Raw genomic sequence first — 52,872 nt, forward strand, 5'->3', positions numbered from 1 at the left:
CTCGCTGCTCTAGTTTACAACGAACAAAACACTCAATACAGTGTCTTCTAAGAGTCCACGTTCCCAGAGCGTGGCAGTGGCATGCAGATGCGGACAGGGGGTAATTCCCCGATAGCCATTTCTAGTGCCCATTACAAAGACTGATACACGTAGCCATTTCCTTGATCACGTGGTGAATTTACATATCTCACTGTGCCTCCGTTCAGGTGAATGATAGCACTCATCTGTATTTCCTGGGATCCCAAAGACCGAAAGCAGGGAAGTTGGAGATACTGGGCTGGTGGAAGGAGCCGACCTGGGAGTGAGTGTTGTGAGGCTGGTGCAAGGGGAGGGTGTTTGAGACTGGGCAGAGGAGAGCGTGTGGCCTCAGAGAGCAAAGGAGAAACGCCAAAGCCCAAACTGACTGACTTTTTTTGGAAAGGACTATAATCCATACTTCCATCTTCCTTTGGAGACTCTTGTATTTGGGGGGGGGGGGCATTGACTATTTGAATAAGAGTAGAATACAAACAGAAGATCTGATTTTGGAGTTTCGAGGGGAAAGGAGCCCAGGAAAGAACTCTGGAATCACCTACATGGGCCAACTTTATTGTTTGGGCCACTCCCTCTGGAATTTACCTGATCTCTTGATTTCAGACCACTTGACTTCGCCTTAAAAAATTTTTTTTGGGGGGTGCCTGGGTAGCTCAGTCAGTTAAGCATCTGTCTTTGGCTCAGGTCATGATCTCAGGGTTCATGGGTTCGAGTCCCGCATCGGGCTCCTCACGGACAGCGCGGAGCCTGCTTCTGATCCTGTCTCCTTCTCTCTCTGCCCCTCCCACCTTCCCTCTCTCTCTCTCTCTCTCTCTCTCAAAAATAAAATAAACATTTAAAAGAGTTTCTTAACTTTTTTTCTAATAAAACTTTAATCCTTTGATTATATCCTTTGCTTTGTTCTTTTATCAGGATAGGGCTATGGGAGCCACAGAATCCTTTGAACTAGAGGAGTTTGCTCGGCATTTTTGCTGCTGGCTGCAAGGGAAGGCTGGGGTGGGGAGGGGAGGTTTCATTCTTATAAGCACCGGCAGCTCTGGCTGGCTGAGTCAGTTGACTGGTCTTTGCACACAACGCACAGAAACTTATTAAAAAGCTTGTTAATATCTCCTAGTTTGTGGCTGTTTGACTTTTTCAGTGCATAATGTCCCATTCTGGGGCTAATCAGATTTGGCACCTTGGTTATGCTTGGCCCAGACCTATGGTAACATCAAGGTGTTTTCCCCAAGCACAGACTCACTCGGGTAACCCAGAACCACAGGAGCTAACAGGATCAGAGAGGGCTCATCGCACAGACCCCCGGGGCTGATGCAAAAAGCATGGGGGCCACTTCCTGCCCGATGTCTCACTGAGACACGGCGGAGTTCACACTCAGGTTTTGATTTTCGGCCCCTGAGTTTTAACCTTTCCTGTGGATGAATGATGTGCCCTACATTGAACGTTGCCCTGTTGTGGTTATGAGCATGCCCATGAAGCCCAGGGAGGTGAGTGCAAGGAGGGAGGCCAGTGGGAAACTTGGAGGAGGCCTGCCCAGTGTCAGCGGGCAAACTTCAGACGGCAGCAGCCTGAGTACTCAGAAGGGGCCGGCCGCCTGCTCAGTGGATCTGCAACCCTTTGGGTCTGAAGTGAGCATTCGTCAGAGCACACAGAGCCTCAACTTCTCCTCCCAGGGAAAGACTGGGGGGTGGAGGAGCAGAGGGACTGGCAGGTGAGTATGGTGATAGCCAATCTGTTTTCCTAATGGCGACATGGAAGTGAGTCCACATGGCTTCTGTTCTACCAGCTGCCTGAGTTCATCCAACCATCCCTGGCCTGACATATCCTGGAGCCCCATCCTGGGACTTAGTTGGGGGTCAGAGCTAGGAGGAGATCCTTCCTGCCCTCAAGGAACTTTTGATCCAGTCTCCAGATACACGCAGTGACCTCCCTGGCCCTGAGCCACAAAGTCAGAACCAGACATCCTCGGAGTGGGAGACGGTGTGGGGCAGGGGTAGGAGGGTGGTGTGGGGGGGATGGAGGGTAGAAAGGGCGAGAGCAGAGAGCACCGGGCAAAGGGAGGAGAGGTGCGGGATGGCCTCTGTGTCCAGGTAGGATGGTCAGGGGTGGCTTAGAGGGTGGGCTTGTCTCTGTGGGATGGAGCTGGCATCTGGGAAGATTAGCACTGGGAAGGGCCAGGTTGCCCAGGGCTGAGGAGCAGGTGTGGAAAGAGGAGAAAGAGGGAGCCTGCGCTTAGCATAAGGATCACAAATGCATGCTGGGAAGTGGTCTGAACCAGGTGGCGGGAGGTGAGAACAATGAATTTGGGGTGGGATTCTCGCTGCTGGGGGCCTGGTGGGTGGGGGCAGAGAGCAAAAGGCCAAGGGGGGGGGAGCCGGAGCTGTGGTCCAGGCCTGACTGGACTGAGGAGGAATGAGCTGGGATCAGGCTGTGGAAGCGGAGGAGAAGAGGCAAAATCACTGGAGGGCTAGGGAAACGTTGCTCTGGGGCTGGAAAGGATTGGCCCCCTGGAGACCGGGCTGTCTCCCGGGTGGGGGTGGGGCGGAGTCACTGTCATTCGCAAGACTACATATCCTTGCATGGAAGCAGCATTTATTGAAACACAGGCTGAGACAACCCAGAAGGCAAGGCACCCACAGACAGTCGTAACAAGAGGGAGACTCAGGAAGTGGCCTCACCTTCTCCATCCCACCGGCTCTGCATTGTACAGACCCCCTCCTGCACCGGCAGGGGGAGATCTGGAACAACCCTGGAGTTTTCTTTGAAATGTATACAGGTGCAATGAATAGCAAGACCTGTCCCAAGTCAAAAAGATTTCCCCTCTGTAATGGGCCCCTCAACCGGGAGGTCCCCTGAGGAGTTTGGCCGGGACAGGTTAACCCGAAGAAGGCAGTCAGTTAGAGAGACAAGCAAGACTCAAAGGGAAATAACCCTTGGGGCAAGTGCTTCCCGCAGACCTCCCTGCCAGGAGGGGGTAGCTGCTGGGAGGGAGAACTTGGTCTCAGATTCTCAGGTTGTGGGACACTTGGCTGGATGTTAGGCTCACTCCTTGTCTCAGGGGAAGGTCAAGCTCCCATGAAGTCCAGCCACCCTGGGTGATTGGTAGTGTCCCATAGAGGTCGGAGAATAATACGGGTGGTTTGGCCCCGGGGTATTTTGGAATCAGATTGGAGGTATGGGAAGGGCTGGGAATGACTCTCTAACTGAAGGCCGGAGGAGAACCAGGAAACAACTCCCTAAAACGAGCAGGTGGCAGAGCGCGGCCGAGGGTCTTTCCCTCTGTAGGAACATGTGGAAGATTCCGGAAGCAAGCACACGATTTCCATTCACACACCATCCCGCGCTCCGGGGAAGAGAACGCAGGCGGCCGGGGACTCTACGCAAAGCGGACAGACCGGCTGCTCCCGCAGCTGAAGCTGGCGGAGCGGGGCTGGCAGGGGGCACAGGAGTCGGGCGCCATCACCGTGATGCTGCCTCCGGTGGCCACGGGGCCAGAGGCAATATGGCGCCCCGGGGTGGTGCTGCATGTGAGGCCCCCGCAGGAGACTCCGCCACGGGAGCTGCTGACGCCTGTGGGGACAGAGGGGACACAGAGAGTGAGTGGCCTGCCCTGACCTCACCAACGAAGGGACTTCCGCATAGCAGGAGCTTCCTCCTCCAGAAAGAAGTTTACTGGTTAATGACTGAGGTCCGGCTCCTCTCAGCATCTCAGTCCTTCTAGGGGGCTGGGACAGGGAGGAAGCAAGGACCCCCACCCAGAGGGGCAAAGCTGCCTGGCCCTATTTCCATGGCCTGCAGTTCACATCGCCACCAGTTGAGGGCGCTCAATGCGTCCATCCTTAACTCCGGAGGAGCTCCCTAGTGAGGAGCCCGAGGAAGAGACAACCCCCTCCCTGTCGGGAAAGCATTCCAGGTTCAGCTTTGCCCGTTCACAAAGCCATTTTTTTGGAGGATGTTCAAGCAGATACTTACAGACATTCACGGAGCCCACACCTTCACACAGCCTGTGGGGAAAGAAAACTCGGTGAGTTCTGGACACGGAGCTGGAGTCCTTGAGGCAGGGACAGAGAAGGCCCTCCTGTGTCCGGATCCTGCCCCCCCGAGAGGCAGGGAGGGCTCCCCACAGTCTGCGTTTCGCAATCACCTTCTCTCTCTAACCGTTCTCTGAGCACAGAGACAAGGCCTTCTGATTTCCAGCAGAGGTGGGCGCCATGATGAACTCTGCCGGCTGCCGCCAGTCTGAGCGACCCCGCACCCTTAGTGCTGGTCAGGCTCACAGGAAGGAGAGTCCAATCAGATGCAGCAGTGTGTGTGGAAGGGCTTTGTGCCAGTGAAGAGCTAGTACATACGGAGTGCATTGTCCTTATGGTGCCCGAGCCCCGTGTAGGAAGCTTCTGGAAAAATTGGGTTTGAGAGGCACGTGACTTGGCCACACGTCCTGCCTCTTGCACTTATTACCTGTGGCCACGAGGAAGTCACTGCACGCTGAGCCTTATTTCCTCGTCTTTGGATGTGAAAAGTGACACCTACCTCATTGGATTGTGAAGATTACAAGGGGCACTTAGCACAGGCCGACGCATAGTAAGTGTCTGATAAATTATGACTATTCTCAAAGCTTGAGCTGTCCTAGCAGTGGGTAGAGATGTAGCTCACACTTGGGCTGAGGGAAGCCCCCTCCCAGGGGACCAGGGCCTCCTATGGGCCAGATCCTCCTTAGCCCTACCTGTGTTCCTCGCCCTCCAGCAGCCGCCTGTAGGTGGCGATCTCGATGTCCAGGCCCAGCTTGGAGTTCATCACCTCCTGGTACTCCTTGAGCAGGCAGGCCATGTCCTGCTTGGCCTTCTGCAGGGCGGCCTCCAGCTCGGCCAGCTTGCAGCGGGCGTCGCTCAGGGCCGCCTCGCCCTGCTGCTCTGCCTCGGCCACGGCGGCCTCCAGCTTGGCCCGCTATGAGGAAGGAGATGTGAGGGCAAGGATGAGACAGAGAAGGCGCAGCTCGGCTCACCTGGACTGAGGGAGCGGGGGCAAGGAGAGCAGGGTCCAGAGAGAAGTTAGGCTAACTACGTACGACCAGGTATTTAATGAGACCTTGGACATGAGGAAGGAGATGGGAGCTTTCACCTTCTCTCCCTGGTGGTGGTTGCTGAGTGGCCAAGGGGAGGGGGGGTGACATCAGTGATATGGCTTCTCCCGCTTCAAGTGCCGTGTGATTTGGTTGGGTCCCTGCTTCCTCACAGGCACGCTGTGAGGCCTCATTTGTGCCAGGCTTTTGCCCTCCTGGGGGCAAGGTGCCTGGTGCTGCAGTCTGCCTGTGCAGACTGTGATCTACACCCCCTCACCCCACCCCCCCAACCCTCTCGTACCATACCTGACACTTGGCATTCTCGATCTCAGCGGTCAGCCTCTGGATCATGCGGTTCAGCTCGTTCATCTCCTCCTTGGTGCGGCGCAGGGTCTCCCCGTGCCGGATCACCGTGGCCTTCATCTCCTCGCACTGGGGGGAAGCAGAGGTGCTCCTGAGGCTCAGGATGGAGGTTCCCACCCATTCAGACACCACAGATGGTTGGTAGGTTGTACAGTGCTCAGCCTGTGCAACTATACATGGCAGCCCTGCTCTGCCATCCAAACTGAGAGATGTCTGTCCTCTTACCATCCCTACAAATCAAAATCCCCAGACAACAGAGGCCTTCTTTAATATATATCTGGCAACCTGCCCACTGTCACGTCCAGAAGGCAGGTGTCCTCTGCCCCTCACCTTGCTGCGGTACCAGGACTCGGCCTCAGCCCGGCTGCGGCTGGCGATGTCGTCGTACTGAGCCTTGATCTCGGCCACAACGCAGTCCATGTTCAGGTCCCGGCTGTTGTCCATCTTGACGATGACCGAGGTGTCTGAGATGTGGGCATGGAGAACCTGGAGCTCCTGGGGGCCAACAGTCAATGCGTTTGGGTCTGGTGCTTGGTCTGGGCCATGGGCTCCACCCCTAGGGGCAGTGTCCACTCTCTGGAGGGGGCACTGGTCATGCATGTTGCATGACTCCTGCTCCACGTGCTTCCCTTTCCCCCCTTCATTCACACACAGGTACGTCATAAAACAAGAAAGCTGGGAGGGGCCCCAAAGAGGAGCTGGGGACAGCCCCTGACTTAACAAATGGGAAAACTGAAGCCCAGCATGTGGAAAAGACCTGACTCAAAGTCACCCAGCTGGGTAGCTGGGGTTTGAATGCCGAGACCAGTGATCTGTCCATTCATTAAGACCCTCTCTCTAACCGGAGACCCACCCTGACCGCCACCCTCACATATGTACTTTCATATCCACGTACAGACTGACACACCCCCAGACCAGCACGCGGGCACACAACAACTCCACAGATGTGGAGAAGCCCAAGCACGCACACACTCTCCTCGGCCCTGAAACACGCGTGCCAGGCTCTCCCTGGGTACATACATACCCGTGTCTGTCACAGCCGTGCAACGTGGCTCTCTCGGATGTGTGTGCATGTTTTCTCGGGCTTACATCACCCACATCGGGAAAACACGTGCACACGGTGCACTGTCTCCCCTCTTTCTCAGGTCCCCCACCTCCCCTCTACCTGCCCTGGCTGGTCGGTAGGGGCCCCCTTACCTCATCGTAGAGGCGCTTCAGGAAGCTAGACTCCTCCACCAACGCCTCCACATTGGCCTCCAGGTCTGATTTCCGCAGGTAGGCGCAGTCCACGTCCTGGTGGTGGAGGGAAAGGGAGGGCGTGTGTGTGGGGGAGGCCTCTGCGGTCAGTGTGGTGACCGTGCCCCGACGGAGGCTGGCCAGATGGGTCCCCCTCCCTCCCTGCCCCATGATCAGCCCCCTCACCTTCTTCAGAACCACGAACTCGTTCTCTGCCGTGGCTCTCAGAGCCACCTCCTCTTCATACCTGGGTTTGGGAGGGTAGAGAGGGGTCACAGCTGAGGGGTTGGGGCTTGGATACTATCCCAGCTTCCAGGCAGGCTCTTCCAGGGCCCAAAAGGGATTGTCCCTGTGAATGTTATCTTTTCCTTTCCATGGTCTAGTTTGTGCATTATTTCACTTGGGCTAACCCTTGTCCCAGCCTGGCTCAATCCATCCCAGTCCTGCTGTGTCTGGGATGAGATCAGGGAATGCGTACTCTGTTCCCTCTGTGAATCCAAGAGCCAAAGAGAGCCAGTGCCCTGGGCAGTGAGAACACAGAGCGAACATCATAATGCCAGCTGGGCCGGGTAGGAGCACAGAAAACTGTAGAACTCCATTGGGTTTCCTCTCCTCACTCCCCGTGAAAGCAGCTCTAAGCTCCACAGGGCCTCCAAGGTGTAGAGTGGGGCCGAAGAATCGGAAGAAACCCAGGCCCCGCCCCAGACAGTCCCTTCCTCGGGTTCCAGGCAGCCCCTGCTGCTAGACAGGCAGGATTCTTAAGCTGCTTCAAGAAGGTTGAGGATGGAGCCTTCCTACTCTCCCTGTGTTCCCCCAGCCCGGCCGCACTCACTTCTTCTTGTAGCCCTCCAGCACCTCCTGCACGTGGTTGAGCTCCGAGGCCAGCCTCCCGCTGTCGGCCTCCACGCACTCGGCCTCCCGCCTCAGCGTCTCGATGTAGCCATTGAACAGGGGCTCCATGTTGCTCTCACAGCAGCGCTGGTTCTGGTAGAACTGCCACTTGGTCTCCAGAAGCTTGTTCTGCTGCTCCAGGAAGCGCACCTGCCGCCCAGGGTGTGAGGATGGGACTCGGGGAACCCAGGAGGTGCCTGGTGCCCTGGCGATCTTTCTGCCCTTGGTCCTCACTGAATAGCCAGGGCCAGCCAAGGGCCAAGCATGGGATTGAGTCTCTGTGACTCAAGGGGACCTGCTCCCGGCCTCCAGGAGGCACTGTGGGTGTGGGCGAAAGCGCCCTGGGGCTTGAGGCCAGAGGTCTGGTTCAAGTCCAGGTCTGCCACTTTAAGTGGGCAGGTCGTCTAACCTTTTGGGGCTTTGTTTTCTCATTTCTAAACCAGAGATGATAATAGTGCCTCCCTTAGAGTTGTAAAGACTGAACAAGTTAATACATGCAAAGTGCTTAGAACATTTTTGACACATGGTAAATGCTCAACTAATTTAACCATGACTATAATTAGCAGTTCCTCATTTATTAATTTATGCAACACTTATTGAAAGTTTAGTGTGTGGTGCTAGGGCCCATGCTAAGATACACACACACACACACACACACACACACACACACGCACATACCTGTCTATATCTACAGTCGACCTGGAACAACGCAGGGGTTAGGGGCACTGACACCTCCCCTCCCCGCCCCCACACAGTTGAAAATTTGCATATAACTTTTGACTCCCCTAAAACTTAACTACTATTAGCCTCCTGTTTGACGGGAAGCCTTACTGCTAACGGAAATAGTCGAGTAACCTGTATTTTGTTTCTGTATTAAATATTGTATTCATCCGACAAAGTAAGCTAGAGAAAACACGTTACTAAGAAAATCACAAGGAAGAGAAAATACATTTACAGCACTGCACTGTATTTACCAGAAAAAATCCTCTTATAAGTGGATCTATTCAGTTGCGACCCGTGCTGTTCAAGAGTCAACTGTGTATGTATCTCTATCGGTCTCTACCTACCCATCTATCAATTACATTCCATTCTCACAACCCTTCGGGGGGGGGGCAGATATTATAACCCTTCTAGTACAGATGGGGGACACTGGGATGCCTAGCTCATTGCCCCACAAAGGTAAGTGAGAGTCGGGGTCTGCTGTCTCTGGAGTCTCCTTTGCCTGCCCCACCATAGTATGCCTAAGCAGCTCCTCTAAACTGTCTCAGCTTCAATTTGATATTTAAAAAAAAAAATGAAGGGGCGTCTGCGTGGCTCAGTTGCTTAAGCGTCCGACTCTTGGTTTCAACTCAGGTCATGATCTCATGGTTTGTGGGCTCGAGCCCCACGTTGGGCTGTGTGCTGACACTGCGGAGCCTGCTTGGGATTCTCTCTCTTTCCCTCCCTCTATGTCCCTCCCCTGCCTGAGCATGCTCTCTCTCTCAAAATAAACAAACATTAAGCAAAATGGAGATAATAATACCTACCCCACTGGGTCATTCTGAGGATGAACTAAACTCACTAAGATCCCCTGACTCCAACCCCAGAGCTGGGTCCCATCTATTCTGCCAGAGTGAGTCCGCATGGACAGAGGGGCCAGCACAAAGGGAGGCGCATGGGTGGCTTTCTTGGGAGGCAGCCTCATGGCATCTGTGGGGTTCCTCCCACCAGCCTTGGTGCCCCTCTTCCACATTCCCAGCCCTCCATCCATGAAGGCGGCTGTGCCAACCTTGGCTGGTTAAGTGTCACACCCCCTCGTCCACTATCGTCCTGGGAGAATAATGCTAACAGCGAATGTTAATTGAGCACCTACTACGTGCCAGCGTTTTCCAAGCACGAACCCATCAATGCTCACAACAAGCACGTGAGGCTGGTTCTGTTATCCAGACAAGTCACTAGCCCGAGGTCTCACGCTGCCGAGGGGCAGAGCAAAGATAGGGAGGTGGCGTGGCTGCGAGCCGTGCCCCCGCCCCCACTTCCCCTGAGCTGCCTGGCGGGGAGCCATATGCCTTTTACTCTTTAACTCTCCCCCTTTTCTCCCACTCTTGCAGCAGCCAGTGCCCAATCCAGTTTTGAAGGGGCACCTCTGATATTCCTGTGTTGTCTTGTCTCCAGAAGCACACACACACTTTAGACCACAGACTCCATTTCTGGACCACACCGGGCCCTCGGTTGCACTTTGTTGGAATTAAGAGACAGAAACCGATCCTTTGCCTATGTTGGCCTGCAATTCTCTCCCTCTGTCTCAAACCTGGCTCCATGCTGTCTCCCCAACACACGGGGACCTTCCCGAGGGGAGGGCAGGCCAGGGCCTTCTCTGGATCATCATCCCAGGCCTCACTGACCTTGTCGATGAAGGCAGCGAACCGGTTGTTGAGACACTTGATCTGCTCCTTCTCCTCATGCTTCACGCACTGAGCATTGGGGTCGATCTCCAGGTTGAGGGGCGTGAGGAGGCTCTCGTTGACCGACACGGTGGTGATGCAGGGCGGGCTGGGCCCGCACACGCCGCCGGAGCGGTAGCCGAAGCTGCGGCCGCAGGAGCCGGCGCGGAAGCCGCCCACGGCCATGCGGGGCCCGCAGGAGCCCAGGTTGGAGAGGCTGCGGCTGCCGAAGCCCGTCAGCCCCCGGTAGCAGGACACCCCTCGGTAGGGTGCCGCGCTGATGCAGCAGCGGTTGCCAGTTTTGGGGGCCACAGCCGAGCAGGAGCTGAAGGTCCTGGTGACCCCACATCCTGGGCTGATCCGGTAGGAGCGGCAGGACATCGTGCGGGTCTGAGCAGAGGCTGAGTGCCGCGGGAATGAGCGAAGTCTTCGGTGCGCTGCTTAGGATCCTCTGGCCTCTCTGATCCTCCCTGGTCCTTTTATTGGTGGGGAGAGCTGGGGTTGGCTGCATAAAAGGAGTGAAAAGCCATTTTATGTTGTTTATTGGCTTGGGGAGTTTGCCAGCAACTCCCCAAAGACTCATCTTAAAGGTGAGCTCAGCGGCGACTCGGGGCCTCCGTAAAAGTATTGAAGATGTTATTAGGGACACTGTGTTTGCACTTTTCATCTTCAAAGCTCGTTTACGTACATTAAGTAATTAATTTTCTCTCAGTCTCAGATGGCCCCAACCCACACTTGGAGACGGATTTGAACTCCATAACTGTCTGAGGTGACTGGCGTTGGGGTCGAGGCCGTGGCCACTGTCTCAAGTGGGGGAGGTCTAGGGCCCCAGTTGGGGCGAGATCCCGCGAACGCATTACCTCTGTCCTTCCGGGCTCCACGGAGGACACGTTCTCAAGTAAATCACTGTGATGGATCGGGCAAGTCGAACCCACCCAGGCGTGATTGCCTGGAAGGTGGTTCAGATCCGTGGGACCGTTTTGACCATGCTCCCTGCAGGACAGAGTGCTAGAGCACATGGTCTCTTAGAACCTTCTGGATTCCAGCCCAGAGGCTCTGTTTCAGAGCCTTCGCTTCTCACCCAGCAATTTGCAAACCACTCAACTCTCAGTGGCCACAATAATGGCCACTTGCGGATAATGGGGAACGTTTCCTCTTAGCCACTTTCTCCCAAGGGACGGCAAGGAGGGAAGAAGCCAGTCCTGGGATAACCTGGCTTCTGCGAACTTGCTTTGGGCACCTCCTCTTGGCTCTTTAAGAAGAAACGGGTTCTCTGAGTCTCTCTTCCTGCCAAGACTACCAGCCAGAGGAGGGGCGCATCTTGTCACTGTCATCCCTAGAGAAACCTTTAGAGATGGGGGCAGGAAAGAGGCTTTTTTCTGTTCAGAGGACATCGTGATTTCTGGCTCCCGGGGCTGTGGAGCCTAGCTCCTCCTAATGTCCCTGTTTCCTGTTTATCCTGGAGCCACTTATTAGGATAATGATTGCTATTCTTTTAAGGTTCATTGAGCACAAAGCTGGGGGATGTGGTCTTTGCCCCCAGGGAGGTCAGCTAGGCACCCGAGGTGTTAGGAGCTTCTAGAAGAAGGGCAGAGGAATTTCCTCGGTGGGGGGGCAACCCCTCCAGGGAGCCTCCCAGAGCCAATCATTGCCACTGCCTGCATCCTCCCTCAGGTGCCTGAAGGTCTGTCCTGGGCCTGGTCTCATCTCCACAGATGCCCGCCCCCCCCCAGCCGCAAGTCTTTACCCAGGACCAGGCTGATTGCCCTTTATCTCCACACCCCCCATGTGTTCTTTCAGGAGGGCAGAGAGACTTTGGGCAGCTGGTGGGGAGGAGCAGGCAGCCTTACCGGCTGGCCCCAAAGGATCTTCAGATTTGCTTCCCATCGGGAATGCCCCTACCACACCCCTGCACCCAGCAGAGAGTGGGTGTACTTCCTGCCCCACCCATGGTCTGCACCTCCTCTGCACATTTATGACTTCTTTACCCTTTCAAGGCTGCTTTTAATGTTTCCTTTAACCTGATTTCACTAGTATAAAAATTGGAGGTGGAGTCTGGGGGCGGAGAGAGGAGTTCAGGGGCTGATTCCCACCCCTTAGTGGGGGTGCTGCTGTCCTGGGTCCAGGGATGTATTCTGGCACCTTGGACAGTAAGCTCCTGACTGCCTGCTGTGTAGACCTGGATCTGGTGTGTAGGCCAAAAAGGGTTTGGGCCCTTTGAACATGGTGGGGGGCCAGGGGGAGGGAGGATGGGCAGGTGTGGGAGGTGGAAGGTGGGTAGACTTTCTGCTCAGCCAGCTTGGAAAGCCCACAAAACTCTTCTCAACTCTAGTAAGCCTCTACTCTCCTTCAGCTTGTTGAAAAGGATGGACCTAGATCCATTTCTGCCTCTCCATGGGGGCAGGGGGGCAGGAGGGAGTGGAGGCTTTGTCCCAGAGGGAGGCTCCTGAGTCAGCTGCTCCCCATGCCTCCAACACACACACACACACACACACACGCACACACACACACACACCCCTCCCAAACCTCCACCTCAAATTGGGCCTGGGCACTGAGGATGGGGAAGGGGATGCTGGGGGACTCAGGAGACGTGGGGAACAAGGGCTTGAGTGTTTCGGGAGTGAGGCCAGGCTCCAGCCTGGCATAGGGATGTGTGCATGGGAACTGGGCGAAGTTTGCATTGCTGTAGCTGGCAGCCGAGCCCAGGGCTGGTCGGGGCTGCTGGAGAAGTCTGTCTGCATGGTGATTTGGACTGGAGCCACCAGGCCAGTCTGACACAGCTGCCCTGATTGGAGGGGGGTTACGTAGACCCATGGGACCTGGGTCTTTGCTGTCTGGTTCTACCAAGAAAGGGACAGAGAAGCCATAGACCCATGCCTGGTTCTACTCATTACCCATGACCACCTCTGCTTATGGGACCAACTCTGGGGTGAGGGTCGACCTCCCTTCACTGGCCTCCTTCTCTTTTACTGCCACTGAGCCCTATAGGTTCCCAAGCCTCCTCTCTGGTCACACCTTTCCCTGGAATGTTCCTAAATGGCTGGCCACCTCTTCCAGGAAGCCTTTGTGAACTAGTCAGAGGGAGGCTGTGATTTCTCCTCCTGTCTCAGCAGACAGCTTGTAAAATGCCGTTTCCAGGGCTTCCCAGGTAACTCCAATTATCTCCTTCCACACCCATTTGTCTTGGGTGCTGTCATTCATCCCCCTCTTTGGTCCTGTCCCCGCCTGCTCCCATATCTTTTGAAGGCCACACCCAGTGTCGGGAATGTGCACTTAATAACCCACATCTCTCTTGCAACGTGAAATGCTCCTAAGAGGTCACTTCTTCCAGGAAGTCTTCGAGACCTAATTGAGTGAGAGAGATGCTTTACCCCACCCTGGAGACCCAGGCAACTTGCTCACTGCCCGCACAGCCCATTCAAGTTGGGCATCGCCCATCATCTCTGCTGGTCTCCACACTTTTGAATCGACACCATGTCCTGGTGCTGGGACACCGATCTTTAAGGGTTTTCTAGCCCCGTGACACTTTCTTTGGCTTTTATAAAACTTGGGCATGACTCAGTACCCTAGGTGAGAGGAGTGAGGTCTGAGCAGCCGGGAGGAACTGGATGACCCACTGTGCTGTCCCCAGTGCATCCAGGACAGGGCCCTGCAGGGCCCATGCAGTCAGTACAGCTGTTCCCAGGCCTGCCCACCTTCCCTCTCACAGGCTTCCCTACAGGAACTTCAAGAATCCCTGTAGTTTCTTCCTAAACCCTATCCACGTACCTTCCTGCAGGTGGCTTTCCCTGGTGGCTTTGCTGTTGCCTGTGGCCACTCTGGGTCAGCTCATCAATTAATATAGGGCCTCTAATTTCAGAATCGGACCTTAGTAATGGTTTGGAAAATTTTTCTCTTACTCATTTTTTTTAAGTTTATTTATTTATTTGGAGAGAGACAGAGACAGTGCAAGTGGGGGAAGAGCAGAGAGAGAGAGGGAGAGAGAGAGAATCCTAAGCAGATTCCGAGCTGCCAGCGCAGGGCCTGACACGGGGCTGGAATTCACGAACCATGAGATCGTGACCTGAGACGAAACCAAGAGGCAGATGCTTAAACCGACTGAGCCACCCAGGTGCCCCCTTCTTGACTTTTTTTTTTTTTAGCACTAGAACCATTTCCCTAAATCACAACAGGAAAACAGCTATCTAAAGCTATAAGTATGTAACTCTGTAACTGTATACACATATATATTTATTTATCAAACAGGTAAGGTTGGCATGTGGTTTCTCTGCTTGCCCTGCTCCCCTCCACTCCATTTTCAACACCTAGAGTGATCCCCTTAAAATAGGAAGTTGGAGCCTGTCACTCCTCTGTTCAAATGCTTTGGTGATTCCCCATTTTGCTCAGAGTAAGACATAGTCCTCAGGATGCCCAACAGGGTCCTGTACCGCCTGACCCTGTTGTCCCCCTTTTCACGTCATCTCGCTCTTGGCCACCACATTGGCCTTCCACTGCTCCCCGGACACGCCTGCAACACTATTAACTCAGGGCCTTTGCACTGGCTGTTCCTTCTGCCCAGAATGTTCTTCCCTCAGTCTCAGGCTTGCTCCATTGTTACCTGTGGGTCTTTTCTTGCCTTCAAAGAGGCTCCCCGATGGTTCTTTATAAAATGGCAACTGTGGCCTCCCATCCCCAGGACGTTCTTTGTCAGGCCTATCTTGTTCTGATCTTTTTCTTCTGCATGGCACTTAACACCTTCTAACACTCAGTAATTGACTTATTTATTCTGTTTGATTATTGTCAGTCTTTCTTCTTACTCCCCCAAACAAGAAAACAAAAGCGCACAGGAGCAAAGACTTTGTCTGTTTTGTTCATTGGTGGTCCCCAAGCACTTAGAACAGCACTGGGAATATAGCAAGTGCTTAGTAAATATTTGTTGACTGACTGTGTAAGCGAATAGATACCTTGTATATGTTAGATATTTAATGTTGGCAGAAAATGAAGCCTTGTGGGAAGAACTGGCCTTTCAGCCCCAAGGAGCACACCCAGTTTGAAGCCCTCAGGGTTCAGAGCCCACCGAGGCTTTTTCCTGTGTGAGGTGGTGGTTTCTTGAACGCCTGTAGGGAACAAAGACTTACAGAGACACAGAATGGTGTAAACAGGGCTATGCTGGGCTGGTGAGAGAGAGGGTGGGTTTCTTTGTTAAAAATGCTATGCGTTGTTGTAATATTTGTGTCGCAAGCACGATTTTGGAGGATAAAATTGTTTTAAAAGATTCTAAACTGCCCACAAGAGCATTCGGCCAATGTAGTTGGAAAATCCCGTGCAGCGCCTCCTGGAAGGTTGGTGGCCAGCAGAGGGCAGCAAACCCCCACCACTGGCCCCGTGAGTCTGAGCCCAAGATGCAGAATGGGAGAGGCTGGCCAGAAGATGCTGAAAAGAGTCTGCTGACACTTCAGCATCCGCCCATGTTTGGTACCGGATTGGCAGAATTGCTGAACACAGCTACTCTCCATTAGTCATAAAACCAGAACCACCGCCACCGCCATCATGAAAACAGTAGCCATTTGCTGTGCACCCACTGTGCGCCAGGCTGGGTGCTGAGCCCCTCAGTTTTGTCACTGTGTGTCACCTCTGCAACGACTCTTTGAAGGAAGGAATGTTTTCCCACTTTACAGACGAGGCAAGAGGCTTATTGAGATTGACACAACAACTATGTGGTGACCGGCATGGGCTCTGGAGTCAGAGTGCCTTTGTGTCCACCACTTACTCAGCCTCTCTGGGACTTGCTTCTGTCATCTGTCAAATAATCATGAAGAATCTTAAGAGAGAATAATACAAATACTTACCACATAATGTTATTGAGAGAATGAAGTGAGTTAAAGCATGAAAAATTCCTGCCTATTATTTAGGACCACTGGCCACACAGCTGGTACCTGGAGCACCTGATAGTGGGTCTGCCCACACCAGAGTCCACGGGTTTGACCCCTATGTGATCCTTGGGGGAGACTTTTGGGGGACAATTGACCTCTTAACAATATTGAGTCTTCCAGTTCATGAAGAACGTCTCTGTCCATTTACTTGTCATGTTTGATTTCTTTCATTGTTGTTTTGTGATTTTCAGCACACAGATGGATCCTTCCCATACTTCGTAAAGGCTTATGTATACCGAAACATTTCACTTTGGGGGTGCTATTGCAAACGATACGTAAAGAATGTTTAATTTCCAACTGCTCTTTGCCTGGACATAGAAAGGCAGTTGGTTTTTGTATCTGGACCTTGCATTCTGCAACCTTGCTAAACTATAGATTCAAGCTTCCACAACCCCCTCTTTGGATCCCTTCTATTTGCGAGAGCAGCTCACAGAAGTCAGAGAAGCATTTTCCTTACTAGATTATTGTTTTATTATAAAAGGATGCAACCCAGGAACAGCCAGATGGAAGAGATGCTAGGGCACAGGGCTTCGCCACTCTCCCCACATCTCCATGCGTTCACCAACCCGGAAGCTCTCTGAACCCAGTCCTTTTGGGTTTTTATGGAGGCTTCAGTACCTCGTCCTGATTGATCCATTAAACCTCCAGCCCCTATTGATCCATTAAACCTCCAGCCCCTATCCTGACTCTGGGAAGTTTCAACCCTGTAATCACTGGTTTGGTCTCCTGGCAACTAACCTCTCTCCTTAGGTACAGCCTAAAAGTCACCTTACTAACATAACAAAAGACAACTTTATCACTCTCCTCGCTTGGGAAATTCCAAGGGTTTTAGGATCCCCATGCCAGGAAGGGGTAAATCCAAATATCTATTTTTTATTATAAATCACAATACCACACGTGCCCATAAAGCCAGCCCTGTATTTGGGTTATTGATTTCATCTTGAATGAGATTTGGGAACTTGTGTTTTTCAAGAAATTAATCCATTTCCTCCAAGTTCCCAGATTTATGGGCATAGAGCTGTTTGTAATACTCCTTTATTATCCTTTTAATATCTGCAGTGTCTGTAAAGATGTCCCTCTTTTCACTCCCGATATTGCTAATTTTTGTCTGCTTTCTCCTGCCCCTTGCTCAGTTTGGCTGGGGGTTTCCCCATCTTACCAGTCTTCAGAAAGAACCAGCTTTTCAGTTGCATGACGTTGTCTTTCTGCTTTTCAATGTCTGTTTTCTGCTTTTATCTTTCTTATCTCCTTTCTTCTGCTTTCTCTATGTTTATGTTGCTATTCTTTTCCTACTTTCTTAAGACAGAAGCTTAAATAATTGATTTGAGACCCTACTTCTATTCTAACTTAAGTATCCAATGTGGTAAATTTCCCTCAAAGCACTGGGTTAGCCGGATCTTAAAATTTTGATATGCCGTGTCCATTGTCATTCAATGGATATATTTTCTCATTGTCCTTGTGACTTCCTTTTTGGTCTCTGTGTTATTTAGAAGTGTGCTGCTTGATTTTCAACTATTTGGAGGTATACTCCAGATGTTTCTGATACTGATTTATAATTTAATAGCATATGGTTAGAGAACATGCTTTGTATGGTTTGGCTTTTTAAAATTTGTTAAGATTTGTTTTGTGGCCCAGAAATGGGCTATTTTGGTAGATGTTCCCTGTTGTCACTTGAGAGGAATGTGTATTTTTTTTAAGTTTTGGGGTGGAATGTTCTATAAATGTCAATTAAGTCAGGTTCGTTGATAGTGTGGCTCAAGTCTTCTGTATTCCCCTTGACTTTCTGTCTACTTGTTCTGTTGATTACTGAGAAAAAAGTGTTTAAATCAAGTATGATTGTGGATTTGCCCATGTTGATTTTCAGTTCTATCAGTTTGTGGTTTATGTGTTTTGAAGCTCTGTTATTAGGTGCATCTGCATTTAGAATTGTTATGTCTTCTTGCTGAATAGCCCCTTTTCATTTTTCTCTAACTTAAAAATATTTTTTTCAATATTTGTTTCTCTTTATTTTTCATATTGGATAATTTCTATTGATCTGTCTTCAAGTTATTGACTTTCTTTTGTCCTCTCCTTTTTGTTGTAGAGCCCATTAATAGTTTTTAAATTTTATATGTAGTGTTTTTTTTTGTTCTAACATTTCCATTTTGTTCTGTTTTTATAGTTTCTATTTTGTGCTGAGATTTCCTACCTTTTAATTCACTTCAAATGTGTTTAGTTTTATCTAATGAAACACCATTATAATAGCAATTTAAAATCTTTGTGTGATCATGCCAACATCTGTATCACCTTGGGATTGGCATCTGTTGATTTTCTTTACCCCTTAAAACTTGGTCACATTTTCCTGCTTCCTTGATATCAAAAAAATTTTAGATTGTATCTGGGACATTTTAAATATTATGATGTATAGACTCTTGGTCCTGCTAAAATCCTCTGAACAAGTTTATGTTTTGTTTTGTTTGTTTTAGTAGGGCATCTGCCTACTTAGCAGACTGAAGGTTCTCCATCTGCGGGAAGCAGTTCCAAACTTAGTCCAATTTTCCAAGCCTTTCTTTGCTTGCTGACTTGTGTCTGTCCTGTGTTCCACTTAGGGGTGTGTCTGAAACATGTGCAATGATTTCAATCTTACTTCAGTTCTCAAGGCTTTGGCTTGGTATTTGGGTCTCTTCATGCATGTGTTGCTCAAGGGAGAGCCCAAGACTTATACGAGTTGTGGATTTACACACAGAGGAATCCCCTTCTCCAGCTTTCCTCTCTCAATCCTTCCTCTGTGAGGTCTGTTTTCCCGGCTCCTCCTTCCAGAAATATCAGGTTTCTCTTGGAGTCTCTGCTGCCATATCATGGCTGCTGCATGGCTTCATGACTGGAATCTGCTCTCAGGCCAAACCTAAGAGAGAAAAGAGGAAAACCTGAAGATTACCCCTTCATACTTTCCTGTCCACAGTGGCCCCATTTCCTGCTTCCTCTGGCTGGAAAGATGGGATTTCTATTAAAGTTATAGTTGATTGTGCTGATGGCTCACAGCCTTACCACGGGGGCCTGCCATGTGGGCAGAAGGGAAAGAAAAACATGGTTGCTTCTTCACTTTTGTCTTCCTGCCATGATCTACCTGCTTTTATTTACTTTTCAGAGTCCTCTAGTGTGTTGGATTTTATCCAGAGATTTTAGTTGTTATCAGTGGGAGAGACAGGCTATGATAGGCTTACTTCATCATGGATGCAACTGAAAGTCAACTTCGTTTTAACAGGATCACCTTGGCTGCCTTTTGAGAACATACTGAGGGAAGATGAGAAGAGAAACAGAGGGTCCAGATAGGAGGTTTCTGCAGTAGTCCAGGCAAGAAGGGTGGTGATTTGGACCTCAGTGGTAGTCATGGAGGTGGTGAGAAGCAGTTGGATTCTGGATATTATTTGAAGATTAAGCGGACAGGATTTGCTGATGGATTTAATATGGGGATACAAGATAGAAAAAACGGTTTAAAGATGATTGTTAAGTGTTTTTTTGGCTTAAGCAACTGAAAGGAGATGCTGTTGATATGGAAGGAACAGTATGGAGGGGGAAGAAGGAAGGAGAAGAGCTTGTTTTTGGATGTGTTTAGTTTGAGATGCCCATTAGATACACAAATGGAGATGTCAGTAAGCAATCTGTTATATACCAGCCTGTAGTTAATGGGAGGTGTGGACTGGAGATATAAACTCAGGAGTCATTGACCTATGGATGACATTTAAAGCCATAACACTGACTGGGTGAGATCACCTATGGGGTAGGATAGAAAGAGAAGAGACGAAACTAATGACTGGAGCCTGAGGAGTCCCCATGTTGGCTTGCTGTCTGGTCTTAGAGATTGGAAGCCATGCTGTCCAAGGGGCATGTGTTAGTCAGGGTCCAATAGGGGGATAATACTGCACAGCAACTTGAACAGGGGAAGCTTAATATAGATAATATTAGGACTGGAGTCATGAGAGAGTGGCTAGTAAGAAGTCCAGAGAACTCTAGAAAGTATGGAATGACAGATGTAAGGGACAGTCACTACCTCTAGGGCCCCGAGGAAAAACCATTATTGAGCTCCTGGTCTCATTGGAGAGGGCACAGCCACTGCTCACTGGATTCCAGGGAAGTCACTGAGATGCCACATCAATGGAACTTGCTGGAAATCTCCCATCCAGAACTTAGGAGAAATCTACCCTCTAGGGTGCTGGGGAAAGCTTTTTAGGAAGAGGTGTTCTGCAGGGGGCACTGGCTATGAAACTTCCCACGAAGGGTGCCAGGGAAGCTCCTGGCTGCTGGGTGCTGCTGCTGTGCATTGTGGGAGGCTGACATTACAGCAGCTGTCTGGGTGCAGGAATCTGGCAGTAGAGAAGCTGTTGAGAGAGCTCAATGGAAGGAAAGTCCTACTCCTGCAATGTGTCTCCAGTGTCTCTGGAAATGCCTACCGGTGTGGAGGTGGTATGGAGCTCCTGCAAGCAGGAGGGTGGGTGGCTGGTGAGTCCAGGGACAGATAGGCCTTCAGCTGTGAGCAGAACAACATGCAAGTTCTCAGGTTGTTGTCTGAGGAGTGGGCAAGGCAGTATCTATAAAGATGAAGGGTGTGCTTCCTGCTCTCTGAGAAGGAGGACTCTCAAGGTGAGAGCGCACCTGGGCTGCCTCCTGCCCCCACCTGTGCTGTCCCTTGCAGGCTATGCTATATTCAGCCCCAGTGAGATCCCCAAACTGGGCGTGCTTTCTCCGACCTCCTGGGTTTTGCACACCTTGTTTCCTCTGATTGGAGTACTTCCTCCTTGTCAGTGCGGCTAATTCATCATCCTTCACATCTCTGCTCTGACATGACATCTTCCAGGAAGCTTTTAATAATGCTCCTGGTCTAAGTCGGGCCTCTCCTCCGTGCATCGCAGCATGGATTCCACTCTTAACCCAGCGCTTAGCATATCAAGTCATAAGTGCTTGTTTACCGGTCCATCTGTCAGCCTGTACTATAAGCTCTTTGAGGGCAGGGACGAAGTCTTCACTGCTGTTTTCTCAGCATTGTGTCTGACGTGTATTAAGCGTTTATCAAAAGTCTGGTGGATGAATGAATAAAAGAGGAGAGCCAGCATGGGGTGCATGGAATGGATGGCGAGGGAGGAAGTATATGCGCAGAACGCTCATGTTCTGCCATGTTAACGAGTTTGGGCTTTCACTAGAAGACAATGGGGAGCCACTGAGGGCTATAAGTAGGGGAGAGCCATGATCAGTTTTCTATGTGAGTAAGGCCTTCCTAACAGCGTCATGGTGAGTGAGCCGGTTGGAGACAAGAGTGAGGACAGAAGGATGAGGGTCCTGTAATGATCCCAGAAGAAGTGGGGCTGGGGAGGCTGGGGAACAGGTAGAAGGGTTTGTGTTGGTCGTGAGGTACAGGGCACTTCTCTCCAGGAGAGAAGTGGGCTGCTGGGCACTTGTTCTCAGGGCCTTTGCTGCATTTTTCCTCTCCCTCCCTGAGCTGCGAGGTCCTCCAGGGAGGGTCCCGAGCCCTCTTCCCTCTGTGCCTCCTCTGTGCCCATGACAGCAGCCTCTGCCCTCGGCAAGTCCCCAGGGGGCTGGGCTGGTGGAGTCTAGGAGGCAGTCTCCCCCCATCAGCAGTGTGATCTGGAAGGAGAGGCCAGAGTCCTGGTGATGTTAGCTTGGCAAGTTTATTGAAAACCCAGCAACGCAAAGAAAAGTATAAACAGGCACCTTGTCCCCCAACCCAGGCCCTCCCTGGAGCTTGTAGACATAAACCTCGCTACAGCGGACAGGGCTGGGCCTCCTTCACACCACCCACAGGGACGGGGCACATGCATCACAGCAGAGCCCACCTCCCCATCTGCACCCCACCCACCTCGTGCACTTGCATGCTGGAATTAAACCAATGACCCTGGGAGAGAAGCAGCTAGGACATCTGCCACTTGCAGAAGAACCATCTCAGGGGACTTAGAGATCCTTGGGCCATGAAGGACTGGGAGTCCTTCTGGGGGAGGAAGAGAAGGAAAGAACCTTCTCCTGCCAGGGAAAGGAAGAAGAAGGAAGCAAAGGACAGTGGGCTAAAGACGCCTGCAGTGTAGACAGCCAACTCTCCATTCTCCAAATTAGTCCAAGGCATGGGTGGCAATGTTACCCAAGCACATTCTTTTTGGCTTTGGACGGTTCCTTTTCTCCCTGGCGCACTGATTTGTGTGACTGTATTGAATGCGCATTTCTTCAGGCTGTTCAATGGTGGAGAGTGATTCAAAGGACAGGAATGGGGAGTCAGGGAGAAGCCAGCGTACTGGGGCTGCGGACAGAGCGTCTAGGTAGTGAGAAAATCCCCCCAGAGGACAGGCGCTGGGCGGATCAATCCCTGGGGAGGGCAGTGTCGGCCTCCTGGCAGGAGGGGTAGCTGGGGTCCCCTCTGGCCCAGAGTCCAGACGCCTCTGGGGACAGAAGCAGGTGACATTGAGATGGCTCTTCCCTGGGCAGTGGCTGGCTGGCATGGCCTCTCAGTACTTGGTCCGGCGGGAGGTGGTGGTAGACACGAAGCGGATGCTGGAGCTGCGGCTGCCGCGGCCCCCGCTGCAGCTGCTGAAGCCCCCTTCGGTGGGCAGCGGGCAGGGGACGCTGGGGACGCAGGCCTCGCCCGTGAGCACGGAGCCACCCCGGGAGCCCACATTCAGCAGGTCCCCACCGGCTGTGACAATCCGGGTCCCACCCAGGCTGGAGCCACAGGCATTGCTGGACCGGATGCTGCTGCTGCCCGAGAAAGTGACCCCACCACGGGAGAGGGTGGAGCTGGCGACCAGGGGTTCAGGCCCGCACACCACGGCACCCCGGGAGCTGCTCACGGCTGTAGGAGAGAGGGGAAACTGTCAGCGAGGTGGGCTGCCCACTCCTGGGGCCCAGTCCTCCAGTGGCCTCCCCACTGAGGGGGGCGGAGGAGGGGACAGGACTGGTGACATCAGGGGAAGTGGGCCTGGGCAAGTGGTCCCTATCGTCCACACAGATGACACCCATTTTTCCCTTCTCTTGTCTGGGTGACTCAAAGGCCGTGACTCAACTGAAGTTGAACATTCAGATTAAAATGGAAGAATTCAGCCAATCCCCCAGGTTGCATATAGCCATAAATTGGCTGTCATTTATAAATGGCTGAAGTCAGGTTGGGCATGTTGGGGCTTCTCTCTCCTGATTATATCATGCCCCTTGGTGGTCCCCACATTGTTCCTCCAACAAGAGTCGCTAGTTCAGTTCTCTTCCCACCCACTGATGGCTCTGCTCTGTAGCCTTCTGGTATCCCCTGGGCCTGCCTCTGTACCCCAGGATGCCAATCCAACTAAAGCTTCCTTAGCTCAGCCCCATCTGTGGAGAGGGCTCCCGGTCCTTTCCTCTCCTTTTTTTTTTTTTTTTTAATGTTTATTTATTTTTGAGAGAGAGAGAGAGAGAGATGGAGGGGTAGAGAGAGAATCCCAAGCAGCCTTTGTTCTGTCAACATAGAGCCCGACACGGGGCTCGATCCCATGAACCATGAGATCATGACCTGAGCCGAAATCAAGAGTCGGATGCTGAGTCAACTGAGCCACGCAGGCGCCCCTCCTTTCCTCTCCTTTTACCAGAATCCTTCCTACCATCTGTGACCTTCACTCAAGCTTGACCTCTTGCAGAAAGCCACTCCTTGCTGCCTCCCCCTCTCTGAGGGCAGGGACATCCGAGGACAAGTAGCTGTGACTACCTGACCCACCCAGGATAGCATTCAGCTCCACCATGCACCTGTGTAGATTTAAACCTTTGGATCAGAAATCTAGCTTTGTGGCTTCTGGCAAACCACATATTTTCTCTAAGTGAATAAAAAAGGGGTACTAATGCCTATTCATCTCCTCAGGGCTTTGAGGGTTAGGTGGACAGTGGAGAGGGCTCGTCTTCCAAAGAAGATTGTAATTTTAGAGAGCAGGGGCTGGTCTTTCCTGGTCTTTGTGCCCCCACCCTGCAGTGCCCAGCATAACCCCCTGTACGCTTGGCCACAAACAATACTTTGGCAGCGGCAGCAGCAGCAGCAGCAGCAACAGGGAGACATCCGCTCATTCTTGTCCCATCCCCAGCCATGGGCATGGGGCAACTCGTTGGCACAGATCTTTTCATTCTGTCTCTGGCCTTTGTCCCTGAAGGGCAAGACCACTCAAAGGAAAAAGGCGGACTCTCTTCCAGAACGCTCTCCCATCTGTTAGGCCCTGCAAACCTTTGTGATTGCTTAACCCTGGGGAAGGAAGGCTCTGGGGAGATCTTGGACCTCAGCTAAGGCGATGTCCCCAGTCCAGGGGCTTGCTGGTCCTTGCTTCCCTGACGGTCATGGCCAGCCCAGCCATGGGCTCCTGATCCCAACGTGGGCCTGGGTTGAAAGGAAATTTCCAGAGCCCCAGGAGAGAAATGTGAAGAGGAAAAGACTTAAGGTTCTTACATATGTTTACTGGTCCAACACCTTCGCAGATCCTGGGGATGGAAAGGAATAAGTCAGCTCACAAGCAGTGCTATTCCCTGAAAACCCGCTTGCTCTCTGAAGGGCTTTCTTGGCAGAGTGGACCGGTGGTTCTTACCCCTAGCTGTACAAGCATCCCGGGAACTTTGAAAAAACACACGTTCCTAGACTCTGCCCCAAAACCACTGAATCAAAATATTTGAGGAAATGTGTTATTATTATTGTTTTTAAACAGATAATCAGTGAAGCAGAACTCCCTGTGATTCCGGTGCAGCTTGTCTACAAACTCTCATTTGGGGGGCGAAAATCTAGAACCATCTTCTAACTCCTTGGTGAGGGCAAAGGGACTAATGTTTGCAGAGAAGAGACTGTTAACTTCAAGTTAGCAGTTCTTCACCTGGTCCCCTCCCCCACTGAGTCTTTCTAGATGCCTAAGTCTGACCTCACTCCCGCGGAGAGCTCTCACCGGATCTCCTCGCCCTCCAGCAGGCGCCTGTAGGTGGCGATCTCGATGTCCAGGCCCAGCTTGACGTTCATCAGTTCTTGATACTCTCGCAGCTGCCGGGCCATATCCTGCTTGGCCTGCTGCAGGGCGCCCTCCAGATCCGCCAGCTTGCACTTGGCGTCATTGAGGGCCGCCTCGCCCTGCTGCTCTGCCTCGGCCACCGCAGCCTCCAGCTTGGCCCGCTGCAGGAAGGGCAGCGTGCGGGTGGGCTTTGGCAGGGACTAGCAGATCCCCAGGTGGGGCTAGAAACACTGCCCCCTCCCTCTCCTCCCCTCTCCTTTGCCCACCTGAGCCTTGGAGTGCTCAATCTCTGCCTTCAGTCTCTGGATCAGGCGGGTCAGCTCATTGATCTCATCCCGTGTGTTGCGCAGGTTGTCACAGTGCTGGCCGGCTGTCACCCGCATCTCCTCGTACTGGGGGCAAGCGAGGGATGTTATGAGGATCCAAAGTCTGAGTCAAGACCACAGCCCCAGCTGAGATGGGGGCCTTAGACCTCCGCTGCGTCCACTCCATTGTACATGAGTCTTACTCTGAGGCTGCCCACACCTCTTCCTCAGTGCCCCCCCCCCCATTCCACCACCCACCTTGGTCTGGTACCACGCCTCAGCATCAGCCCGACTGCGCCTGGCAACCTCTTCATACTGCGCCTTGATTTCGTTGATGATTCCATCAAAGTTCAGGTCCCGGCTGTTGTCCATCTTCACGATGACCGATGTCTCCGAGATGTGTGACTGCAGCAATTGGATTTCCTGTGTTGGGGGATCAGTGAGACAGATGGGCTCAGCATCCCATCAGTGGCCGGGACTCTGCCCCAGGGGCCCCAGGAGTGGCTTTAGGAGCAGAGAGCATTGCTCCTTTTTTCAGATCAAAGCAACGGAGTGGACCATCCAAACCGAGGGCAAAGGAAAGGACATGAACTGCAAACCATTTCAGTTTGAATTTAAACCCTCATTATATACTTGAAGACTCCCTTTCACACTTGTTTTGCTTAGGTGAATACACGGAGCCTAGGAGCTCAGTGGAGGGGAGTGAGAGCTGTGCTAGGGCTGAAACTTCTCCCTGGCATATCCACAAAGTGGCTGTGCTGCTCATGGATCATTGAGAGTTGATAATATTCTAGAACATGGTGGTCTAGGAATTCCTATATCCCAAGTTGTTAATAGAACCAGGGGCTTGGACTATAAGGGCTCCAGAGGGAGCTTTCTTCAGCCTTTCCACTCGGAGCCAGACATTAGCACTGGCTGGCTCTGTACCGGACCAAACAGACCACTTGCAAAGCAAAACGTAACTAATTCATCCAGCTAAGTAGGTCGACCACAATTTTTCTTACACCTCCTAGCAAATCAGTTTTCCAGAGTCTTTTGACCAGTAGAGAGGAAGTGAAACTCCTAGACCCCAGTCTTTGGATTGGCCAATAAGGAGTTGGATCATAGATCCAAGGAATTTATCATAGAGCTGAGTTAGTCGGCCAAGAAGCCTGCCTGCTTACCTTCCCTTATCCATTTATAGACACATCAACATATAGAGGATATAGATTTGAATGGGAGGAAGATGTGTAATACCAAATGTTAGAAATTATGCCAGTTCAGATGAAACCCCCCCCCCCCCACCTCCTCCTGGGAGTTCAGGCCAAGCACTGATCTCCTTGTTTAGCTCAGAAGGGGATGAATGCTTACCGCCATGTATAAGGCTTTGAGAAAGTCAATTTCTTGAGTTAGGGTATCTGCGTTGGCCTCTAGATCAGACTTATTTAAGAAAGATGTATCCACATCCTACATAAAAGAGAGAAGGATAAAATGGCCATTACTTGTACACCGTTTAAGCTTGGCAGGGTCTGGAGATGGGTGGAAAAATCAGGCCAGTCCCTACTGGGCCAGGCCAGCTTTGCAATGGATGGTGGAATCCTTGGAATGCAGCTTAGTGACCATTGTTCTTCTCCCTACTACAACATGAAAACTCCCCTGGGGGCTGTAGACATTTTCTGATGCTTATTTAGAGGCAAGGAGAATCTGGATAATCTAAGACTCTTAAAAGGTCATCTCTTCAGTCCTCTGCTCTCGTGAAGACCCAGTCCTAAATAATCTGAGGCCAAATAGAAACTCCAAAGGGAACCTGTTATGACCTTAGAGGTCCCACTCTGTGCGAGTGGTCCCAGACTCCACAGGGCTGCCTGGGCAGTTTCCAGGGCAGAAGGTGTCTTTGGAACATTCTGCTGTCTGGAGGAGAAGTTTGCTTGGACCTATGGCTCTCCCTTACCTTCTTCAGAGCCACAAACTCATTCTCAGCGTTGGCCCGGAATCCTACCTCCTCTTCGTACCTGGATGGTAAGGATGGAGAGGGTGAATTCTCATTCTCATTCTGACTGAGAGCCAGTTACTCTCCTCTCCCCAGTGAGCCTCTTAAAACATCTCTGCTGCATCCAGGAGCACGGGTCCTTGTTGGCACCTACATGTTCACATCTCATCTTTGTCTCATCTTTAAGACCTTTTATGAGCCTGTGACCCTCAGTTTTTCCAAATTCTTTTTACTTTCTCAAATTAGATTTGGGGTCTGAAAATGTGGACCATTGCTATGCTCCTCTGCTAGAAAAGACTTGGAGTCACTGCACTTGAACATAGAGGATGTAGGACCCAACTCATTGTTGCACCTGAGTACTATTTTTCTGGAGTCAACAGACCCATTCCCACAGGCAAGACTAGGGACAAATCATGCCGAATACCAAGACTAGTTTTTACTCAGGAACCACAGAGGGCATCCCCCTCCTGTCTTACATATCATTTCCCCCACTGCTATCTCTAGGCTGAGTACTGAAACCAGCATTCAACTCTGATCTGTCCAGCTGCTATTATCTGAACTTGGCAGCTGCTTTGGGGACCAAACCCTGCCTATCCTTGGTCTATGCAGTCTAGATGCCACTTACTTCTTCTTGAAACCCTCAAGGACATCCTGCATGTGGTTTCTCTCAGCCTCGAACCGGGCCCGGTCACTGTTCACTACGTCCAGCTGCCTCCGCAGGTTGGTGATATAGTTCTCAAAGAGGGGCTCCAGGTTGCTCCTGGCACATTTCTGCTCTTGGAGGAAATTCCACTTGGTCTCTAGGAGCTTATTCTGCTGTTCCAGGAACCGCACCTAAATCCACAGAGTCAAAGAAATGGCACCTGAAGAGCTTGATAGAGTCGCTTACACGTTGACCGGCTTTTCAGGTGGCCATAGATGACTCTCAGCCCCATGTTGACATTGTCCTCTTGCCTGTTGGCTTTTCATTCATCCTCTAGCTCAGTAAAAGCTGGAAGAGTAGGTCTTTGACCCCCTCCTCATGCTCAGCCAGGCTCAGCTAAACAGAAACTTTCGAACCAAAGCACCACAGTACCATTTTGCCTCTACCCTCCAAGAAAGGGGAGCAGGGATTTACCTGTATCTAAAAACTGATATTGGCCATCTCTCACAGGGAATGAGGAGCAAGGTAAAGTATATTGAGGTGGGATAAAGCATTAGGAGGTAGGAATTCTCAGGTCATAAGTCATACCCACCATCCCGGATACTCCATCAGCTGAGAATTGAAGACCTCCATCAGCTGGAGGAGAACTTGGAGATCATTTGCTCCAACACTTTGTTTCAGAGATGAGGAACCTGAAGCTCACAGAGGTGAGTTTCTATTCTCAGACACAGAGCATTCCTGCTCCATGGAGACATGGTTTGTGGGATGTCAGTTCCACATCATTGTTTCTCTCATGAGTCTGACCGTCATGACTTCCTCTGGTAGTTCCCTACTATTTCTCTCAATCTAGGCAACTCAGCCGAACCTGGGTACCCCACACGGGGAGTATACGTTATTTGTTTTGTGCAAAAATTACTCCATACTCCACTTTCCTGAGCCTGAACAGATGTGGTCACACAGCCTCAGAAGCTATGACAATCTCAAAAAGGGCACCAAGGTCTCAAAGGATAAAACCTTTTAAACATGTAGCCAACATCTGGCCAAAGTCCTAATTTCTAGCTTATTTGGGAGATATTTCTAAGTGACTAGATGGTAGGTCTTAGTTTGTCCAGATTCCCTCAGATTTGGTTGGATGCTCCTCTCTCCTCAAGAAGACACAACCTCTGTCTTAGTCTATTCCACCTTGCAGCATTTCCTCAAGTTTGTCCTTGTTTTGCAGCAGAGTGACCCAGAAATCATACTGTGGTGCCTGAAGGTTCTGGGTCAAGGTTGATTCCCCAGGCCTGGGCTGTTTCTTCTTAAGGGAGAGGACACCCCAATGCATTTTAGCTCTCACCATCCCAGACCCAGAGACTGAGCTGTTATAAGTACCTTGTCAATGAAGGAGGCAAATTTGTTGTTGAGGGTCTTGATTTGCTCCTTCTCATCCTTCTTCACCCTCTGGGCATTGGGATCAATCTCCAGGTTGAGGGGGGTCAACAGGCTCTGGTTAACAGTCACTGCTGTGATAGATGGGGCTGCTGGGACTCCAACTCCTCCAACTCTGTAGCCAAAGCCAGGGCCGCCAAAGCCATAACCAAGGCCACTGTTGGCTCCAAATCCCAGACCAACACAACCGCTGGCCCCAAAGCCCAGACCAGCACCACTCCCATCACCAAAGCCAAAGGCCATCCCACTGCCAGCACCAAAGCCAACTCCACAGCGGATGGGACGAGGGCATACTGCTGCCATCCGGGGTGAGCACGATCCAAAAGCGATGACACTCCGACTACCAAAGCTGCCAAGACCCCGGAAGCCGGGCCCACTCCTGCAGGAGACAGAGCTGGCCCGGAAGCGGTTCAGGTTCTGGGGGGTCACTGCTGAGCAAGAGCTGAAGTTGCCCATGCGGCGACCAGAGCTGACTCTGTAGGAGCGGCAAGACATGATGACTTCCTGGGTGAGGACAGAGCAGGGATCGCAGAGTGGGGCAAGCTTGAGCTGGGAGTCCCTCTGAGGCTAGTGGATCCCTCTTTCCCCTTTTATGTGTCTGGGGATCTGAGGATTGGCCCCATAAAAACAAAAAAAAATCCATTTGGACACATTTATGAGCTTGGGTAGTTAGCAGAAACTCTTCATGCCTGTAAGTTTATTAATAATGAGCTAATCTCAGACACACCTATTCTCCTCAAGATCAGGGCTACAACATCAAACCTATAAACATTAAAAACACATAAACACAAACATTATGGTCTTATTTTTTTCCCACAAGTCCACCACAATTGCCATTATGGGGACATTAATTTGCCTTGGTCATAAATCCAATAGACTTTTTCACTGTTACTGTGGCTAACCACCAGAAAGTTAGGTTGGTAACAACTCCAGCAAGAGGTTCAAAAGGATGCACCCATACAGATATAAACTCCTGAATAGATGGGGGTGTACAGAAAAGACAGGGTCTGCACAGTTCCAAGTAACAAATGGTATGGCAAGAATATGGTTTATTGCATCTCTACAGATGGATTAAATAGACCAAAAACGTTTTGTACTGCCTTATCTGTTCTCCATGCTCCAGTCTGGCTGCCTGTGTAAGAGTTGAACCTTCAGGAAAGCTCATTTAGGTTAGTACAGACACATGTCTGATTTGAGATACTCAGAAGAGATTAATTCACTAATTTTTAGTTCATTCAAAAATTATCAGTTGCCTACTCTGTCCCAGGCAATGTGCGTGATGCTGAGGGAACACAGATAGACAGTCTCAATGGTGGGGGAGGATTTAGCTTAAGGACTTCCACTAGTCAATACTTCCATGGCATAATTTGAGGCCAAAGCATGCCAATGGTTTGGCCATGTACCTGTGTGGAAAGTTAACCACATGATTTTGAACCCCCCAAATACACATTAGGGCTGATCTACAGTCTTGTGTGCAGGTTTCTTGCATTATTGATGAATCTTTGGTTAGGCTGGAGAGATCCAAAGCTATAAGTGTCTGGCCTATGGCCATACCACTCTGAATACACCTGATCTCATCAGGTCTCAGAAGCTAAGCAGGTTCAGGTCTGGTTAGTACTTGGATGGGAGACAAAGAATAAGCATCTGGACAGAAAATGAAAGTTATAAGCAACTGGATATTATCATTGTTATCAATATTGCAGCTCTTTCAGGATCCAAAGACAAGTGTTTGCCTTTTCTATCGTAGTGTGACACACGGTTCATTCTACTTGCCCTGTGCCTGGTGGTTGTTGTGCTTGACTGGATGCTTGGGATCCTTTAGGATGCTTGGGGCTCTACTTGGAGGGAGGTGTGTGCATTTGCCCTGAGCTATCCAGCTTGAGGCTTCACTGTTTTCTTCCTTTCCAAGCTCTACAGAATTTATTTCCTTTTGTCTTACTGCATGAGCTAGGACTTCCAGTATGATGTTGAAAAGCAGGGGTAAAAGGGGGCATCTTTGCCTTATTTTTAATTTTAGTGGGAAAGCTTCAAGTTTCTTACCATGAAGTATGATGTTAGTTGTAGGTTTTTGTAGATTTTTTAAAAATCAAATTGAGGAAGTTTCCCTCTGTTCCTAGTTTACTACTCCATTCCATAGACCCAGCTATCAGGTGCATGAGTAAAGAGAGAAGCAGGAAAGTGATAACGAGAGAATTCTTTTTGTGAAGATTACTGGTGATCTCCATGTTGCTAACTTCAGTGGTCTGTCCTCAGCCCTCACTTACCTTCTCAGCTATATTTGCCGTCATTGATCATTCCCCTTTCCTTGAAATCCTTTCTTCTTTTGGTTTCCAGACACCATGCTATCCTGATTGTCTTGCCATATTACTGACAGCTTCTTTTCAGTTGCCAGTTTCTTATCGTATCCCCAACCTCTACACACTGCAGCATCCTTGGGCCCAAGCTTCGTACCTGTTCACATTTTTATCCACATGCATTCCCTTGGTGACATCATACAGTCTCATGTCTTAAAATTTTTTAAAATGTTTATTTACTTTTGAGAGAGAGAGAGAGAGAGAGAGAGAGAGAGAGAAGACACAGAAACGGAAGCAGGCTCCACGTTCTGAGCTGTCAGCACAGAGCCTGACGCGGGGCTCAAACTCATGGACCGCAAGATCATGACCTGAGCTGAAGTCGGACACTTAACCCACTGAGCCACCTAGGCATCCCAAGTCTCATGTCTTTAAAACTGTCTATTCACTGATGACTACCAAGACATATCGCTATGGTGAACATCCTTTCTGTCCTTCACACTTACATTTTAAAGTTTTTTTTTTTTATTTATTTTTGGGACAGAGAGAGACAGAGCATGAACGGGGGAGGGGCAGAGAGAGAGGGAGACACAGAATCAGAAGCAGGCTCCAGGCTCCGAGCCATCAGCCCAGAGCCTGACGCGGGGCTCGAACTCACGGACCGCGAGATCGTGACCTGGCTGAAGTCGGACGCTTAACCGACTGCGCCACCCAGGCGCCCCTCACACTTACATTTTAATAATCAACATCTTTATTTGGATATCAAATAGGTGTCTCAATCTAATGTATCCAATGCTGTTTTCCCAATACCATTCCCACTAAATACATTCTACTTGCCAAGCTCACTATCCCTTTAGTAGCTCAGGCCAAAAATCTGAGCATTATCCTGGTTCCTCTGCTTTGTTTTCATAGCCCACATTCAATTCATTGGCTAATCCTACTCCAGGATTCCTACTCCCTCTCACCACCCCACTGCTACCATGTTCAGCCCAAGCCCATCACTTCTCACAGAGCCCATTGGTGTGCCCTCCCGCTAGTCTCCCTTTCCCCCTCAGTCTTTCTTAACAGCACAGAGTGATCCTTTAAAAACCTGTTAGATCATGTCATTTCTATGCCCTCCTGGTTTCCCATCCCACTGAGTAAATGGCATGCAGAAGTCTATGGTCCCCTTTCACAGACCTCATTTCTCTCTATCCATCTGGATGCTTACCAGGCTCCAGCCACCCTGACCTCCTGGTTGTCCATGAAACAGACAGGAAAAGTCCTGCCTCAGACACTTTCCCACTTGGTGTTTCTCCACTGGGAACTTCTTTTCCTCAAATAGCTTCGTGGCCCAGTCCCTCAGCTCTTCAAGGTCCTTGCTCATAGGTCATCCCCTAAAGTCCCCTCCCCAAGCTTTCCCCGTCCCTCCTCTCACTGTTGCCGTCAGGGGGCCTCTCCTGTATGGGTCTGCTTGCTGGTCTTCTGCCTTCCCTGGCTGGAATGCAAGTTGCAGGGTGCAGGCACTTGTGCATTTTGTGCACTCTGTGTCCCCAGGGCCCAGTAGAGTGGGGCACAGGATGGGAATGCCTAGTTTTGTAGAATGCATGAATACACCTCAAAGATTCAAAGCAGGACAAGGGGGAGAAAGGAGCAGGAAGTAGGAAGAAGAGGAATTTGAGCATTTAATTTTGGAGATATTTCATGAAGAGGAGACTCTGGGCTCCAAAATGGACAGGCATGGCCCTGAGGATGATGGTGGGGTAGAATCTCAAGTGCTTATTGGGGACCCAGACCAGTTTGCCCTCCAGGTCTGGCCTCTGGGGCTGTGAGTAAGGGGATCTAGGTGGTTGGGAAGGAGAATGGAGGACCCCTGGGGATGTGAAAGTGGGAAAGAGGCGTTGAGAACACCGGTGAGTGTGCCAGGCCAATGACAGGGACTTGACACAGTCCTTGGAGTCAGATGGACCTGGGTTCATTCCCAGTTTTGCCACCTGCCAGCAGAGTGACCTTGGACGGTGGTGCACCGAGGGCAGATGGGGAACAGGGCTCTGCTGCGGGTTCTTGTCTGTAGAGAACTTCAAAACTATAATACAACCGACTGCATGTCAGTCTGCTTGTTACTATCACTGCTCACTGGTCGTTTCAAACAGTGTTGGGCAGCAAACATGCCCCCTCTGGGGTGTACCGGTGACCTGGGGGAAGTCCTTTAACCTCTCTAAGCCTCAGTTTTCTCATCCGTAAAATGGACTGACACCTCCTTTTCCTTCACAGTATTGTGGGGATACATGTGAAAATGTCTGGGACAACGCTGTGGCAGCTGGTGTGGTCACTGCCATCCATCTCTCCCCCTCGCTCTCCTCCCTCCCTCCCTCTCTCTGCCCCTCCCGTCTCTTTTGCACAAGCCTCCCCTCCCTGCTAGACGGCCACCCCTGTTCCTATCCAGCAACCGCCTCTTCCCGCACCACAGTCACACTTCACTTTCATCACCCGCCAGCCCAGCCATTCTGGGGCTGTCCTTGGCTTCTGCTTCCTGCGGGCCTGACCAGGCGGGGCGGGTGGGACCAGTCAGGCATAACTCCGGTTCTGGAATGAGCTATCACCATCAGCAGTTTATAGTTCTGAGGTGTCATTCCACCAGATGATGCAGAACACAACCCTCAGCAGGTTCTTCAGGGTAGGGGGGTGGCACGTAGGCAGCAGGTGCCCTGGAAACTCTGGGCTGGCGGGAGATTTGCTGCCCTGACAGTTCCTTCCTGCTGCTGTCAGTCAGTCCGGGTGCAATCCCCAGATCTGGGGGCTGAGCCCCGCCACGGCTCCTCCCAGGATGGCTGTGGGACGGGTGCCAGCGATCTGCCCTCTGTGCCGTGGGGGGAGGCAGAGCCCCTGAGGCATGGGGAGAGGCCCTGTCCTGGGTCTGGGAACCCTGGGCATGCTGTGGCTGTGTGCGCGTGTGGGAGGGAAAGACAGGGAAATCCCAGAGGCTGAGAGGCTTTGCTTAAAGCCGCCTTCTTCCAAATGTTTCCGTTTTGCCCCGAGACAAGTTTGTGCTGGAAAAAGACACTCCCTGGGAGGTGTTCATGCTGGGACCTGCAACCCCCCCTGTGGGAAGGGAAGCTTGGGAGTCCCCCAGCAGAAAGAGGGAGTGGTGGGGAGAGGCTGAGCCCACCCCTGCTTAGGCCTTCCACCCCTCTACCCTCTCAGACTAATGACACTTGGATGGAATTTAAACACCTCCCCCGGAGAGACAGAGCACCCCTCTTGTTTGCGGATCCCCACTCTTCCAAGCAGGAGGATTTTTCTCAGGTGTAATCCCAATTCCTTACGTTGCCCAGGCAGCTGTCACCTGACCAGGGTGAAAATGCTGCTTCTGGAAGGTGCACTGGTCAAGGCGCTTCTACAGCCTTGCTGGGCACTGCTGTGTTCCCGGCACCGCGTTTAGCTGCTGGGATGGCTGGGGCCCAGCTGGGTGCTTTCCAGCAGACACAGCGATCCTGTTCCCTGGTCTGTTCGCAGGGCTGCTTCGGAGGCCATTTTCCCCCAGTCCAAGCCCTGGTGGAGAGCAGCAGTGGCGGGTGCACTGGGGCCACTGAGAGGACTGGGGTGAGGAAGGGATCCTGGCCAGACAAGGGGCCGTCGGGGCAGGGCAGAAGGGACCTGAGGGAGGAGGAGGTGGGGCTGGGAAGGGCCTCGTGGGGAGAAGAGGGGTTCTGGTGAGGAGAAGGACAAAGAAATAGGAGACATTCTGGGGAGACAGACACGGAAACAAGGAGCTTCATTCTGGGTACTTCCACTGTCCCCAGGCCCCTTTGGGCTGTTCCCGTCCTGTCTTCACAGGGGTGCTCTGGAAGAGGCCAGGATTTGGATTCCCGAGGCTCAGAGGGATGCAGTGAAACTCAGACATCAGGCAGACGATGGTCTCGCAGATCCTGTCTGTATCCCAGCACCCTCCCTGCACAGGGCTGGCCCTGGGTGCAGGTGCCTAGGTGAATGGAATGTGAACCACCGGGCCACCACCAGGAGGCACTTTTGTCCCATCTGCCTTGAGTCAGCTCCTAGTGGGGGGAGGGAGGAAGAATGGGGGTGGTGCTGCACAACACTGAGGGGGACTGCATGGTGGGCAGTCTGGAGGGGGATGGCCCACACCTCCGGGCTCCCTTCCAGGACAGAGCTTGGGTCTCCCACCACTGGGGCCAGTTTTGCCTCTTGCCTTGTGGACTGTTCAGATAGCCTCCTCTCTCCCTGGGCCTCTGCCCTCTGAAAGGGAAGTCCCAAAGGGACGGTAGGCATGTGGGAGCCCACCTCACAATGAGGGTGGGGAACCCGTCCCCTCCTTTATTCCAGTGGGGTGTTTCCTGGGCCTCAGGGAGCCATCTGTGAGCTGGAGGTGGGTGGTCTATTGGAATCTCTGTTTTTGCTGACTCCAGGCCAAAGCACCCCTGTAGTTTTCAGAGCTTTGTATATTCATCAGCAAGTTGCTTCTTAGCAGGGCTCTAGGGCCAGGCCCATAGTGCCGGGGCTGCAAGTGGGAACGGATGCTGGGAGGCCTTGCTCTTGCGTGCCCGCCTGCCTGCCCCCTGTGCGGATGTCCCGCCCTCCTGACTCTCACCGGCTCACGCACGGTGCGCTCTGGCTCACAGTTGCCGGGCCCTTGGCCTGGAACTGCCACCGGGCTTTCTTCCCCTGAGTCCTGCTTCCCTTCAGGGTCCAGTTTGCCTGCCCTCCTCCTGGGGACCATCCCGAAGCCTGGGGCTGGGTGGGACCCTCAGTTATGACCCCCTCCAGAGCAGTTCTCACATGTGTAATCTCCCGTTCCAGGTCTCTATGCCCTGCTAGGCTGTACGCCCTGGGAGGCACGGACTGGGGCCAGGGCCTCATTAAAAAAAACCAAAGAGCTCGATGGAGATATAATTCACATACCATGGAATCCACTCACTTAAAAATACACAGTGTGGTGGTATATATGCTCAGACTCACGAAACTGTCACCATTGCCAAATTTGGAACATTTTCACCACCTCAAAAGGAAGCATTTAGCTATCACCCCCCACCCCCATCTTCTCCTCCCTCCAGCCCTAAGCAACCACTAGTTGGCTTTCTGTCTCTATAGATTTCCCTATTCTGGACTTTCATAGGAATGGAGTAATAGAGCACGTGGTCTTTGTGTCTGGCTTCTTTTACTCACTATGATGTTTTCAAGGATCATCCGTGTGGTAGCACGGATCAGTACTTCATGCCTTTTCATGACCAAATAATACTCCATTGTGTGGATACGCTACATTTTGATGATCTGTTTGTCCACTGATGGACGTTTGGGTTGTTTCCACCTTCTGGTTGTTGTGAATAACGCTTCTGTGAGTGTTCACATATAAGTTTTTGTGTGGACGCATGTTTTCATCGCTCCTTGGTATATACCTCGGAGTGGAATTGCTGGGTCGAATGGCAGGTCTGTATTTGCCATTTGGAGAAACCACCAGACTGTTTTCCAAAGTGCCTGCACCATTTTACAGGCCCTGCTGTGGGCTCTAGGAACTGTATCTACCCTGTCTGCTGAGTAAGTCAACCCTGACTGGAGCTGTCTTGCTCATCACCATGTCACCAGCACCCCTGGGTGGCCTGACCCCTAGCAGGTGATTCCTAAGTGTGTATTGAAGGAATGAAAAAGTGAATGAATGGGTTATCTTGAATATGCTGCCCTACGCTTTCACCCAGGCTCTATCCTTACAATCTTCTCTGTGAGCATCTCTCTTGACCCCCTTTCTGGGCATGATCATTAGTTGTCTTTTCTTGTTGTTTCCATGCTCGCTGCCTCTCATTATCTATGACTCCTCGGTGAGGTCAAGAGTCCCTCCAGGGTTAAGAGAGTGTCTTAGTCACCTCTGTATCACCAGCTTCTAATGCAGGGGTTGGCACAGAATAGATGCTCTGCAGGGGGCTGTGGGGAAAAGGGAGCTGCACCCTAACACTCAGGAGAGGGGATTGTGGTGGGGGGATTGTTACAGGACATGAGTGAGGCAGCAGGAAGGGTTTGGGGGCCCCACAGAGGGTGGAAATGCTACCACCAAGCCTCAGCTCCAGGTCTTAGGGCTCCCTAGGAGGGAGAGGAGACTAGGGGGTCCTCCCCACTGGGTGGGCTACTGCCCATCCGCACTGCTGTCCCCAGGCCATCACTTGATCTGCACAGAGACTGGTCCAGGATGGGGCGGGGCACAGAGCCCAAGGCTTGGAGGCCACTGAGTGTAGCTATGATAGGGGGCCCACAGGCTTTCTCTAGGAGGTGTGCAGGTGACCATGTGGTGAGGAAGCCTATGTGCATAAGGCCATGGTTTTCAACAAGGCAAGTGACTCACAGTCTATAGGGGTGGGATATGCCGGTTTTAAATGTGATTTGTGTGGATCCACCTTTATTCCACAGGCTACTCGCAAATTATTCATAGGTAGCTTTTCCGTTTGTATAATAGCCTTGGTTTCCACTCCCAAGCCTCCCAGCACCCAGACCCCAAAGGCTGCTCATTGGTTCCCCTTCAGCCTTCTCGTACCCCACAAGGCAAGGGGAATAATCCTGATTCCTGCCGCCTGTGAACAGTCCATTTATTGGGAACAGACAAACCCAGAGGCTCATGGCAGAGGTGGTGGCTCCCTAGATGGGTGACGCTACTGCCTGATGCAGCACTAGGGGCCTCTGGGGAGAGGGGGTCAGCACAACCCCTTGTGACAGCCCCTGAGCCAAAGCCTCCAAGTTTCTGGGCAGCCCCACATCACCGTAGCCAGGAAAACACATTTATAACAGACCCAAAGCAAGAGGACCTAAGGGGAGAAGGAGCAGGACTGGAGGTAGATGGGGTGGGGAGGGGAGGGCTATATACAGAAGGTGGGGGAAGGGCTTGTCCTTGACTCTTGTCAAGTCAAGAGGTCTTGACTCTCTCCGTCTAGTAAGTATTCCTTGTTCCCTTGCCCTTGTTCTAGACATTTCCCCGCCCATCAGCTGCCGATGCGGTTCAGGAAAAAATGTATTTTCATAGTGTGAGTTTAGCACACACGGGCAGGTAAATCTACTGCCCTAAAGAACCCCCTCTTGATTCTGTGTACCAGAGAGAACCGTTGACAGGTCTGGAGTGATCCTGAAATGCTGGCACTTGGCTTTGGAATTCAGAATGGGAGATTTGGGGGTGCCTCTTTTTGATAATTACGACAGTGCATGTGTTAGCTGGGGGGTTAAAAGAAGTTCTCTTTTCTTAAGTGTTAGCTGGGGGTTAAAAGAAGTTCTCTTTTCTTAAGTGCGTGAGAGCCAGAGGTAAGGGAGGTGGGGAACTTCCAGGGGTAGGGGGTGGGAGACTGGCTTTGTAGGGAATCTTCCAGGGGATAGTCCACAAAGCAGAGCTTTAATGTGTCCACCCCCAAGGCCTAGCTCAGGGTCTGCACATAGCCAAGTGAAAGGTGACTCTTAAAGATACCCGAGGGGCGGCTCCCAGTGTGAAAACAGGAGGGAAACGTGTGGTCAATACAGGAAGGGGTTTAGGAATATCCTTGTCTTCAGCTGATCGGTGGACAACATCCAGGCTGGGGGCTAGCGCCCTGTCGCTGGGCTTGCAGCTTCTGGGGCAATGCTAACACTTGTGGCGGGAGGAGCCGCACCCAGCCCCCAGCTTCATGCCAGAACTCCTCCCGCTCACACAGCCCAGTAGCCCCTGGGGCTCGCAGGGGATGTAGAGTTCACCGGTGCCCACGACGCTGCAGCCCCCGCTGCTCTTGAGGACACTGGCGCCCCCTGGGCAGTATTCGGTCCTCAGCACGGGTGTGTTGACCACACACGGCTCGTAGAGGACCGCGCCTTTGGAGCTGCTCACGGCTGTGGGAACAGAGAGGGATGCTCAGGGTCCTGCACTGGGTGGCTGGAAGGGCATTGCCCTAGACCAGGCCACGCCCCCCACCTGCTGCCACTCACCAATAAGGACACCCCCGTGCCAGCCACCGACTTCCCACTCTAGCCATAAAAAGTGCTTAGCCTTCTGCCTCTTCCCCTTCTGCCCCCCTTCTGCCTCTCCTTGTTTCCCAAAGCCTTGGCCTCCGCTTCATGCTGTCAGTTTCTACTTGTCTGAGCCTGCTTCAGAACTATTTCCTCCATAGAGGCATCTCCTTGTCATGATGGTTCCTGGCAGCGTCTGGGCCCCAAAGCACCGAGGCCCTGCTGCATATCAGCTCCTACTTCTGACTCCCGAAGACTTGGACGGTCCTGAAGTAGAGCTTCTCCGTCCGCCCAGGAGCTCCTGGCAGACAGAGCCCTTCCTTGGGGGTGGGGGAGGCACGCTGAAGTCTGGGCAGGACAGTGGTCTGTCCTTGTTGGGTTGATCAGCCCCTACAACCCCAGAGCCCCACGGGAGTGCTGGTCTACTCACAGATATTCACCGGCCCAATGCCTTCACACAGCCTGGAGTGGAAAGAAGAAGGCACAAGGTCACTGCATCACAGAGAACAAGGTCAATGAATGTGGGGCACCCTTCTCCTGCCCCCACTGTGGACAATGTTAAGGAGGAGGGCCTGTGGATTATGCACTGTCTCGGATGTTCCCTGACTAGCAGGACGCACAATCGTAGCCCCAGCGACCAGAGGGCGGGGGAACACGTCGTCCTCGGTGCTTCGCCTTGACTAACCTGTGCTCCTCTCCCTCCAGCAGCCGCCTGTAGGTGGCGATCTCGATGTCCAGGCCCAGCTTGGAGTTCATCACCTCCTGGTACTCCTTGAGCAGGCAGGCCATGTCCTGCTTGGCCTTCTGCAAGGCCTCCTCCAGCCCTGCCAGCTTGCACTTGGCGTCACTGAGGGCCGCCTCGCCCTGCTGCTCTGCCTGGGTCACCGCGGCCTCCAGCTTGCAGCGCTGGGGGAACGGGCACAGAAGGGCATTACTGGGGGCCCCTGGAGCCTGAGGCTGACTCTCAGAAGGACAGGGAGAACATGGCCATTGTGAGATAATAAAACATATGTATATTGGTCTCTGCCCCAGTTCCTGGTGCAAAACTCCTAAATCCTCGCAATTTCCCACGTGATAAGAGCATTAGGAACATCTTTTGTTCTAATACTTGGTCTTTGGCCCTTGGTTCTGACACAGAATTCCCGAGTCCCTTGGAATTCCCGGATGAGAGCAATGTCTTTGGTTCTAATGAGGTGACTCTGGGTGGGTCCTGGATGGCTCCTAGATAGGGGGTTGGTCACCAGAAAGACCAAGCCATGATTAGAAGCTTAGAATTTCCAGCCCCACTCCCCCCTGCCTTCACTGGAGAAGGGAGAGGGGCTGGAAATGCAGTTAATAATGGATCATGCTTACGAGAGGAGGCTTCCATAAAAGTCCCCGAAGTATGGGGTTCACGCAGCTTCCAGGTTGGTGTACATGAGGAGGTATAGGGAGCATCACGTGCCCGGAGAGGGGCACGGAAGCTCTGGATCCTTCCCGCCTCCCTCCCTTGCCCTGTGTGTCTCTTCCCTCTGGATGCTCGTCTGCATTCTTTATCATATCCTTTTATACCAACTGCTAAACATAAGCAAGCTGTTTTCTTGAGTTCTGTGAGCCACTCTAGCAAACGAATGGAACCTGAAGAGGGGGTCATGGGAACCTCCGAGTTACAGCTGATGGATCAGAAGCACAGGGGACAACCTGGACCCACGATCGGCATCTGAAAGAAGGGCAGCTGTGTGGGACTGAGCCCTAACCCTGTGGGATCTGACCCTCTCTCCAGGTAGGTAGTGTCAGAGTTGAATGGAACTGTTGGGCACTAGCTGGGGTGGCTGCATTGGCTGTGAGAGCAACTTCATGCGCGTGGGAGTAATGTGACAGTAAAAGGGACACACAGGAGGAGGAGGGAGGTTTCCTTCTCAGTCATGGTGATGTGCCAGATTCATAGCTGCTGTGCGTTTCGTCTTAGGATTGTGACAGCTGAACTCCAGAGAACTGAGGCCAGTTCCATCTATAACACCTCAAGGAGATCCGAGCAAATTCTTAGAGGCTGATAGATTTGGAGTGTCTGGCTGGTCTTCACCAGCCTAGGAGAATGGAGTGGGGCCACGTGTATGGACTCCTGGGAGTCATGAATTGTAGGATCCTAGGACTGGAGCCTTTGGGTAGGGAGGGGCCATGGCGAGCATCTTTTCTAAGCCCCCATCTAGTGAAGCACCCTTGCTATTTCATCTGTGACCGAAGGCTGCCTAGCCTATGTTGGGATCTCGCTGTTTCCCGAGGCTGTTCCTGCTGTCGGTCAGCTTTCGTGGAAAGGGCTTGTTCCCTCTTAAGCGAGGGCAGCACAAGTTCATGGCCTCTTTGAGATGCTCCCAGGGAGAGCCGACCCACCCCCCCCCCCCACCCCCCCACCGACCAGCCGGCAGGGCAGCCTCTAACGGGGCTCTCGAAACAAGATCTTTCTGGCCTCACCTGGGCTTTCACGGTCTCAGTTTCTTGCTGAAGCCGCTGGATCAGCTTGTTCATTTCCAGGATCTCGTTCTTACGGTTGCGGAGATTGTCACAGTGGGTCCCCGCTGTCAGCCGCAGCTCCTCATACTGCCGGGACCGGGGAGGTCAGAACGCCACAACGCCCACCCTGTAGCGCCTCACAGCCCCCCTTCTCACTGTCCTGAGTCTCTCCAGTGGTTTCCTAGCTCAGGGCTCTCTGGATTCTTATGCTTGCTCTCTCCCCCATTCCTTTTTCCATTTCTGGCCCTTTTCTGGGCTTCGCCTTATTTCCTTCCCCAGCCCTGAACCTTCAGCCTTATTAAATGCTTCTCCAAGCTCTCCTTTTCTCTCTTTAGCTGTTCTGTGGCTCATCTTCCCCCCGCCCCGGGGGTCTGCTGAGGGCTCCTTCCCTATTAGATTTCCCTCTGGACCTGAGAAGGGGTTTCTGTGCTCAGCCTGGGATGCCTAACACATCTGGGAGTGAGGACAGACCACCAGGGTGAGTACCTTTGTCTATTCTCCTTCAAAACAATTGAAGACGAAATGCAATATTACCTCCTACTTTGGCTTAACATTTTTTTTTAAACCTACGCAACTCGGAATTCAATTTCTGAATAATGTCTTATCAACTACATCTATAGATTAAAAAAGCAGCCAACTTTAGATTTTCTGCACATAATGGATGGGAGCATTTTGCGTAGAGAAGGCAAAACAAGTGATAAGCACATATCACTCTCTTTTGGCTCTTTTGTTGTTTGGCTGTTGTGACAAAGCCCGCAGCTGTCTAAAAAATATCCACTCTCCTCTTCTTCAAGCAGAACTCTCCTTTTGTTTGGGGTGGCAGTGAGCCCAGATAAGAGAATATTTCTTGGCCCTTTCATAATGAATTCTATGGGTAATACTTCCAGGAAAGCTGTTTAAAGTGGGAGATGACTCATTCAGCATGCTTCTTTTGCCCTGTGTGCTTTTTCCTCCTTGGAATGAACATGTGAAGTTAGCACTAGGGCAGCCTTCTTGGGACATGAGGCAACCGTGAGGATTAAAGCCATGTTAAGGGTGGCAGCATAAAAAGCTAGAAGGAGCTTGTGCCCCTGATGGCAACATAGAGCCCCCGTGTCACCTGTGGATGGTCTATTTCTGTAACCTCTTTGAGGACAGGGATGGTGTGACTCTTAGCATCATCCTGGTGCCACATGCCTCAGTAACGCCATGGCACACGTCACCATCTAACGTACATCCACTGTACTTATTCACCTCATTTCTTGTCTGCACCTGCCACCCCGCCCCTGCCTCTGGGATGAATGTGACATGAAGGCAGGGATTGCTGTCTATTCTGTTTTCTGCTAGAATCCAGCATCTAGAACAGTGCGTGGCAATGAAGTTACTGGATGAATAAATGAGTGAATGAGTGCGTGGTGCCTTTCTCAGACAGGGCAGGTGAGACAGACATGAAAATATTTGTGAAGTCAAGTTGCCCTTGGGGGCATCCCCTTCCCTCCCAGCCAGCCCCTAATTCCCTAAGTCTGGGGCCGCCTTAATGATGGCTCCTGCCCTGACATTAGTGCCCACAGCCCCTCTTTGCAGTCATTGCCAATTAGCGTTTCTTGAATGCTGCTTAGAGGAACATTGCAGTAGGTCCGTGGGTGGGTAAAGCTTGGGTGCGTTGACACCCTGATGACAGGCCTGGGCTGTCTGTGGGGTCCCCTCCCACACGCTCTGCAGGGCCCTGGCCTGGGGCCTGGCAGGAACAACAGGAACTGGGTTTATGGGGTTCCCTCTGCCTTCATTATCTCCTCACTCACTTCCTGGGGGAGAGGGGGTCTGGGGTCCCCCAGCCCCACCCCCCGGCCTCGCCCTGCTCGGGCCTCACCCGGCTCTGGTACCAGGCCTCAGCTTCGGCTTTGCTGCGGCTGGCAATGTCGTCATACTGGGCCTTGATCTCGGCCACGATGCCATCCACATCCAGCTCCCGGCTGTTGTCCATCTTCACGGTGACGGAGGTCTCTGAGATCTGAGACTGCAGCAGGTAGATCTCCTGGGGGTGGGGGCCCCAGATGGGAGTGTGTGAGCGTTTTGAGGATAAAGGTGGGGGCGGGGGAGAGGTGGAAGCAACTCTGATTCTCCCATAGCAGATTTGCATAGCCCTTTGAAAGGCTGTCCCGAGCCTTCTATCACTGACCTCTTCCTTGTCCCCCTTCTAGTTACGTAGACCCAAGAGCCAAAGTCTGGGCCCTGTGTCTTCTGGGGGGTCTCACAAGGTGTCTGCTTGATTCCTTCCCATCTTACTTTGCAGTCAGCTTGCCTGGGGCCGTCCCTACTGGAGCTCCCCTACTCTGTCCTGCCCACGGAACTGGCCCTGACTGAGCACCTGCGGGCAGCGGGGCTGTGGGTACCTCCTCATACAGGCCTTTCAGGAAGTCGATCTCCTGGAGCAGAGCCTCCACGTTGGTCTCCAGATCAGCCTTTATCAGGAAGGCTGTGTCCACGTCCTGCGGCCAGAGCAGTGACAGCCATAACCTGGGGCCGGGGGAACATGCGAAGGCCACCCCCTCCACCGACTGGGCCACCTCCCAGGCAAGCTGGTGGCATTGTGGGATCCATGTGTAGGCCCACGTGGAAGTGAAAAGGTGACAGAGCCAAGGATAGGGGGAGGGGCCCCAGTCCCAGGACCCCATGCCTGGGCGCGGCACCCTGAGGGTGAAGGATTTGAGGGAGTGCATTTTGAAGGAGCCCTGAATGCAGCTTCTCAAAGCCCACCGTGCAGGGCATGGGCCATAAAGTACCTAGGCATCTGTCTGAAAAACCACTGCTATTGTTTTTATCTTCTGTGGTTAGAGGCACAGTTCTTGTTTTGCTTTTGATTTGGCATTCGCCATATCTCCAGCTTCTTGGGCAGGTGTAGACACAACCCTTAACCGGGTTGGACCCCCATGAGTTGGGAGGTGGAGGCCAGGTCAATCGCTGCCCTTCTGTAAGAAGTGGGTGGGGGCTGGCTTCCTCTTTCCCAGGGTCAATGGGGATGGCCCCCGGGGGCTGAGGGATGAGAGACCCTGTTGGGGGTGGGTGGGTGGGCTGCACGCATGTTTGAACACGGTCAGGGGCCGAGTGTGGCAAGGCCGGCTGGGCCAGCTCTGGGGGCCTTCTCTGTCCCTGTGCCGCCCTCCCTCACCTTCTTCAAGGCGACAAACTCGTTCTCAGCACAAGGCCGCAAGGAGAGCTCCTCTTCGTACCTGGCGGGTGAGCAGGAAGAAATGTTTTAGTCTGTCTTGGGGCCGTTCGGAAGCCTCCTAGGCATCCAGCCTGAGGGAGGGGGCCTTTGGGACAGATCTGCCTCTCACTGGCTTAATCCCCTAAGGAACCGCCAGGTCCAGTCCCTGTCACTGGACACCTCTGGCTCTTCCAGCCACTCAGGACAGATGGTTGTCATCATAGCCTCTTTTTAGCCACTTTGCATGTTTACTTCCTTCCCTGCTCCCCAGTAGCCTGTTCCTATGATCAGTCATCTTCTGGGAAGTCCTTCTTAAGGCTACCTGCATTCTATCTTGCTGCTGAGGAAGCCCACTTCGTCCCAGAGTTGTTTCCTCTGGGAAGGTGGTGCAGAGTGGGCTGTCTGCTGCTGGTTCTGCTGTCCTCTCTGAGTTGTTCTGAGGGTTGGCTACAGTCACTGAAATCGCAGCCGACCCGGGGCCCCTCCCCTCCAGGAGAGTTCGGAGCCTTGCCTCTACCTGCAGCTCATTTGCAGAGGTAGCAATGACCCACTTACCAGAGCTGGAGAGACAGCCTGACCTTTTCCTCTAGGCTCCCAGGGAGCTCCTCGCCCTCTCAGTGCCCCCCTGGGCAGTGGAATCAGGGTTAGGTTCAGTCTGGCTGGAATGACTCAGTCTGATGAGCGACACTGATCCATTAAAAGCTTCACGTTGCTTCCTGACGCCCATCCTTCCTTTTGGTGGCAGAGCTTGGCCTTAGCACGGCCACCGGAAGCTGGAGCCTGCTGCCTGGGTGTGAGCCCCAGCTCAGTCAGGTGCTAGTCATGTGATTTGGGGTAAGGGACTTGGCCTCTTGGTGCCTCGCAGTCATCATGTACAGCAAGAGAGGAACACTTGTGCGGCTTCATAGAGCTGCTGTGAGTTAACACCATTTAACTCCTCCTATGCTTCCCCACCTTCCCAATCCAAAGTCTTCATCCTGTGATGCAAACCATGTCTCCTGACCATCTTGTGTCTTACCCACCGAGAAAGGCACTGCTCCTGCTGAGAGGGCTGGCCTTGCCATGTCCCACCTGTCACAGTCTGCTTGAGTTGTCCTGTGTCACTTGGCACACTCTGGCCCTCCTGTCACCTGCTCCTGTCCCTTCCCCTTCCTTAGGGTCTACTTTGGACTCCCCTTTTGGAAGACCCAACTGGAATGAAACTTCATCAAGGCCCCAAGCAAATGGCACCTTCTCTGGGAAGCTTCCCTGGGCCCTGCCTGCTCTCTCACTCTCTGGGTATTCCTCTCTCTTTCTGCCCTGTACCCTGTTGTTGCTGTGGGTGGGGGTACATGGGGGTCTGTGCCGGACTGGGGTATCGTGAGGGAAGGAGCCAGCTCAGCACAGTGTCTGGCACCAAGTAAGCATATGACTGACATTTGTAGCACAAGTGTCCCCCATGTGGCTCCGTTCCACTGACCCACATCCCTTAGGAACCATTGCTCTGAGCGTATTTTCACCGCCTCTTGTCTATGGAAATGTGTCTCTCTCAAACCCCCCTCCCCAACATGTGGTCCCATGGGACCCTAGACCTGGATAGACCCACCTAGGGCCCGTGAGGCAGTTTATCTGGGCCTCAAGCCTCTTGCGGGCATTGGACCTAGTAGCCTGCAAACCCTTAATTAACATCTGCTTCTCAGCTGCCTTCTCCTGTGAGTCAGGCCAGGAGCTGCCCTCAGGGAGGGCGAGTGTAGCAGGTCTGCATAACCTTGACCACAAGAACTGGGGACGTGGAGCCCCGACGGGTGGTGGCTTCCAGCTGTGGGCAGGAAGTCCGGGAGCTGAGCGTCGGGGAGCGAGAGGAACTGTGGGCTGCGTTAGCTTGGATGTGGTCCGAAGAGATGCCGAGAGGGGCCTATCAGGGGGAAGGGACAGCGGGAGGAAAAGTTTGGAGGGAAGAGGGTTTGGGGGCCTGTTCGGGAAATAAGAAGTAGTTCCGGATCTGAATGGGGACTGATGGAAGATAAGGCAGGACGAGTGGTAGAACAGAGCCCTGAAACGCGGGAAGAAGGCAGGAGAAAGAAAGAGCTTGTATCACATAGACGTGAGGAGGGCCTAACTGAGGGAAGGTGGCGGGAAGGGTGGTGAAGGCAAACACCATTTCAGAGCTTCTGCCGTGTCTAAATGCCCTGCCTGTCTTATCCACTGCACTGTTCCTCCACCTAATCAACTAAGCTTTAGGCTTCTCATCTTGTAGATGGGGAAACTGAGGCCCAGGTGGTTTATGTAGCTGGCTCCAGGTCCCCTGGCAGGGCGAAAGTGGGCCATACTCACTTTTTCTTGTAGCTTTCCAGCGCGTCCTGCAGGCTGCCGAGCTCTGACTCTAGCCTGGCCCGGTCCCCCGCCACAAAGTCCAGCTGCCTCCGCAGGGCGCTGATGTAGTTCTCGAAGATGGGCTCTATGTTGCTCTGGCAGCACCTCTGTTGCTGCATGAAGTTCCACTTGGTCTCCAGCAGCTTGTTCTTCTGCTCCAGGAATCGCACCTGTCGCCAAGAACGGGCTGTCACTGGAGAGCAGGGAGCCTGGGGACCACGGCTGGGAGAGAGGAAGCGGTGGTGGTGGGGCGGACGGGCGGTGGGATCAGTGTGTGCTCTTACTCCCAACACACTGCTGCCAGTGTGCTAACATTTTCAGATGAGGCTCTCCGCGTAGACTGGCACTACAGCATATCTCCATCTCTCCCCTGCCTCGGGGAGCTTATAGGACCCCCCCCCCCACCTTCCACCCAGGGGTTGCATATTGTCATGGGAGGGCTACTGTCCCAAGAGGCCTGGGACAGGTCCCCCTTCCAGCCCTGCCTGCCTATCTCCCACTAGCCCGGTAACCTTGGCCGAGACATCCTGGCCCTAAGCTTCCTGCTTGGTATTGTATATGGGAAGCACTTCAGAAATCTTCCTACTAATGTCAGCTGGTGACATTATGCTTCGGAGTCCAGGCTTTCTTTGGTCACAGCCCAGGGGCACTCAGGGAGGTCAGATTAAAGGCTTCGTTCTAGGGCTCTAAGCTCTTTTCCCCGACTCTGCTGCACCCTGCGTGGCTGCATCCAAAAAGTATCCTTGTCACAGCAACGGGGAGATCTGCTGGCCCAGCTTCTCCCTTTCGGTGGCTTGGAAACCAAGATTAGTAGGAGCTGGGTGAGCTGATCACTGCCACCCCATTAGCCATTGGCAGAGGGAACACGGCATCCAATCCTCAAAAGAAACCTGCAGAGGAAGAAATGTTGCCTTACTTCTGGTCACCGGACCTACAGAAGGTAGAGTGATGTTGCTGAAGCTCAGAGCCCAGAACCTAAGGAGCTTTAAAGATAAAACTGTAAGTGTGACAGTTCCCATTTACTGAAATAAGTTTCTTTTTGGAGCACTTTTATGTGTATTACCACCTTTGATTCTCCACCATCACGGCCCCCTTCCCTGCTGGGCAGCAAGGGCCCTGAGGCTGGGAAGTGAGAGGTTTGCACGGGGCCTCGGGGTCAGGCGGGAGTAGGGCCGACACCAGGGCCCTGGCCTCCCGACTGCTGACCCAGGATTCTTTGCCCTACACGTTGGGGTCAGCAGAAACGCTGGCTCAGCCCCTGGCATGTATCTTCATCCCGAGAGCCTCCCTGGGGTATGCGGACAGGTACGGAGGCAGCTGCATGAACTTCCACTTGGTCAGTTCAGTGCCTTTCAAAGGCAGCACACCATTATTCCCTGTAGTCTTCTAGAGCTGTGGCTTTGAGGACGAAAGAGACAAGGCTTTGGTGACAGCTAGCTCCCTGTGTTCCCAGCTCTGACTTCTCCATCTTCTCCTCACCCTGGGCCTTTGCTGGTGGTAAATCCAGGCCCAAGGGTCTCGTGCCAGCTCAGGCACTCAGAGGACAGCTCTCTTGTATTTTTCGTAAATTTTATGTTTATTTATTTTTAAGAGAGACTGTGAGAGAGAGAGAGAGAGAGAGAGAGACAGAGTGTGAGCAGGGGAGGGACAGAAAGAGAGTGAGACACAGAATCCAAAGCAGGCTCCAGGCTCGGAGCTGTCAGCACAGAGCCCAGGATGGGGCTTGAACCCATGAACTGGGAGATCATGCCCTAAGCCGAAGCCAGATGGCTAACCGACTGGGCCACCCACGTGCCCCAGAAGGTGGCTCTATTGTTAAAGCCTCATCTACCTCCTTGGTTTTTCTTTTCAGTATCTGTCATTGTTTGGAAGTTCCTCTCGTAGTCTGACCTCAGGCAGCCTTGGTGATGTTACCAGATAATATTCAGAGAGAGAAATGACGTCGTGAAAAAAGAACGAGCGAGCAGGCAGAGATGTCTAGTGCTGAGCCTGATGTAAGCAGCTTTCAACGATTAGCGGTCATACAGTTCAGGAAAGCCAATCAATCAACTGGCTTCTCCATCACCGGTCTGTCCCTGCCTGCCTGGACCCGACACAAGGTGCTCTCTGCATCCCACAGCCCCAGAGTGTGGGGCCTGCCTATTACCTTGTTGATGAAGGATGCAAAGCGGCTATTCAGGCACTTGATCTGCTCCTTCTCATCCCTCTTCACCCTCTGCACGGCCGGGTCGATCTCCAGCTCGAGCGGGACCAGCAGGCTCTCGTTGATGGTGACGGGGGCGATGCAGGCTGAGGGCCCACAGGCGGCCCCTGTGCGGTAGCCGAAGCCAGGCAGGCCACACCTGGAGGCGACCCGGGGCCTCCCGAAGCCCACGTTGCACAGACTCCGGGAGCCCAGGCAGCCCAGGGCACGGAGGCCCCCCCCACCCCCGGGCCGGCACGGCCCCTGGCTCACTGCGTAGTGGGTGACCATCCGGGGAAGGACAGCTGAACACGAGCTGAAGCTCCGGCTGCCACACCTGGAGCCCTGCTGGAAGGAGCGGCACGACATGGCGGGACAGGGGCAGAGAGGTGGCTGGCCCGGAGAGCGGGTGGTGCGAGTTACCAAGTCAGCCCAGCTTCTGCCCTTTTATTTGGTGGGAGATGGAGGGCTGGGCAGGGTCAAAGCCCAAACCACCATTAACAGGTTTATAAGCTTGGGCTGTTGGCAGCAGCTAAGTACCAAGGTGGATAATTAGGGTAGCAGAGAGCAAAGGGAGGGAGCCAGTGGGCAGTGCTGGTGTCCCCTTTCCTCGTTTATGGGGGTGATGAAAGGGGCCAGCCAGCCAGACGGTGGGCATATTGGGTGGCTCAGCCTCAAGGAAAGGGAGAGTTGGGACTTTACGTAACTTCATGGTATATGTGGGGGATGAATTATACCCTCCGGTTGCCCCAGGACTAGAGGCCAAATTAACTATGCTTGGGGATGCTCTATTTCCCCAAGGCTGCTTTTCTGCCTCTCTGCTGATGTGCAAGGCTCATCGTGGGCTCCTAGGTGATCCTAGAGGCTTTCTGGGAGGGAGGATTTGGGGTGGGAGAAGCCTCCACAAACAGGCTCAGGCCAGGCGGGTACTGGTTCCGACTCAGTGCCACGAGGGCTCCTGACATTGACTCTTGTCTTTGGGCTCATTTAGTTAAAAAAAAAAAAAGCCTACAGGGGACTCCAGAGGAGATGCTTTGTGCTTGAGGAGGGGAGAGGAAAGGATCTCTCCCCAAGAATCTCTGGGCCCTCAAGGACGCATTGTGGTCAACCATCAGATCAATACTATTGTGTCACTACTCTTTTGCCTTTTCTCCTCACCCCGTCCCTGGCCTCCCTGAGGTAGACGGAGTCTGCTCTGGCCTGAGGACATTTCTGGGGACATTTGTTGCCCTCAGGAATTGTTCAGGTGTATGCGGGATACAGGCTTTCTCCCCAGCACCCAGGTCACAGCTTTTTGGAGATGTTTGAAATGCCCCCCGATTCTCTTCCTTCCTCCCTTTCTGTCAGTTCCATCAGTGAGACCTCCGCTGGGGCCAGCTGTCTTTCCCTCCCTCACTGGCTGTTCTCCAGGTCAAAATCAAGCCAATAATAATAATAGCAACTTATTGGGTGCTTCTTGTGTGCTGGGACCACCATAAGCCTTACATCCATTATCTCATTTAATTGTATGATGACGTCGTGAAGCAGTTTCTGCCTTACTGATGACGAAAGTAAGGAGCCGAGTGATTAAAGGACTTAATTAAAGTACCCCAAACCACACAGCTTATCTGTGGTAGGCTGGGATTCGATCCTATTCTTTCTGACATCACCATGCTCTGCTGCTCTGATGGAGAGAAGCCTGGTTAAGAATGGGGGTCTCCTGGGGCACCTGGGTGGCTCAGTCAATTAAGTGTCCCACTCTTGATTTCGGTTCAGGTCATGATCTCAGTTTGTGAGTTCAAGCCCCTCATGGGGGCTCTGTGTTGACAGCATGGAGTCTGCTTGGGATTTTCTCTCTCCTTCTCTCTGTGTCTCTTCCCCACATGTGCTCTCTCTCTCACAATAAATAAACATTTAAAAAAAGAATGGAGGCTCCTGCCAATATGCTTATGACTTCTTGGTTCCACCTGTAAATTAGGAGATTGGGACCCCACAGTTTTGGTTTAACTGTGACATTTCACACAGTTCCTTTTTTCATAGTCTTAACTTTGGGTCCTAGAGTGCTGGGGAGGGCAAGCAGGGCTTGGGGATGTCAGGGGTATAACAAGGGGCTGTGGGCAATGGTGGGAGGCAGAGGTGGGGTGGAGTGGGTCTTGTTGCATGATGTCAGAAAAAGGGGATTCCCATCCCACCCTCGGGTAAGAGTCCCAGAGGTGGGCCCAGGAGACAGTGCTGGAGACACCAAGAAGCCAGGCTGGAGAGCCTTCCCCCTCCACCCCTAGGTAGACCAGAGTATGTTGCCATGATGCATTGGGTTCCCTGGAGCCCAGGACTAGAGCTTGGGAACAGAGAGTAGGATGCTTCCCTGGATTTGTTGTGGGTGGAAGGCAAGTGCTCCAAGATAACACCAGGTCCAATGTTGCCCAGAATGTGAGATAGGACGCAGACTCCACCAAGACCTAGAGAGCTCGGTGACACTTTATTGAAGCGATTTTAGGAAATAGGCAGGCATGGGGAGCAGGCAGTTCAGAAGGGTTTGAGACGATCAGAGGGGGGTGACTTTTTTCTCTCCTGTCTTCATGTCTACAGCTGGCAGCCAGTCCCTGCCTGCTTTTGGAATGCATTTTGGTCTTGAATACGTGGCAGGTATTGGGAAGGCTCACAGTTCCTCAAGTAGGGAAAGATCTCTGTGCCTACGTGGCTCCCCTCTTCCACTGTTCCCCTACCTCTGCTTCCTTCACAGGCTGAGCAAGCATCCTCTGAGAGCGAGGAAAGACACAGGGGGAGGACTGCCCCTCTCCCGTGTCTGCCCTCTTAGGTCTTCCCTGTGGGGCAGGGGGTTTGGTGGATTGCCTTAAGAGTTGTGGTTGTAGCCAAGGCTGGGGACAGGAAAATCCACACTGTAGATATTTCAGAGACAGGGAGATAGAGAAAGAAAGGTCAGGAGAGAGGGAGCAGGAGATCTATTGCCAAATGGATGAATGGGAGAGGGAGAAAAGAAATAAAGGGGCGGAGAGGAGGGATCGGGAGAGGAATCACGTATGGTGGGGGAGGAGGAGGAGAATAAGGAGGGAGGGTGGATGAGAAGGTGGAAAGAGAAAAGTAAGCAGGAAAGAGAACTTTCCAGAAAAGGGACATGGCTACCACAGAGGATGGAGAAAGACTCCTGAGCCCGGAGGATTATTCTGCAGGGGGATTCTCCAAGGGCAG

At 52.4% G+C, this 52,872-nt stretch overlaps 3 protein-coding genes across 4 annotated transcripts; all 3 read right to left on the reverse strand.

The window, feature by feature from the left end:
• Positions 1-3,406: 3,406 nt before the first annotated feature.
• On the reverse strand, positions 3,407-10,383 carry LOC115518153 (keratin, type II cuticular Hb5). 2 transcript variants are annotated; one of them, XM_030321485.1, is made up of 9 exons: positions 9,964-10,383; positions 7,521-7,729; positions 6,875-6,935; positions 6,650-6,745; positions 5,783-5,947; positions 5,396-5,521; positions 4,754-4,974; positions 4,003-4,034; positions 3,407-3,600 (listed from the first exon to the last, which is right to left on the reverse strand). In XM_030321485.1, the coding sequence occupies exons 1-9, from the start codon at positions 10,381-10,383 to the stop codon at positions 3,407-3,409; spliced, it is 1,524 nt and encodes a 507-aa protein (XP_030177345.1). The 2 variants fall into 2 exon arrangements, with proteins under 2 accessions (XP_030177345.1, XP_030177346.1); XM_030321486.1 differs by having other exon boundaries at positions 3,407-3,593; positions 3,999-4,034.
• Positions 10,384-22,402: 12,019 nt separating this feature from the next.
• On the reverse strand, positions 22,403-29,732 carry KRT84 (keratin 84). The gene is made up of 9 exons (XM_030322680.1): positions 29,181-29,732; positions 27,792-28,000; positions 27,128-27,188; positions 26,548-26,643; positions 25,456-25,620; positions 25,159-25,284; positions 24,833-25,053; positions 24,349-24,380; positions 22,403-22,746 (listed from the first exon to the last, which is right to left on the reverse strand). Exons 1-9 carry the CDS (start codon positions 29,730-29,732, stop codon positions 22,403-22,405), a joined length of 1,806 nt encoding a protein of 601 aa, XP_030178540.1.
• Positions 29,733-38,081: 8,349 nt separating this feature from the next.
• Positions 38,082-50,052, reverse strand: KRT82 (keratin 82). Its single transcript, XM_030322682.2, has 9 exons — positions 49,648-50,052; positions 47,463-47,671; positions 45,111-45,171; positions 44,335-44,430; positions 43,812-43,976; positions 41,924-42,049; positions 40,158-40,378; positions 39,903-39,934; positions 38,082-39,355 (listed from the first exon to the last, which is right to left on the reverse strand). The coding sequence occupies exons 1-9, from the start codon at positions 50,050-50,052 to the stop codon at positions 39,114-39,116; spliced, it is 1,557 nt and encodes a 518-aa protein (XP_030178542.1). The 3' UTR covers positions 38,082-39,113.
• Positions 50,053-52,872: the final 2,820 nt, after the last annotated feature.

The sequence above is a fragment of the Lynx canadensis genome, chromosome B4 (assembly GCF_007474595.2).
Source record: "Lynx canadensis isolate LIC74 chromosome B4, mLynCan4.pri.v2, whole genome shotgun sequence".
Taxonomy (NCBI): Eukaryota; Metazoa; Chordata; class Mammalia; order Carnivora; family Felidae; genus Lynx; species Lynx canadensis.

Bases quoted from the DNA above. Each gene is read 5' to 3' on its own strand.
- LOC115518153 (XM_030321485.1), bottom strand. From the start codon at position 10,383: ATGTCCTGCCGCTCCTACCGGATCAGCCCAGGATGTGGGGTCACCAGG. The intron at 7,730-9,963 runs GTCAGTGAGGCC...CCTGGGCGGCAG, and splicing joins TCGCTGCCTTCATCGACAAG to GTGCGCTTCCTGGAGCAGCA. The intron at 5,948-6,649 runs GTAAGGGGGCCC...GTTGGCCCCCAG, and splicing joins TGAAGCGCCTCTACGATGAG to GAGCTCCAGGTTCTCCATGC.
- KRT84 (XM_030322680.1), bottom strand. From the start codon at position 29,732: ATGTCTTGCCGCTCCTACAGAGTCAGCTCTGGTCGCCGCATGGGCAAC. The intron at 24,381-24,832 runs GTGAGAGCTCTC...TTCCATCCCCAG, and splicing joins CTGGAGGGCGAGGAGATCCG to GATCTGCGAAGGTGTTGGAC. The intron at 22,747-24,348 runs GTAAGAACCTTA...TCTCTCCTACAG, and splicing joins TGTTGGACCAGTAAACATAT to CCGTGAGCAGCTCCCGGGGT.
- KRT82 (XM_030322682.2), bottom strand. From the start codon at position 50,052: ATGTCGTGCCGCTCCTTCCAGCAGGGCTCCAGGTGTGGCAGCCGGAGC. The intron at 44,431-45,110 runs GTGAGGGAGGGC...CTCTGGCCGCAG, and splicing joins AGTTTGTCGCCTTGAAGAAG to GACGTGGACACAGCCTTCCT. The intron at 43,977-44,334 runs GTACCCACAGCC...CCCCACCCCCAG, and splicing joins TGAAAGGCCTGTATGAGGAG to GAGATCTACCTGCTGCAGTC.